The 72089-nt window shown below is 37.9% G+C and overlaps 1 pseudogene; it reads right to left on the reverse strand.

Moving 5' to 3' along the window:
* Nucleotides 1-20583: 20583 nt before the first annotated feature.
* LOC125166463 (L-lactate dehydrogenase A chain-like) lies at nucleotides 20584-47114 on the reverse strand (annotated as a pseudogene).
* Between the last annotated feature and the right edge of the window lie 24975 nt (nucleotides 47115-72089).

The raw sequence follows: 72089 nt of genomic DNA on the forward strand, positions 1-72089 counted from the left end.
ATGGGATAGACCACCAAAAATATCTCTTACATTACCTGTAAATCTGCTCCTACCGCTAACTATCCTAGTTTACATCTTGGTACCACAAATCTCCCTGTTGCTTAATGGACTCAATATCTTAAACTGGTTCTCTTCTGTTGCCTTCATATCTCATTACCAAGCATCATAAATATTAATTCCCATGTCTTGAAAATGTTTCCCAAGTTCCAGTTCCAACTTTTATGTGCTTGGAATATTGTAAAATTCTCCTAACTGGGGGAATGTATTAATTTACCTTCCAGGCCAAAATATTTTTTGAGACTGAAATAATGTGCTATTAATGGTTATATAAGGAAACCAGGTATAAACTATAATCAACCCGGTATATGCTTCTCCTCCTTAACTCATCTTTTTTAAGTCCAGTTTTCACATTCTCCAATTCGAGTTTACATTGTCACTCAATTACTCATCCTGACAGCCCGCCCTGATCATGCCATGTGCCGGTGCAAAAACTTTCAACAGTTTCACTATACATGTGGATTTAAACACAAATTGCTTACCTCAGGATTTGGGGATTTCCCATAGTCTGCCTCCAAATTAAACTTTCCTGGCTTCCCATTCAATATTTCCCAAAATATAAACAAAATCTCAGCTACATATGACCCTTCAACCAAAACAGGCTACCTGTAATTCCTTAAGTGTGCCATACTCTCCTACCTCTCTGTGTTTGCTAATGTGGTTTCTTCTCTTTGTAATGTCTTTCTCTCAATGTTGATATCATACTCATCATTTGAGGTTATGGCAAATGTGTCTTTTAACAAGTCACATGTAATTCTGTATTCTTTTATTCATACAATTCTTATGGTTATGGTTTACATGACCATGTTTCCAGAATAAAGGTCAGAACTTGTGATCTGTTGTGGACTATAACAATGGGATGAATCCCAAACTGGGGCTTTTCTTACAAATGAATTTGATGGAGCACCTGGGTGGCTCTGTCCGTTAAGCATCCGACTTCGGCTCAGGTCATGATCTCACAGTGCCTAAGTTGGAGTCCCGAGTTGGGCTCCATGCTGGAGCCTGCTTAGGATTCTGTGTCTCCCTCTCTCTCTACCCCTCCCTCACTCACACTCTGCCTCTATCTCTCTCAAAAATAAATAAAAATTAAAAAAATAAAAAAGATAAAAAAACAAATGAATTTGCTAGTTTTTCTTCCTAGATGATAGGCTCTGCAGTGGGAAAAATGGGTCTTACTTATCTTACACTGGCATATTGATTTATGCATACCAGTTCTCTATAAATATGTTTGTATAAATTTCCTAATAAACAAATCACTTGGACTACATAGCTATCACACATCTCTTCGATTGGCTTAAAAATCTTTTACAACATGAAAATAATAACAGTTTTAACCTGTTGGAGGGGTGAAAATTGAGTAGACAGAAAACAGGGTATGGCAAACATTTCCTATATACCCTTTTATACTTTTGTGATGTTTGAGTTATTTACATGTATTGCTTATTAAAAACTAATTTAAAAGCATAAGTTTTCATTGGAAAATATGCTTTTATATAATAAAGGATTTACATTTAAGTTTTCTTTCTAAGAGTCTAAATGTCCATCAACTGATGAATGGATAAAGAAGTGGTGGTCTATATATACAATGGAATACTACTTGGCAATGAGAAAGAATGAAATTTGGCCATTTGCAGCAAAGTGGATGGAACTGGAGGGTATTATGCTGAGTGAAATAAGTCAGTCAGAGAAGGACAGATATCATTTGTTTTCACTCATATGTGGATCTTGAGAAACTTAACAGAAGACCATGGGGGAGAGGAAGGGAAAAAAATAGTTTCTAACAGAGAGGAAGGGAGGCAAACCACAAAAGACTCTTAAATACAGAGAACAAACTGAGGGTGGATGGGGGGTGAGAGAGAGGGGAAAAATGGGTGATGGGCATTGAGGAGGGCACTTGTTGGGATGAGTGCTGGGTGTTGTGTATATAAGCGATGAACCACGGGAATCTACCCCCCAAAACAAGAGCATACTTCACACACTGTATGTTAGCCCATTTGACAATAAATTATATATAAAATAAAATAAGTTTTCTTTCTAAACACATATAAGGTATGTGGTCCAGTACTACATCTTCATGGGAATTCTGCACATAGAATTTATCAGAACTGGAAGTATTATTAACAGACACAGTAGAAAAGAAACCAATTACTCTATAAATATAGGTTATAGATTATTTTACTATAGAAGGATATGGTAGAAAATATAAAATCAAAGACTTTGATGATGCAGATTTTCTCGGAAAATCTTTATCTTGCTTCGACTATGAATGCACAACCAAAAGGGAGTGACATAGATGGTCAAAAGGTACCAGCAACTTCCATGTCATTTTATTTCTTTCTACATTATGCTTTTAAGACTTAATAATTCTTGTAGATCTAATTCATTTACTTTAACTACCTTAAAGTTTCCCATTAATGAATAAAGTCACAATCTGTCCACAACCCTACTGGTAGACAGAAAGCTTGTTTCCTTTTCCCCTGTTGCAACAATATTACATTGAATAACTTTGTATATTGTGGCCTTGTGCATGTGTGAATCTACATGCTTGCTCATGATCAAACGGACAGCAAGAAGTAGAGAATGTGTCAGTACCAACTATCTCCTCTTTGCAGATCCTTCAGTGACCTTCAGAAACACATATTTTCACTTACACTGGGTTGTCCTGGGGAGGCAGGGAGGCTCTTCCCCCTACTGTGCCTTGAGAGATTATAGACTTGAATATAATGTCAGATGAATGCTCCATTGCCTTCTATTGACCTTGCAAGAGTCAGGGCTGTTCACACATAGTCTGCCATCTGCCCACATCTGGCTTCACTGCCCAACCTTAACACATTGAGTGTTTTCACACCTTTTTGAAAAAGAAAAAAACTTATGTGAGCAAATCCCAGAGTTTGCTATGCTTCAGCTGGTTAAATGAAGCATAGACTAGCAAGAAGGGACAGATCAAATATATTGGAAATGTGCCACTGTCTTCCTTTGTGACTACAGGAAAGTCACTTTGCCTTGCTGTGTCTCCATTTCCTTATTCATGAAATTAAAAGACTCTTATTCACTTTATTAATTTAATTAATGAAATACCTAATAAATAAAACACCCAGGGGTGCTTGGGTGGCTCAGTCAGTTAAGCTTCCGACTTCAGCTCAGGTCATGATCTTGTGGTTCGTGGGTTCAAGCCCTGCACCAGGGTCTGTGCTAACAGCTCAGAGCCTGGAGCCTGCTTCAGATTCTGTGTCTCCCTCTCTCTCTGCCCCTCTCCTGCTCATGCTGTGTGTGTGTGTGTGTGTGTGTGTGTGTGTGTGTGTCTCAAAAAAAGTTTAAAAAATAAATAAAATACCTAAAAGTGTTAACTAAAACACCTTAGCCTTTTAACCTTTATTTAGAACTGAGAAAATAGTCATGTGCATATGTAGTAACTTTGACCATCAAAGGTCACTTTTGGCAACTGAAAAGTCTGGAGGCAACAGTATGATTTGGTGTGAGAGTAAATCCATTGCTATCACTAACTTGAGCACTCTTGCAAAGACTTGCTATTTTATTCACTTATGCTAAACTTCAAATCTTTCTTAGGACAATATTTTTGTCATATTTGTATATTCTTCATGTTCTTGGTAAAGATTCAAGTCATGATAATTTTACATATCAGATTAGGGATTTTATGGACTAAGATTATATAACCCCCCAAATGCTTATTTTAAATAAGAAAAGTAAATCATTACACATTTCTGGTTCATAAAACCATTGAGATGGGTTCTTTAAACTTCATTAGATTTTTTTTCAGTCACTCTTGATTGTGGCAAACAGAACATTTACAAGCCTCAATTTTGAAAAGATTCTGTATCCATAAAGCATCTAAAAATATGAAGTTGGGGGCGCTTGGGTGGCTCAATTGGTTAAGCGTCCGACAATTTCAACTCAGGTCAGGATCTCACGGTCCTGATATTAAGCCCATGTTGGGCTCGGCGATGACCTGAGCATGGAACCTGCTAAGATTGTCCCCTCACCCTCTGCCCCTCCCCCCACTCGTGTGTGCACTCTCTCTCTAAAAAAAATAAATAATAAATAAAAAGATGAAATTGGGTCATTTAACACTATATTTTTCAAGATCCAAATAAATATGTTCAGACCAACCTCATTTCCCTAGAAGTTGAGTAACTGCCAGCCTCAAGGAAGTAACACCTAAATCGTTTTGGTTATTAGCTTTTTGAACAAATTAGCTTATCACAACAGCTAGCTGAGATTAGGATCCTTCTAGAAGTTGGACTATCGAAAGAGGTTCAGAACCCCCAAAATTATTTGAGTACAGAAGTCCAGACTAGGGTGTTGGAAAAAGAAGTTATTTAACAGGAGGAGGCAGCATCTTGGAGGCTGGGCCTCCCTGTGGAGGACAGATGGAGACTTTAAGGAAGAGAGATGGTCCTGGAGGCAAATCTTGCCTATTTTCAAATTCTACCACTTCTGAGAACAGAAGACTGGGAGCCAGAGCCCCACCGTCCCAGGACTTCTAAGGGAGTCAGAGAGCCTTTTTTGAAAAGCAGCTGATAAAATCTGGGAGAATGGCCCAGTCATACTGGCTATTCTACTTTCAAATCTTGGAAGTCCCTAGAATAAGAAGAATCTAAGTAATGGGATAAGAGATATTAGGGACCATAGAAGTATAAATAATTACCACCTAGGCTTTATTTTTTTTTATTGTAAGTATGTCTATTTAAACCATAACCTTTTCATAAAGTTGGTAAGTAAAGTCACAATTTTATAATTGGTCTTTGTTTGAAGCGACATGAACTGTTAAGCCATAGAGCTTTTTATTTTTTTCTTACCAAGCTTTTATTTGAATTCCAGTTAGTTAACATACAGTGTAATTTTAGTTTCAGGTGTAGAATTTAGTGATTCATTGCTTCCATACAATACCCAGCACCCATCACCTATTTAATCCGTCCCCCCATCCACACCCCTCCAGTAACCCTCAGTTTATTCTCTATAGTTAGTCTGTTTCTTGGTTTTCTTCTGTCCCCCCCCCCCACAGTTTGTTTTGTTTCTTCAATTCCACATATGAGTGAAATCATATGGTATTTGCCTTTCTTTGACGGACTTATTTTGCATAGCATAATACCCTCTAGCTCCATCCATGTCATTGCAAATGGCAACATTTCATTTTTTTTTTTTTTGGCTGAGTAGTATTCCATTGTATATGTGTGTGTATGTGTATGTTTGTGTGAATACATTATATACACCACATCTTCTTTATCCATTCATCAGTTGATAGACATTTAAGATGTCTAAACATTTAGCATGGAGGAACCTCCATACTGTTTTCTAGAGTGGCTGCACCAGTTTGCATTCCTACCAGCACTGTAAGAAGATTCCCTTTTCTCCACATCGTCACCAACACTTGTTTCCTGTGTTGTTAATTTTAGCCATTCTGGCAGGTGTGAGGTGATAACTCATTGTAGTTTTGATTGGTATTTCCCTGATGATAAGTGATATTGAGCATCTTTTCATGTGTCTGTTAAGCCATAGAGCCTAAAAATATATAGATTCTGTGCCCCATCTTGGACTCAGAAATCTGTTTTCTTCACAAGATTTACCAGAGGCTTATAATTTATATTAGCATTTTTAAGAACCATCCTTTGGCTTTGTCTATCATATGTTTATTTCATATTTTATTTATTTATGTTTTCATATTTTTTCCTTCTTTCTACTTTCTTTGGCTTTATTTTCCTCTATTCTAACTTATTGGGATGTATGCTTGGCTCATTAATTTTTAGTCTTTATTTTTTGGAATTATTTATATTTTAAGAATATAAATTTCCTCCAAATTTGACTTACAATATACCTGACACGTTTTAGTTGTTTACTTGTTTCATTTGAAAACAATATCATCCTGTTAAAAATATTTTCTAATGTCCATATTTTTTCTATTAATTTACAAATGTGTTTCTTAAAAATCAAATATATAGGGACATTATTGTCTTTCTAATTTTTATTTCAAATTTATAATTGTGTTGTAATTACAATGTAACTTATAATGTAATTATAAATCACAGTGCAAGAACATCACTGTATGGATTCAGTCTTTTGAACTTTGTTGAAATTTGCTTTCTGATGTTTACGAGCCTGCCTTTTTTTGCTTAACCATGTTACACATTTTAAAAAATAAACCTTGTCTACTAATTCTAACATCTAATGCCTTTAGTTTTGTTTCTCTTGCTTATTATTTGGAAGTTTCACTCATGTTGCTTTGTTTCCTTCTGGGCTTTGTTATTTTTTACTGTGAGATCCACATGTTTTTACTGGAAAATCATTTATGAAAAGTCTTTGATGCCTACAATAAAGTAATTCTTTAGTGAGGCTTTTCTTTTGCTTTTATCATACAACTTTACCAGCCCAGAACCACTTCAAACTAAATTTGGTCTCAAGGTTTTTTGGGCTGTTTAAGTGATATGATTTGGGGCTGCAAAACTGCAGGAAAGCTAGCTTGTAGTTATACATTTCCAGGGACTTCCCCCTTCCTGTTCTGCACTGTTCCGAGGGAATCTCCTTTTGCAGTCTCTTCTGGTGGTAGTGATAGTGAGATGGGGAGTCAGATTTACTTCAAGATCCTGTTACTCTAAGGTCTTTGCCCTTAGGGGCCGTAGCTTTACAAGGACCAGTCTGCTATTAAACATTCCAACTTGGATGGATTTTTAAGATTGGATTTATGTCCCCCACACAGCTGACTTAATCAAAACAGAAGTTCAGTTTTGAGATCCTCTATGGGTTTAAGCAGTTTCCCCTCATTCCCATTCTTAGGTTGTAACCTTACTATCTTTTTAGCTCCTCGATGATTTTAAGGTAACAAAATAAAAAACAGTTTACAACATTTTTTTTTAAGTGTAAGAATTGATCTAAATATCCTAACCAGCCATATTACTCCAAACTGGTCTTCAGCTTGATTTGTTCAAACTGGTCTTTCCACAGAGCAGAAGACATGGCCATCAGCAGGTCTCAATCATGACAAGAGCATAAAAGGGTTTTCCTCTCTTTAGGTCCAGGATTAAACATAACCCTGGGATAGACTCAGATGGACTCACTGCTGCCGGGATATAGGGCACTGAACCAGAGACAGACTCTGTCACCAGAAGAAAAAAAAAGAAGGGATGCTGGTGAGATCAAAACAATTGTGTCCACTGTGCAGACACTATTTTATTTAATTTCTCACCCCCATGAAGAGGTAGGCATTCACTTTCTTTTACCTGAAGAACATAATGGCTAAGTGAAAAGCTAAGAAGCTTTTCTAATTTAGTATAACTAGGAAGAGCCAGAACTAATTCAAACCTGGGTCTCTTTGATTCCATGCTCCATGTTCTTAACCACTACATTCTCCTACCAGTTACTCACCCTTTAACTGGTCATTCACTTACTGTGTCTCTAATGGAGAAGGACTCAGGACATGGCACTTCTGGTGGATGGAATGGAAGATGTGAGCACATGGGCCAGTACAAGTGGGCAGCTCAAGGGTCAGGGGCACCTCCGTGGATCTGCTGATATAGAGTGAGGGGGAGGCCTTTGGACAAAACAAGCCCACTGTGCATACTTTGCATTTTAGTCAAGATGGGCCTGCTCTTCCATCGAGTCTTGGGAAGGTAAGTAAATGTGAGTCAAATAAAGCTAGACGTTTTTACACAGATTTGCATTCACCCTGGCCAATCTCAGTATCCTATCACACACACCCCTCCAAAAAGTTACAAGCTTAAGTTCAAAAAGCACTGAAAAGATTACACACTTTCAGTAAAGTTTCAAGAGGCAGAGCAGCATACAGGTGAGTGTGTAGCACATACAACATAGCAGAGCATCCCCCTTCCTTTAGTGCTATCCCCCTCCCCAAAGGTCCACTTCTCATGGAAGCTGCTCAAACCTTCTCTCAGGCACCGGCTTCAAATTCCAACTTATTTCTTCTTTCTCTGTGAGCCTTCAGTTTCCTCCCCGATCTTGGATGTCCCTTTCCAGTTAGTTTAAGCCCATTCTTACATAGAACCTTATACTCCACTTGTTTTGAAACTTTTCCTTCCCACAGTACAGTATACTGATAAGTCCAATAAAGACCTAGTAAAGAGTCCAACAAAAGATTCAAGAGGTAGGAGAGAAGGGAAATTTACACATACTGTTTACTTTAAGGTTTCTTTCTTGCTTTCTCCCAAGTTTTCAGGGTACATAATTTAGGGCTTTCGGGGTGGAAATGAATCTAAAAATATTAAATGTGAGGTTAGAGTTACGCATGAACAAATCACTATGGAAAATGATCTGCCTTATGAGAAAAGATGTTCTTTTTAGTCATTGAAAGCACTTCTTATTGGGTAGGAATCCAATGTGTAGCTTAGGATGGAATTGTTCTTTGTCCTTCAATGTTGTTGTTTGTTCTCCGTGATAATGTCCCTGTAAAACACTACTGCTAATCTAATATTGCATGGTGTCTTAAGCCCTGGATCCTTTACGACCAGCTGCCATGTAAAGTGATTCAGTATCTATGTACAAGTAATTTCAAGAGAAGCTCTACTGATGATACAATGACTTGCAGACATGCAGAGTTGAAGTCAACTGCCTCTCAGCAATTTTAAATCAAACGCTCTGATAACTGAGCTGGCAGTTTTTCACCTGGGATTTCCATTTTATTCACCAGAAACATCCTTTTGGGAAAGCTTAAATGCTTTTGAAATGAAAGCAAATGAAATTGGTACTTTTGCAAAAGATATCACCAGATTTTGTTTATTTATTTAAAAATAAATTTGTTGGATTAATTTGGAAATTATTTGTCTTGGTCTTTGTGTTTTGTGCTATTTTTATCACCTATGCCTATCCCTTAAAAAGTAGACACTTCTCAATAGCCACAAAATGAGATTTAAAAAAAAAAAGCACAAAATAAGAAACTTGTTAAGATAAAATCAGTTTTCACTCCGTCTTCCAGTATACCAAGCACACACAACAGAGAATCTCTATGGCTACCCTCCTCCTTTCTTTAATACACTCACCATGGCCCACATTATTAGAACACACACACACACACACACACACACACACACACACACCTGTTTCTCCTCTTACTAGCCTCTATAACTCTTGATATACAGAGGGGTAATATCTGCCACATGATAAATGCTTAATTTCATATTTCACTAATTCTAAGAGACATTTACTTCTTAAATTTTAATAAATCATAAAGATGTTTCTTACAATAAGTTCATGTTATATAGGCAGCAGCAATTTTTTTTTCTTAGTGGCATATAAAATAATCATGTATCTTATAATTGATAAGGTCTTATATTCAGTGAAATATGGTGCTGAAATGTACCTATTAAGAGATACACAGAGTTTTGGGGAATCTATTAATGTAATTTGGTTAAAAATACAAAGAGTAAGTGATAAAATAATAGAAATTCAGAACATGGGATGGGAAAGAAATTTTTCTAGAAATTAAAGAAATCAGAGTTACAATTCAAACAGTATATATTTACTGAACACTTACCATTTGCCATGCATTGTTCTTGGTGCTATGGATGAAGCAGTGAACAAAATATCCTTGTGGAGCTTACAACATAGTGGGGGGAACAGACAAAAAATGTTTAAAAAAATGTTTAATGTTGGCTGATAATAAGCGCTGGGGAGAAAAAGCAAAGTGGTCAAGAATAAGATAAGGGAGGGAAGTAGAAAAATATTGCTATTTTACACAAGGTGGTCAGAGTGGTCTTCTCTGGAGGTGACACTTGCAGAAAAGGAAGCAAGGATGTAAGTTATGTGGCTCTTAGAAATACAGCATTCTGCAAAAGGAAAGAGCACAGAAGCAGAACATTCTAGAAAGAAGGACACACGCTAGGGGTGTTTGGGAACAGAAAGGAGGCTAGTGTGCTGTGACCAGTGAGCATGCATGACCGTTCTAAGAGAAGAGGCCAAGGAGGTGGTAGGGCCCAGCCATGTGGGGCCTCGGAGGTCACTGTGAGGATTTGCTCTTTATCCTGAACCATGTGGGAGGCTTGCCAGGGTTTTGAACAAGGAATGATACACCTGGCTTACATGTGGAGTTGTGCACTGCTGTGTGCAGTAGGGGTGAGAGGACTGGAGGAGAGGCACTGGCAAGAACGGGAACATAAAGAACAGCAAGCAATCTACAGATGGGAGGTGATGGTAATCAGGGATGGGGTGGTAGCAATGGAGGAGGTAGCATTCTGGATAACTTCAAAGGTAGAGCTGTCAGGATTAGCTAATAAGTTGGATATGGAGTATAGAAGAAAGAAATCAAGGATGGAGGCAAGATTTTTGACCAAGCAACTGGTAGGATGAAGTTGCCATTTACTAAGATTGGGAGGATTGTGGGAGGAATAGACTGGAGGAGAAAAATCCAAGAGTTCATTTTGTATGTATTAAACTAGGGACGATTATTAATGTCCAAGAGGACATGTTGACAAAGGAGTCTATGCTTGAGGAAAAAGACAGAAGATGGAAATATAAATGGGTAGACATTAACATATGTGTGGAATTTTAGGAGATAGGAAATCTCCTAGGCTCTAGAGGAAGGGGATAGAGAGGGCAGGGGAAGGAACCCTGGGGCAATCTGATATGAATGTTGAAGGAGATGAGGAGGAACCAGCACAGGACACAGAGGAGCATTCAGGGAGATGGGAAGGGAATCAAGAGAAAGTGGCATCCCAGATGCCAAGCAAAGAATCAAGGGAGTAACAACCTTGTTTACATTCCACTGATGAGATAAGTAAGATATGGACTGAGATGTAACCGTTGTTTTTGAAAGCAAGGCCTTTCCAAAAGATACTTTAGTGGAATGTAAGAATAAAACCTGGCTCAAAAGAGTTAAAGTGAGTACAGGTACAGAAAATATGAAAATGAAAAACAGCTATTATAAACTACTCTTTCTAAAGGGATACAGATACAGGATGTTACCTGGAAAGGATATAGGATTGATGAGAAGTTTTGTTTTTGTTTTTTTTAAAGATGGGAGATACAGCATGTTTGTACCCATGAAAGAAGAGTATCCAGCCTTCCTTCTGAGTCCCTTCTCTCCAGTCTCTCTAAATTAATTACTTAATACAACTGGGGAGAAGCATGTAATTGAGATCAAAATCTGACATCTTTTCTAAGTTAAACTCTGAAAGTAATATTTATTTACACTCTTATTACTGACTGCCTTACCTTTCAGAAAGGGTTCTAGAGAATCAGTTTTTAGAAATATCCTGATCAGCTTTGTGTTTTAGTAAGATATACTGTGGGGGATTTTCACGTAGTTTTGATTAGCAATATAAAATAAAAGGGTGCCTCATGCCTGCAAATTCATTCATTTTAATATTAAACCATATTAACAACAGAATAATAAGGTCTCATTCTCGAAAAGAAATAATCCCACCACTATACTCCTCTTTTTCAATATCAGAGCTGACAGATAAGCCAGTCTCATTAGAAACAGATAAGAGTCTCCTGACATCTATTACAGTAGATGGCTGACAGTAACACTAAACACGTTGACTCAATTTATTGTAGAAGAGCTAGACCGAATAAATGAGGATCCCAGCCCAGGGGGGCATGACCCTGGCTGCATATCTGATTTACCAGTACCCATGAGCCACCCCCAGAGATTCTGATTCATTTGGTCTAAGTTGGCACTCACACCTGGGTATGTTTTAAAACATCCCAGGTGATTTTCGTGTGCAGCGATTGTAGAGAATCACTGCCTGGCATTTAAGCTTTCCACCTCACGGTGGAAAAATATCATAGCTGACTTTAATTAAAAGGCTCGGAATTTGATCTACTCTCAAAAACAGAACCTAGGAAACAGCCCCCTCTTCGTGAAGTGACCGCCTACCCTGGATTGTCTCCACCACAGAGAGCACACTCCGGAAATTTGGCTGTGGTGGCAGCTCCATACACTGCCCAGGCAACGTGGGAGTGGAGTGACTTGGCATCTGTGGGCAGGCTTTCTCTTCTACCCTAGTGACTGAGATGACTATTGAAGGTCTCAGAGCAGTCAGTGTCAAATTGGTTTTTCTTTGTTCTCTTTACTACATTTGACAGCAGGGTACGAGGAGAAGGGACAAAGCTTACTTTAGGTGTTTGTTGGAGAAAGAGCGGGAAAGAGGGAGATGGAACTGAGAAGAAAAAACACAAGGGGAACAGAATGAAAAAGATGAAGCAAATTCAGTTTGGGTTTCAATTGTGCACATCATTTAGGTAACAGGTAAGTTTGTGCTTGAATTTTTGGAAAATTGTATCTATTTTGTTTTGTTGATGACAACAGCCAGGTTATTCTGTTTTGTTTTGTTTTGTTTTGTTTTGTTTTGTTTTGTTTTGTTTTGTTTTGTTTTGTTTCTCTCCCCTCTGGAAAGAACAGAATACCACAGTGAAGATCTCGGACTAAAAAGGCAACTTTCCATTCTTTTATTTTGCCTCAGAAACTTGATTTATAGGATCAAAAAACAAAGAAAAAAATCACCCATCAAAACAAAAATAAAGAATTAAGTTTAAAAATATACTCTCAACTTAGGGGCGCTTGGGTGGCTCATGCAGTTAAGTGTCCAACTCTTGGTTTCGTCTCAAATCATGATCTCACGGTTTTATGGGTTCTAGCCCCACATCAGGCTCTGTGCTGATGGTGCAGAGCCTGCTTGGGATTCTCTCTCTCCCTCTCTCCCTGTCCCTCCCCTGCTCATGCTGTCTCTGTGTCTCTCAAAAATAAATTTTAAAAAGTTAAATATATATATATATATATATATATATATATATATATATATATACTCCCAATTTTACCACCATCAACTTATCTACTTTTCTGTTATTCAATTTCTTGTTCAGTCATATAAATTCTCTTATAGATGTCTACCCGTAGAATAGATAGATTTTCTTGTATTCTGAACTTTCATCCAGCCTCTCTTTGTTTCTAGTTGCACTTCAGAGGCTCAGTTGGATCGGTGCAATCAAGCCTCCTTGGCTGCCTCTGCCTCTGGGCACATTACCTTCATCAGTTCCTCCATGCTTCTCAGGATACTTAGTGTCTTAGCCAGTTCCCTTCCTTGCAGATCCCCAGTCCCTGACTCTACTCACAGTCACCCATGCTCATACACTTACGGTGTTTTCTCCCAATACACATCATCTAACCTTTATCTAAGTGCATACCTATTCATGAACAATGTATATTGTTCATTGTGGATGTGCTTTTACATTTGTATTAACAGTATCAAGCTATAAATCACATTGTTGTTATTGTTTTAATCACTCAGTGTTACATTTTGGAGAATTCTGCATGTGAATGTACATAGTTCTTGTTTTATTTCTTCTGACTGCTGAATAGTGTTCTATTGTTTGCTTATAGCCTATTGTAATCTCTTTTGCAATAAAGTCATCATAATTTTCATTTTAATGACTATATTGTAGGCCAACATATTGATACATCAACTTAAACCTACTATCGGGGGCACCTGGGTGACTTGGTCTGACTTGGTCTGACTCTTGATTTTTGGCTCAGGTCATAATCTCATGGTGGAAAGATAGAGCCCCACATCAAGCTCTGAGCTGGAAATAAATAAATAATCTTGCTGCTATTTAGATTTTATTTAATTTTATAATTATAATAATTGCTTATTTTATAATTATAATAGTTATTATTTATAATTATAATAATTGCTTATTTATTTAATTTTATAATTATGTATTATATGTTAGTATTAGTTTGCTAGCACTGCCATAACAAAGTACCACAGACCTTGTTGGCAGAGTTGATTTCTTCTTTTTTTTTTTTAATTTTTTTAATGTTTTTATTTATTTTTGAGATAGAGACAGAGCATGAGCAGGGGAGGGGCAGAGAGAGAGGGAGACACAGAATCTGAAGCAGGTTCTAGGCTCTGAGCTGTCAGCACAGAGCCTGACGCGGGGCTTGAACTCACAGATTGTGATATCATGACCTCAGCTGAAGTCGGTGCTTAATCGACTGAGCCACCCAGGCACCCCTGAGTTGATTTCTTCTAAGGCCCCTCTCCTAGACATGTAGATGGATGTCTTCTCCCTCTGTCTTCACATGGTCTCTCTTCTGTGTGTGTTCATGTTTGTGTCCAAATTTCCATTTCTTATAAGGACAAGAGTCATACTGGATTAGAGCCCAGCCTGAAGACCTCATTTTAACTTAATTACTTGTTTAAAGAATTTGTCTACAATAAGAATTTATCTAAATATGAATTTATCTGAATAAGAATTTATCTACCAACATGGTTACATTCTGAGCTATAGGGAGTTAGGACTTCAACGCATGAATTTGGCAGTGGTGGGCGGGGCGGAGGGGGACATGATTTAGCCCACAACTAAAAAACTGTAATAGATATGACTATATAATGTAACTAATGTAACTACACCTTTTTACTAATTACAGATCTATATATAGATTTCTATATATGTACTATATATACATATATATGTACATAGTGTTTTTCTGATTCTCTAGATAAGTTTTGAAGATGAATACCTAGAATGTGGTGAGTCAAAAGATAGAAACATTTTTATAAATCTTCATGTTTATTGCTTTCCAATTATTGTACTCATGTATACTGCCAATACCTGTAGGTGTGTGCCAGTTTGACCAAGTACTGCAAGCACTGGGAGCAGAATTTAAATAAACATTTCCTTTTTCAACAAGTTTAAAATTAACACTTTTTTCTTCTGAGTTGTCGTAAGACTCTGCAGGAGTAACTTCTGATCCCTGTTAGTAAGTACCAAGTCAAGACTACCCTTTAGACACCAATAGCACAACAGTAGATAACAGTAGCAAAATGAAAGTGTGTTGTCATAGCTGTATATATATGTCATTATAAAGAATTAGATTTTAATAGATTTATAGATAATAGATTTAATAGATAATAATTATATTATTTATACACACACACACATACATGGAGACAGGGAGAGAGATATTGATGAATTGATTGATTGATTTTAAGGAATTGGTTTATGTGATTGTAGGTATTGGCAAGTCCAGAATCTGTGGGCAAGGGCAGTAGGCTAGGGACTCAGGGAAGAATTTGATGTGGCACCTTGAGTCTAAAGGTAGTCTGCTGGCCCTCTCCCTTAGGAAACATCAGTCTTTTTTCTCTTGTTTTCTCAGTTGTTTGGGTGAGGGCTACCCACATTATGGAAGGTAATCTGATTTACTCAGAGTCTACTTATTTAAATGTCAGTATCATATAAAAATATCTTCCACAGCAACTAGTTTGCTAGTGTTTGACCAAATATCTGGGTACAACGGCCTAGGCAAGTGACACATAAAGTTAACCATCACACTGGGTTTTGGGGGATTTTATAACAGCTTTATTGAGATATAATTCAATATAATCACCATTTAAAGCACATAATTCAATGGTGTTCAGAATATTCAAAGAGTTGTGTAATCATCACCACAATGAATCTTAGAAAATTCTTATCACTTTGGAAAGAAATTCCATATCCTTTAGATATTATCCTCCAATTTCCCTAATACCCCCAGGCCTAAGCAACTACTAATATGCTGTATGTCTCTATAATTTACCTATTCTGGAAATTTCATATAAATTGCCTTTTTTGTGGTCTTTGTGAACAGCTTCTTTTACTATGTTTTCAAAGTCCATTAATGTTGTACTATGTATTAGTACTTCATTCTACTTAAGGTCAAATAATATTTCATTGTGCAGAAATACCACATTTTGTTTATCCATTCATCAATTAATGGGACATTTGGGTTGGTGTCACCTTTTGGCTATTACATTATGCTGCTATGCCCATTTGTGTACAAATTTTTGTGTGGACATGTGTTTTAAATTCTCTGGGTTACATACCTAGCAGAATTGCTGGGTCCTATGGTAACTTTTAGAAGATTTGTCTGTGTCTAACTTTTTGAAGAATTGTCAAACTGTTTTCCAAAACTGCCGTACCCATTTTACATTGCATGAGAGTTCCAATTTCTCTTCATTCTTGCCAACACTTATTTTCTAACTTTTAGATTATAGTCATCCTAACAAATGTGAAGTAGCATCTCATTTTTTGGTTTTAATTTACATTTCCATGATGACTAATGATGTTGAGCACCTTTCCCTGTGTGTATTGGCCATTTGTATATCTACAATGGTCATTTGACCATTTTTAAGCTGGTTTATTTGTCCTTTTATTATTGAGTTGAAAGAGTCCTTTATATATTCCAGACACACATCCTTATTAGATATATGTTTTGTAAGTATTTTATTCCATTGTTAAGGCTGTCTTTTCAGTTTTTTGGTAGTGTCAGTTGAAGCACAAGTTTTCAATTTTGATAAAGTCCAGTTTATCTATGTTTCTCTTTTGTCATTTGTGGTTTTGGTATCATAAGTAAGATTTGTGAACAAATCTAAGGTCTCAAAATTTTACCCCATGTTTTCGTTTAAGAGATTTACAGTTTCAGCTCTTACATTTAGGTCTTTGATCCATTTTGAGTTAATTTCTGCATATGGTGTGATATGGGGATTCAACTCCTTTCTTTTTCATGTGGTTATCTACTTGTCCCAAGACCACTGTTCAAAAGATTATTCTTTTCCCATTTCATGTCTTTTCCCCCAAAAGACCAAAACCTTTATGTTAACAAAGTACACTGAAAAGTTTACATTTATGATGCCACTGGCTGACTCACTCAGTAGAGCATGCAACTCTTGATCTCAAGGTCATGAGTTTGAGCCCTATATTGGGCATGGAGCCTACTTAACAAAATGGTTTACATTTATTTCCATATATTTTGTGAGGAAAGTCTCAACTCCTATTCATATATAGGAAATCTAAAGAAAACTTATAATTTTGTTAGGTAAAGATGTTTTTAACTCTGAGTCATATGATGGTATTAGGTGTTTAGAGAAAAAAATAAATATAGGTAACCTGAAAAATGACCTTGGTGAAAGTCATGGATCCATTACTTCAATTTGAAACTCTCTTCCACTGTCATTCACACACTACTTACAAAGATGAGTTAAAAATTCATAGCAACTTAATTCCTCCTTTCCACCCCTTAGTCACAACTTTAGAAATTACCGTGGAAAATTAACCTTTAAAAAAAAGTAAATAAATAAATAAAATAAAATAGTAAATAAACCTCAACAGCACCTCTCCTTTTCTCTTCTCTTTGAAAGTGTCAAGAAATGTCATGCCATTATAGACCAAACTCTACTGCGGGCAGTGGAGGCCAGAGAAGTCACCAAAACAGCAATGCAGAGATTTAAGATATTCTCGAGCAAAGTGATTACTTCTTTCCTTTCAGGTCTTCTTTTATCTTCCAGAAGACCAGTTCCATGCAGGAGGTTGCATTTCAGGTTCCTAACAGAGTTAGTATTGATTCAATAGAATCTAAATTGAACAAGAGATTCTACACGACTCTCCTTTACAAGAAAACAAAACCCCACAAATACCCAACACCCCTTCGCCCAAAATAATAAAATGGGAAGATTTAGCCTACCAATACTTATTATTCATCTGTATCAGTTAACACAGAAACAAATAGACCAATGAAACAATGAATAGACCAGTGAAAATAGAAAACCCAATAAGATGGATACTTGATATATGATGTGCTGGAGCCAGCTTCTACTAGCTCCCAAGAGCACATTTTTAAATTACTAGAAGCTTAAAAGTGACATTCCACAGGGCCTATTACATCGATTCAATACAAAGCTAATAGCTGATTTCTTATCTGAAATCTTTATTTTTATCATTCAATAATTTTTGAGAAGGCAGAAGGCTTACTTCACATTTGCTGTATTTCATATAACACATAATTAATGGATTAAAGAATGAGTGAATATATTAACTGTCTTTACACTTATAGGCCTTAGAAATAATTTTTGCCTTTTTGAAATGTATTTGCTTGGATATGGCTCTCAAGTAGTTTCACCACATAAAGCTTTGCCTTAAAACATCAGCCTGAGGCAAATTTTTTAAAGTATCTGGGTAAAGGTGTGTGAGGTGAGACTGGATAACTATGAAATACAGTAACTTTACTTTCTTCTTACATTCTCTGCTCAATCTGTCATTGCCTATTAAGCATAATGAGTTATGGGGGCACCCTAAATGCCTCAGTCAGTGGTTGGGGGAGAGGGACGGGAGGTGTAATGGCTTACATGTTTCTACCCTATTTGGGGCAAGAGATCTGCTTGTAGCTCAAACCTCAATTACAAAGACTTTTTTTTCCAAGCAAAATTGTGTTTCAAAACTTCTTCCAACCCCTAAGGATAACAAGGAGCATAGAACAAAGAGTGATGGAATACACTCAAGACAAAGATAGGTCGTAAACTGCAGCTTCCTGCAAACAGAGAGAAAAGTCCTTTGGGAACTTACTGATAGCAGGCATTTTTTAAGAGAGAAAAAGAACTCCTTAGCAATACAGTTGAGAGAGTTTGTACTTAAAAAAAGAAATTTGCACAAGTGTATAAATAAAGAGTGAGTTACATCCCTAATATAAACATGTACATCCCAGTATGGCTCTAAAGAGCAGCAGGTGCTGTTATAGCTCGAGGAACCATGGAATCCAAGCTACCCCAGGGTAGAGACTATATCCCCTAGACTCCCCAGTGAGAAGGAAATGGGAAGTTTATGACAAAACCACTGCCATTCATCTGAGTTTCACTGTTAGGTTAATAATTTAGTGAAATATACAGCTTTTTTCATAATATGAATGGGTTCAGCTATTCTCAATTAATTCTTTATAAAGTCTAGAGTAAGCAAAATCCCTTGCCATAGGTCAAGACTCTTAAATGGACTCACATGCATAAACTTTCAGGGGATCTTTGAATCAAGACTAAAGATCTATGCAAAATTGCATGTAAGTATGTGAATTTTCCTTGGTAAAGGGCCCATCATTTTCTTTAGATCCTCAAAGAGACTTGCAACCCTAAAATGGTAAAGAACCTGTATTTTGAATAAAAATCAGAACTGGGCAGGTTATACCTCATTCATCTAATCAAGATTCTGGTGTTCAGAACAAGAAAACTGGGTAAGCAGCCCACATATAAAAATATGCATTTACAGACTATTTTCTGTCTGAGTTTCCTACATGTTATAGTATTTTCATGGAGAAGAAAATACATAACAGAGGCAGCATAAACATTTTCCTCCAAAATAGTTAGCTCAAAAAGTGTCCAACAATTTTAAATCTTTTCTTTGCAAACATTTCCATCCATTTCCTGTTCAAAAGCAAAATCACTTGGTCTGCATGTTGAGGTTCCATCTGTAAATATAGGTCTGAGAAGAAACTAGCCAGAAGAGAAGGAAGTAGGAGGGACAAGGCACATTAAGTGACTTGTGGGTCTACTGCCTTTTTCATTTAGGTTCTGGGCACCAACCCCCATGTTCATTTTCAAAGCTACACAAGCATCATGACCACCACATGCTCAGATGTGATGCTGGAGCCTGTGAGTTTGAACAGTGCAAGAGGCAAAAGAACATCTGAGAGTCCTCGCTGAAAACAAGAGAATCTCACATAAAGCTCTTCAAATCTTAGAACTAACATTTTTCCTATTCCATACTTGGGGGAAATACTAAGATCCAGAAATATTTGCCATAATATATAAGGAAGGAGGATGTGCATGTGTGTATGCAAAAGACAGGTGACAAGGGAGGGGAGCAAGGAGGAGAAAGCTACCAAAAAGCTTCAGTGTGCTAATGGAAATAGAGTCTCTTTTATCAAGTAACAAACAGTCCCTACCCCTGTGAGAATGTAAGGTAATATTATTTGGCCAACGTCATGAATAGAAATCTATTCATTATATATCGTTTATTTAGGACGATCCATTTCAATATATGCCTTTATGGCCTCCAAGTGAGGCATCTGATATATACTGTGCACAAAGTAAGATCCTTTAGAACAGTTATGCACAATATATGCACTATTAAATTTATACATTGGATCTCAGCAAGTGATTGATAGGAGAAAAAAAAGGTTGGACGAGGCATGTTGGGTGAAGAGACCAGGTTTCTTTAACACACAGTAGATACACATCTGGTTTGACTAGCAACTTCAGCCTATGCAACATTGGCAGTGGTGCTGCTGAGGTGATGGAGCTATTTACATTAACTACTTTAGGAAGACACAAGACAGGTATCATCCAACATTAGGATACAGCTGGAGGGATGTGTGAACCATTCCTGTTTGTAACTTTAGGAAATGGATGTTGATCCTAGGCCATTTTAATATTAGTACTTGAGGAGCAGGTCAAATAATAAGGCAATAAACACAACCTCCAACTAAAATCCTGTTGCAGTCTAGACAGTGAAATGGTACAACATTAGCAAACTTTAGAACTGGGGCACCTGGGTGGCTCACTTGGTTAAGCCTCTGACTCTTGATTTCAGCTCAGGTCATGATATCATGGTTCCTGAGTTGCAGTCCCACATTGGGCTCTGTGCTGGCAGAGCCTACTTGGAATTCTCACTCTCCCTCTCTCTCTGCCCCTCTCCCACTCATTTGTTTCCTTGCTCTCTCTCTCAAAATAAATAAACATTAAAAAAATAAATAAAACGTTAGAACTGCAGCTTTTGTTGGATCCCCCACAGCGTATCTGCTCTCTCCTTCAAATGGACATAGAGACCCTCAATCATGGTGGAAATTGAAGGCACCCGCCTAAGATGCTTCGTTATATTTTCTGCCAAATCTGCCACAGTCCAGTGGCCCAGGAGGTGCAGCCTTTCAGCTTGATCACCTCATAGGCAGAGTCAACCACTTGTTTGTGAACCTCTTTCTGCTGTTCCTTATCTGCATCAGTGCCTAAGTCAGGTGCAGATTCTTCAGAGAGACCTGCAACCTTTACTCTACTCCCTATAGGCGCCCCTGAGTCTCCGTGCTCCCCTAGGGCCAACCCATGACAATTAATGGGTGAACTCCCAGCCTTTTCCCCATTAGGTAGCAGAATCAGGCTGAATCCAGATTGCAACCACTTCCTATAACACAGTTTTAGGGGAAGCCACTTATCTTCCAAGCCATAGAGGTCAAGATATCCACTGGATTGGAAATAACAAGCAACCTGCATTTTGGACTGTATTTTATAGTACAAGGAATGACGAATTTACAGATGTTCACATTAGGATGGACCACATTAAGATGGCTTTCTCCCTCTTGCTGATGTGCCCCAGCTGTGATAATAACGAGCTTGGAGTTCTCACTCATGTTACACCCTTTGCCTGTGACAATTTTTGGTGTTCATCCATCTATGGAACTGGTATCGTGGATCCAGTGATGAATAAGATGCAGGGGGTCCCTGCCTTTGGCAGGTAAGTCACATTAAGCTTAGGGAGTGTTGGGGCACCTGAGGTCAAAAGAAAATAATAAACTAAATGTAATGGAAAATTTTATGTGTCAATGTAGCTGGGCCACAGTGCCCAGATATTTGGTCAAACATTATTCTAGATGTTTCTGAGAGTGATTCGGATGAAATTTCCATTTAAATTGGTGGATTTTGAATAAAGTAGACTGTCCACAATAATGGGTGGGCCTCATGCACTCATTTCAAGGCCTGACCTTCAGAACAAAAGACTTACCTCCTCTAAGCAAGAGAAGAACTCTGTGGCATATGGAAATTTTGAACTGCAGCATAGGCTCTTCTCTGGGTCCCAACCTGCCAGCCCACCCTGTAGATTTTGGATTTGCCAACCTCTCATATTACATGAGCCAATTCCTTAGAAGAATCTCATATTAAATATATATATACATGGATGTGCACGCACGCGCACGCACACACACACACACACACACACACACACCCTATTGATTCTGTTTCTCTGAAGAACCCTGACTAGTATAATAAACTAAACCAAAATAAAATAAAGCAGGTATTCAGTTGCACTTCTGATGTTATGAGGAAGACTTTACAGACTTTCAATTAAATCTTCTAGAAGGAGCCAGCTTGTTGGGGTCCAGCAGGGAGACTGCCAAAAAGCAACTTTCTGCTAAAGGTGCTGAAACAGTAACAGTAGATGATCCACCTGCCAAGGAACTGATGAGTTATTTCAGGAGGATGGGGCATTTCTTAGGGGAACTACCCCTCCAGCTCTAGCAGATAGCCTCGAAAACACGGAGTTTATCTACCATGGATTGTTTTATTATTTTTAAAAAGATTATATATTTCATTAGAGAGAGAATAACAGTCTTCCAGATTTGGAAGCCTAGAAATTGTGGAAGCCCAGAAATTCTGAGAAAGAGGGTTCCAGCTAGAAATTCAGCGAACTAGCAGGGTCCAGGTATGCTTGATTAATGAGGCCTACTCTGTGGCAGACACTGTATGTGGAGCTGAGGAAGAGGTATATAAAGGATACAGTGTTTAGTGAGCATAAAACTTTCTTAGAGAAAAAAATGTGCAAATATCCAAATGTTTAAGAGTTTAAATATAAGACAGCAATATATGACAATATACCTACCAATATATGAATCTCAGGTGAGTGATTTAGAAAAGAAGGTCAAAGAAGGTCAGGAACAGCTCTCTTGGGGCTATTGTGCTCTGGAGAAAGTGGAGCTTAGCCATAGCCTTAACCTTTAATGGAACTTGTGGTATCATGGGCTGATGTTTACATCGAGATGGACATACAGGATAGCCTTTCAACACAATATGACTTGACACGTATGTGCACATATAAAAGTATGTTGTTATATTTTATTTTATTTTTTTTAAATTTTTTTTTCAACGTTTTTATTTATTTTTGGGACAGAGAGAGACAGAGCATGAACGGGGGAGGGGCAGAGAGAGAGGGAGACACAGAATCGGAAACAGGCTCCAGGCTCTGAGCCATCAGCCCAGAGCCTGACGCGGGGCTTGAACTCACGGACCGCAAGATCGTGACCTGGCTGAAGTCGGACGCTTAACCAACTGCACCACCCAGGCGCCCCATGTTGTTATATTTTAAAGTAAGTTTATATTCACACTTAATTTTATATAAATATATATGATTTCGTTATGTGGTGGTTGCCAAAATGTGGTAGAAGTAAAACAAAAATCTATGCCAGTAGCAAAAGGCTATCCTAGTTCCTGGTTGAATTAAAACCATATTGTAAATTAAAATAATATTTTGATATAGTATTTGTATTTGTTTCCTACTTTCTCCTGACATCCTTATGATTGAGGATGAATGGATGATTAGGAACATTTTATGTTTTGTAAATTGCCATGGAATATTAACTAAGTTTTGTTTGAAGACATAAATTATTACTTTACCTAGAAATATTCTTAAGTTATTATTGCAGATGGTGGGCAGCTTATAGGGAGTCTAAATATTGCAAAACAGATACCAGAGCTGCAGCCGCAAAGTCCAGACCCTATATCTTGTACCCCCGATGCCAGCTCCCCCACCCAACCACGTGCACTCCCAGTTCTTTTTGGTTCTAAGTCCAATGGGATAATTCTCAAGGATCCGTTAATTCAGAATCTTTTTTTTAAGTTTTTATTTAAATTCAAGTTAATTAACATACAGTATAACATTAGTTTCAGGTGTAGAATTTAGTGAATCATCACCTAAATACAATACCAAGTGCTCTTTTTTAAAAAAAATTTTTAATGTTTATTCATTTTTGAAAGACAGAGAGAGACAGAGTACAGCAGGGGTGGGGCGGAGAGAGAGGGGGAGTACAGAATCAGAAGCAGGCTCCAGGCTCTGAGCTGTCAGCACAGAGCCCGATACGGGGCTCGAACTCACGGACCGCAAGATCATGACCTGAGTCGAAGTCGGATGCTCAACTGACTGAGCCATCCAGGCGCCCCACCAAGTGCTCTGCACAACAAATGCCCTCCTAGTACCCATCACCCATTTAACACATCCCCCACCCACTTCCTCTCCAGCAACCCTCAGCTTGTTCTCTATAGTGAAGAGCCTGTTTTCTGGTTTGCTTCTCTTTTGTTTCCCCTGTGTTCATCTGTTTTGTTTCTTAAATTCCACATGTGAGTGAAATCATATGGTATTTATCTTTTCTGACAGGTGTATCTCACTTAGCATAATACTCTGTAGCTCCATCCACATCATTGCAAATGGCAAGATTTCATTCCTTTTTTTGACTGTATAGTATTCCATCGTATATATACACCATGTCTTCTTCATCCATTCATAAGTTTGATGGACATTTGGTCTCTTTCCATGATTTGGCTATTGTTGAAAGCACTGCTATAAACATTGGGGTGCATGTGCCCCTATGAATCAGCACTCCTGTATCCTTTGGGTAAATTCCTAGCAGTGCTATTGCTGGGTCATAGGGTAGGTCTATTTTTAACTTTTTGAGGAACCTCCACACTGTTTTCCAGAGCATCTGCACCAGTTTGCATTCTCACCAACAGTGTAAGACAGTTCCCTTTTCTCCACTTCCTCTCCATCTGTCGTTTCCTGAGTTGTTACTTTTAGCCACTCTGGCAGGTATAAGGTGATATCTCACTGTGGTTTTGATTTGTATTTCCCTGATGATGAGTGATGTTGAACATCTTTTCATGTGTCTGTTGGCCATCTGGTTGTCTTCTTTGGAAAAGTGTCTATTTGTGTATTCTGTCCATTTTTTTCACTGGTTCTTTATAGATTTTGGGTACTAACCCTTTATCCAAGATGTCATTTGCAAATATCTTCTCCCATTCTGTCAGTTGCCTTTTAGTTTTGTTGACTGTTTCCTTTGCAGTGCAGGAGTTTTTTATCTTGAGGTCCCAATAGTTCGTTTTTGCTTTTATTTCCCTTGCCTTCAGAGACGTGCTGAGTAAGAAGTTGCTGTGGCTGAGGTCAAAGAGGTTGTTGCCTGTTTTCTCCTCTAGGGTTTTGATGGCTTCCTGTCTTATGTTTAGGTCTTTCATCCATTTTGAGTTTATTTCTGTGTATGGTATAAGAAAGTGGTCCAGTTTCATTCTTCTGCATGCTGCTGTCCAGTTCTCTCAGTACCATTTGCTAAAGAGATTGTCTTTTTTCCACTGGATGTTCTTTCTTGCTTTGTTGAAGATTAGTTGGCCATACATTTGTGGGTGCAATTCTGGGTTCTCTGTTCTATTCCATTGGTCTATGTGTCTGTTTTTGTGCCAATACCATACTGCCTTGATGATTACAGCTCTGTAATAGAAGCTAAAGTCTGGGATTTTGGTGCCTGCTGCTTCAGTTTTCTTTTTCAACCCTACTTTGGCTATTTGGGATCTTTTGTGGTTCCATAGAAAATTTAGGATTGTTTTTTCTAGCTTTGAGAAGAATGTTGGTGCAATTTTGATTGGGATTGCATTGAATGTGTAGATTGCTTTGGGAAGTATTGACATTTTAATAATATTTGTTCTTCCAATCCATGAGCATGTAATGTTTTTCCATTTCTTTGTGTCTTCTTCAATTTCTTTCATAAGCTTTCTATACTTTTCAGCATACAGATCTTTAACATCTTTGGTTAGGTTTATTCCTAGGTATTTTATGGTTTTCAGTGCAATTGTAAATGGTGTCGGTTTCTTGGTTTCTTTTTTGGTTGCTTCATTATTGGTGCATAGAAATGCAAAGTATTTCTGTACATTGATTTTGTATCCCGCAACTTTGCTGAATTCATGTATTAGTTCTAGCAGCTTTTTGGTGGAGTCTTTTGGGTTTTCCATGTAGAGTCATCTGCAAAAAGTGAAAGTTTGACTTCTTCTTTGCCAATTTGGATGCCTTTTATTTCTTTGTGCTGTCTAATTGCTGAGGCTGGGACTTCCAATACTGTGTTAAACAACAGTGGTGAGAGTTTGATGATGATATTAGCTGTGGGCTTTTCATACACGGCTTTTATGATGTTAAGGTATGTTTCTTCTATCTCAACTTTCTTGAGGGTTTTTATTAGGAAAGGATGCTGTATTTTGTCAAATGTGCATAAATGTTCTAAAGGATCTTATTTTGTGTGTTATATATGTCAGAAAGTAGTGTACATTGTCACATGATGTAAAAAGGAAGATCTACATATCAACAATGTAACCAACTATGTACATGTCATACCAACTAAAATTCCAAATAAACTTTGAATGGTGAAAAAAAATATTGTGAAACAATGACTCCTAATCTTTAATTATCTTTCTTTAAATTCTGCTGGAAAACCCTTGTTTATAAATAAATCTTCAGTGGGCACCTGGGTGGCTCAGTTGGTTAAGTGTCTGACTCTTGGTTTTGGTTCAGGTTCCTCATGGTTCCTGGGATCGAGTCCTGCATTGAGCTCTAGGCTGACAAGGCTAAGCCTGCTTGGGATTGTCTCTCCCTCTTTGCCCCTCCCCTGCTTGCGTGTGTCCCCTGCCCCAAATAATTAAACATTAAGATAGATAGATAGATAGATAGATAGATAGATAGATAGATCTTCCCATTTTAAATACCACCCCCCACACACACACACAATATTGGAAATGAAGTGAGTGGATAGCAAGAACTCTTGGTTGACGTCAGCTGAGCAATCTTTCACTATGCTACTACAAATGCCATATTGCTTTTCAAAGATCCCTTATGAATTGGGATTTGAGCTGATCCTGGGCATAGTTTCTTTCAGTCATTCTTTGACTTGTGCTCTGTTCCAGGCAGGTAGGCATAGGATGCTGACCCCTGTAGACTGCATTTCAAAGCCCTCTGTACCATCTGGTTTCTGGCTAAGTTTGATCAAGGAGGACACTGGCTGTCAGGGGTAGAAAAGTCAGGGAACTATTTCTCCTCTTCTTTGTGTGCCTCAAGTCATTGAAACACAAACCTCAGCATTATAAATCTTCCCATTTTTCACTTTTGCCTTATGGACAAATGCTCTCTGGAATACTCACTACTAGAAGGGAAGGTGAAACTTTCTTCTTAAAATTAAAATAATGATAATAAATAAACAAGGAAAAATAAAACAAATCAAATAAAAGTAATAAAAACTGAAGTCTGGATAAGAGACCACAGTCTGCAAACAAAATGCCTAGACTTAATGCATTTTGTTAGCAAACTACAAAGAGTCCTTAAGAACTGTGGAAATGGTTGGAGGTAGCAATCAAAATTATTTTTAAGTCTTCTTACCAAATCATTTCTACTGGGAGCTACTCTAAAGCTAGCAGAGTTTAATTTCTATTTTTAAATGTTCTTACAATAATGAAACTACCTTTTCTGTGAGAGACTAAGAGTGTTCAAAGATGTTTAGTTGTTGGTAGTGCCATAAATTCCAAATAATGCATTGGCCATATTCAATAAACAGATTATTTTGTGAAAGAATAGCATGATTCTCCATTATCACAGTTGATGTAACTAGTCATAGACCTCTCTCTCCTATCAGTCACAAACTTCACTCTTTTTCTCCCTGAAGATATGTACAGCTCCTAAGTTTTCTGTTTCTCTTATAGTTAATGTTTACTCAGCAGGGTATTTATCATTGGTACACTTTTTCTATTCTTCTTTGGCTATTTCTGGTTGAATTATTTTAGCTTTTTGGAACTATGAAATTCCTTTAGGAAATAATTATTGATCTCCTGTTAGAGCATGAAGATGACTCTCAAGCACCTTTTCCTAGAACTTTTGTGAAACACTAAAGGAAGCAAGGTTACAAACCCCAGCTGAAATCGAAAACCAAACAAATAGTTGACTATATCCTGACAGGAATCACTGGGGATATCACTCCTTAGACTATGGGAAAATAGTTCAACTACTGTGAGTTCTAATTTTAATTTTTACATTTCCAAAGCACCAATTTTTAGTCACTGAGCATGTGAGTCAGCATTAAAGGGTTTGAGATCAATTCTTAATTAACATATTTTTTCTATGATATCCTACCTATCTGGAAGGATTCATATGCAATGCAAAATGCCTTTGATCCTTCGGACCTATCCTGCCTTAAATAAACTAAGTTGAGGTGTTATCTTTTGTGAAAAGATAACACCACCACCTACCACAACTTTTTTTCCTTTATGTAGAAATGGTATAATTTTCCCATGAGGTATAAGGTCTAAGTTTGATGTTTTACAAAAAAAAGACTTCAAATTTAGAATTCAGGAAAAATTACATGCTTCCTGGGATTTTTGATTATGAGGAATAACGAAGGAAGGACTGACCTTAATTATAGGTCTGAGGAAGAAATTCTGTTTAGTCACAGGTTGTCCTAGGCATTGGAAAAAGCAAAACAAACATTCAGTCTATCAAGTGAACCCAAATAAGTGTTGATATGTATAAATAAGGATCTTGGACTGTAGACCACATAAGGTTTTCTACTAGATCTAAAAAACTGTGATTGTAATAATGTTGTTTCTTTATAGTCTCTGATCTTGTGATGTGGAGCCCTTAATGAATCTATACTTATTCATCCCTTTCTCTACATTTCTGTCATTTCATTTAGAAAAGATAATTATAAATGTTATTTTCTTGAGAAATTTCATTCTCCATCTTTTTTTCTACTTTGTGATAGAAGTCATTGATGCCATAGAAATTCTCTGGGGACATTATGGATATTCCTCAATGTTCTGTGTCCCTCATCAGGGCATATAAATGTTGAATTAAAGAAATGGCTTAGACTTCTGCTTCCAGTTAGGATGTAGAAGGATGCAAAAGACCTTTGCTTTGACAGTAATTATGAGAAAAGAACCAGACAATATAAAAGCCATACTTCTCTATGAGCCCAGTAAAGAACAGTGGCAGCAAAAAAGGCTTGATAAACTACATTCCAGAGAGAAATGAGCTCATCACAAGTGAGTAGCAGATGGCAGCAGCTTCTGTCAAAGATAGGAAGACTTTGTTGGGGTGAGGAGAAATAGCCACCCCTTGGATGACTGGGCTGGTGAGCAAAGGACAATCACATGGTCCTGGGCATTTACACAGTGATTGGACCTCAGGGTCAAAAGTGAATCCAATATACCTGAAACTGTGGTCAACCCCTCCCAGCTCAAGATCAAAAGGCTCCAGTGGTCTTTCATTCACAATGTTTGGAAATCTCTCTCTTCTCTCTCCCCCCACCCTCTCTCTGTTGCTCTCTCTCAAAAATCTGAGGAAGTAGAAAAATGTGATAAGATAAAATTTAGATGACACAGAAATAGACTCAGAGATAACCTAGTTACTGAAATTAGTAGATAGGAACTTTAAAACAACTATTATAAATTTGTCAAAGAATTTATAAGATAATGCATATTGTGGGTAAAGAAATGGAATCTTCTCTCCGTTTTCTATGAAAAATGAAAACACCATAAAATAACCAAATAGAAATTCTAAAACTTAAAAATGCAATATCTGAAGTCAAAATTTATTGGATGGGCTTAACAGCAGGTTGGATGTTGCAGAAAAAAGAATGAATGAATTTCAAGCAGGTCCATAAAAAATACCCAAACTGAAATAAAAATGAAAAAAAAAAGGTTTTTAAATCAGAAGATCTTTAACTGTGACATAATATCACACAAATATAATTGGAGTCCCAGTAGGAGAGAAAGTGGGTCAGGAAAAAAAAATTTAAGTAGTTTTTTGTCATAGCAACAAAGTGCTCATTTCACAGTGGTATCTCTCTCCTGCTTTCTAACTGCTCTCTCCCTTCCACCTCTCCCTGGGATAGAACTGGTAAGGATATTTGGGCAGTGTTGTTGGTTTAAAGCATGGCTAGTCCTGAATTCCAATAATTAAGTCAGAGTAAGCTTACTCTAAGACTCAAGGTGTAGTAACTGCTGAATGCATGGAAGACAATGAGCCAGTAAGTACCAAGTAGTTATAAGTACTGTGTCATTCCATTTGTTTAGTCCTAACATGATAAAACCCAAATTCCGAATCTCGGGGGGAAGTGGAGGTTGGGGAGGAGGGCATGGAAACTATCTTAAACATTAACATCTCATTTAATCAGTTTATAAATAATCCCTCTGTTCTCTCTGAATGACATTTTTTAAAAGTGTTTATTTATTTTTGAGAGACAGTGAGAGTTCAGAGAAGGTGCAGGGAGAGGGAGACAGTCCAAAGCAGACTCTGTGCTGACAGCAGAGAGCCCAATGTGGGGCTTGAACTCACAAAGTATGAGATCGTGCCCTGAAGTCTGAAACTTAACTGACTGAGACACCCAGGCACCCCTCTGCATGGAATTTTTAAAATATAAAACTGAAACCACTGAAGGGAAAGGAGCAGTGACATAGCAAGTAAATCTGGAAATGCTCCTTTTAATAACTTATTCTGCCCAATCTTAACACATAATGAAATGGAAATGACCAGGTGTGGAGAGGCTAAGTAGTCTAAAAAGCCAAAGTTCATCTATGAAGTGCCTTGATGGATGTGGCTGCACTGGATGAGGCTTAAACACTACCTCTAAGTCAGCCAATAGGCCCTGAAAGGGTGTTGAGAAACCCCTGTTCTTACTAGAAGATTCACATAGGGTGGAGGATGTTCTGTCCACACTGGCAGGAGCGGCAGGGGCAGCAGTTACTGGGAAGCTACTGTGACATGTCTGCATCTCCTGCTGGCACCTGTCAAAACTCTGAATAAACAAGGCTACAGGAAAGGAAAAAGATCAAAGATATTTTAATCTTGTATAATTATAAGAAGACTAAATGGGAAAATGCATATTTCATTCCATATTTCACATTTCCCATCTCGTCATCCAGGATTTAACGATCCTGTGGCACAGTAGCCTCACTATCTTGTGTTTTTGAAATTTTCTGATTATAAATTGTATCATTATATAAGGGTTACCTGTTACTTTGGAATACTCTTGCTTAATGGAAGAATGACTGGAGGGAAACTTGTGATACTAATTGATTTGACCGGTGATTTTAGGTGATCTCTGAATGTGACATGTTCTTGGGCAAAGGGGGATAAGAATCAAAAAGAACAGCTGTGGAGTTTGTTGAGGATGGTGATACACCACAGAACCTTAGAGGCCATGCAATTCTCCTGAAGCACCACTCCAGAATGACATGAAAGACCAAAGGTGCAAGTGAGGCTGGAACAAGGGGTTGGAGACTTCTTGGTGGGGGTGGGGGTGGAGGATAGGGGAATGAATGGATTTTTTTTAATGAATGAATGAATTTAACTGAATGCCTACAGAGTTGTGTGGAAAATAGGGATAAAATTAAGAAAGAGAGAAAGAGAGAGAGAGAGAGAGAGAGAGAGAGAGAGAGAGAGGAAGGAAGGAAGGAAGGAAGGAAGGAAGGAAGGAAGGAAAGGGAACCCACTAGTAAAATTCTAGGAGTTACTTGAACAAATTCCATGTAAGGTTACTTTCAGCTTATGTTTGAATAATAGCTGCCTGCTTCTCCTTCTGAAAGGCTTCCGAGACTACATTCTATCCCTTTCCCTTTTGGACTCTTAGATTGCCCTGAAGAAACAGTCTTTGCTTTTTCAAAAGCTATGGTGAACACGTCTCCTTTTACTTTCAAACTGAGATGAGAAAAAATTGAAAAGCCTAGGGTTACTTCCCTTCCCCCACCACATCCCTTTCCCTAGTATAAGCAATTGCCACCTCTAATTCTGCAGTTAGAAGCACACATCCACATCTTATCATGATCTTACTTTCATTGTGAAACCTCACAAGCATTGTTTCCTCACAAGAGAATGCGAGACTGAGAATTTTCTACTATATATCTGACCAAAGAACAGCTCAGAAAGTAAATTGCCTCTTTTCTAGGAATACTGACAATCCTAATGTGTTAAATTAATTCCCAACAGGATCACACTTGACTCAAGATTCTGCTTGACTCTCCATGGGGTTAAAATAAGATTGAATTCATCTTGAAGGAGTCATAGTAAGAAAGTTTTGAAATGATTATTAACCCAGCTGAGACAGCAACTCTATTTTGTTCAAAGCATATAAACATAATGCCCAGTGTTGCCATTACCCCCCAAAAGTGCTAACCCAATGTTAAATTGCAAGCGCTGGTAGAAAAATTGGGGAAGAGTAATAAAAGTCTTTAAGGATTTGCTTCCTCTTTAGGCAAATTAATAATGGCCATGGGAAAATAAAGCGATTTGAGGAGAGGAGCTGGCTGTGTACCAGCTGCTGCTGGAGTCAACTAATTTTAACATTCTATTGGATATCTCACTAGATACACATGCGTGAACAAGAAGGGCTTCAACACTTTACAATTAGACTTTTAAATTATTTTCTAAGATGTAGTTGTGGGTGAAAGTTGATGAATGCATAAAGGAAGTTGAGAAACAAATTTCCAGCTACGTTTCATACAACCAACTTCAACATCCTCTTTGATGTGTCACAGACACTGCATCCAGTGCGCCTCCTCAGTGAAAAGACTGGGCTGTCCTCAGAAAGGAAGAGTAATTGCTGCTGTCAATTGAATCACCTGTCTCTCCCACTAGACTGTGAGCACCTCCCGGGCAGGGACCGGGTGTTTTACTTTTGTATCCACAGGACCTAGCATACAGCCTACCATCTGGTAGGTAAATGCTCAGGACACGTTAGTTGAATGGATAATAAGAAGGAGGCAATAACCATCACACCATGTTTGATGGTGGTGCCTAGTGACTCCTTGGGCCCTGAATCTTTCATTATTAATCTCTTCTTTGGATGAAAATATTAATGGCAGTCTTCTGATAGATAGGAAAGCAGAACAAATGCAGAGACCTCCCCAACTCAACATTATAGAGACGTTAGCTCTTCCCAAGTTAACTGCAAAACTTACAACAATCCCAATAAAATACCAACAAGCATTCTTATGAAGTTAGAGAAGTTGATATTAAAATTCATGTGAAAAAGAAACACACAAAAGTAATCAGGAAAGCACTAAAAAAGGAAACTGTAAGGGGAACTAACTTTACCTAAAGCACACTGTAAAGTTTCTATGATTTCAATATTATGGTACTAGCACATGAATAGACAATTAGACCAAAAAGAGAAAAGAAATGGATCCAAAGATATCTGAAAGTTTAGCATACGATAAAGGTTCACCACGAATTACTGGGGCAAAGATTGACCTTTTATTTTATTATTTTATTTTTTACGTCATTTTATTTTTTTAATTGACTTTTTAATAAATGGTAGCAATGTGGCAAAAGATGAAATTAGATCCATACCTCACTCTGTACATAGGAGTAAACTCCAAATAGATCAGGAATATTAATGTAGTATATGAAACCATAGAAGTATTGGGAAAAAAATGAATGAATTCCTCTTTAACTTCAGTGTAGGAAAAGGCTTTCTAAATATGGTTCAAAATCCAGAAGCAATAAAAGGAACTGCTGATAAATGTGGCTATATGAAAAAAAATTAATTGAATGGCAAACACCATAGAGTTAAAAGGCAACTAACTGGAGAAAATATTTATAATATATACCTCAAATAAAAAGTAAAATCCCCAATATACAAGAACTCTTAAAAACTGTGGGACTAAGGACCAAAACCCAAAGGAAAATGGTAAAAAGATATGAATAAACGATTCACAAAAAAAGATATACAAATGGCCCCTAAACATATATAAAGACACTTAAATTCCCTCAGAACTAAAGAAATGCAAATTCAAGCAACATTGAGTTACCATTTCCCACCTATCAGACTGGGGAAAATCTAAAAGTATTACAACACGTTCTATTGACCAGGCTGTGAGGAAAGAGGCATTCTCTCACATTACCAGGAATGCCACTGGAACAAGTCTTCTGGGTGGGGGATTTGGAATTATGTAACAAATCTATATATGCACTTATCCAGCGGTTACAAGAGAATGTTTGAGTAAACTGTGACATATCCACACAATGAAGTACTATGCAACCATATAAAAAGGAATGTGAACAATCACTATGAACTGATATGAGGTGATTTCCAGGATATATTGCTAATTACAAGAAACAAAGTGCAAAAGGTTATCTACTGTGTGTTATCTTCATTAAGCAACAAGAGAAAATAAGAAAGATGCAAAAAGAAATATAGGAAGAACAAACCACAAAATTTAAGGAGAATTCTCATCCACAGTGGCTAGGTGGGAATGAGGTAGAAAGATTGGCAAAAGTATAACTATTTGTGTATTTCTGAGTTTTAGAACCATGGTAATGTTTCATATAGCCAAAAACAAATAATGAATATCAACCAGGGCGATGGGGGAACCCAAATGTAATCCAAAGAGAGTTAATCTAAATGTATTAACAGTGAATAACATAACTACACTGAAGAAGTTGGTGAAGAAAAGAACTAAACTTAAGTAATTTTGAAAAATAATAGTTTATTATGTAGATAAGGCTGAACAAAAAAGACACAGATATTTGCATTCTCTTTATTAAACTTGGTTTCACAAGGTATGGTCAATTCTGAAACTGTATTTATATATTCTAGAATTAAGCAAATAATAAATATATTTGGAATAATAAAACCCAGATTTCTTACAATATTTACTAAGTGTGAAGCTAGAGCCCTATATATATTGCTTTTAATGTAGTCCATAGTTCTGAATTGTTCATCGTTATGATTGACCTTCTAGCAAATCATTCTAAATTAGTAAAACTACATATGAATGGATGGCGTCTCCCTTCTAAGGAAGTAAAACCTCACAGCTGGCATAATTATTTCCAATATAGGTTTGAAATTCAGCCATACAAGAAGGATATCTGGCATTCTCAGAGAAGTAGATTTTACGATTAAACAGTAATAACAGTTACCATTTATTAAGCATGATTGTGTGCCAGATACTCAGCCATATGCTTTTCACACAGTATTAATTTAACTGTATTTAATGGCATTGTTCTGCTGTTTACAGACCAGAACATGTTTACATATTGGAAAGTGGAGATGAAGTAACTGCCCAATGTAACTTCAAATCTGTCTAATGTCAGAGCTCTCAAATAGAGTCCTCATGTCATATTCTCCAAGTCCACCAAGACAATTCCCTGATTCCTGTGCTATTGCTTTATTTCCCCACACTCTGCTGTCCCCACACTTATGTGTCTGTTATGACCAACACATAACAACAGCAACTATAGATGCTCAGCATCCATCAGGAAAAGGACGGGTCATAGTTATTCATTTTCCTTACCTCGATGGTGCCTTAGGTTACCTCTCTTTGTGATCTTATTTGGCACCTTATATTTTCTAGAACTCAATTCATTTAACGTATTCTTTAAAGGAAAAGACAGAACACAATGGGAAAAAGTATTTTAAGATTCTACCAAAAGATTTCAGAAACTGGAAAAGATTACATCTTTTAGCAGAAGGTTTATTTTTAAAGTTTACCCAGGCTCTGAACTTATAATTGCATTAACTATAATCTAAGAATCCCTTAAATGTTGAATTCTCAGAGGTGAAATTTCTTCTACCACCCAGGGGCCAAGGATGAAGGGAATAAACTTGCTTTCTTTGCTCATTTCAACCTCTTGGGAAATTCCCTTCAACTCTTCACCCTCTCTCTCCTGTCACTTTCTGGGATACATGAGATCTGCCAAAGAAAAGTCAGGTGACTTTTCCTTGATTCACAGGTTATGAGGAGAAATTTAAAGTTGAAAATTGTTTAAGCTCAAGAAAAAGATACATAAATAAGAAGCCAAGTGTTGACAACAGAGAGAAAGTGCTCTGCTTGGAAGAACTCCTGCATACCATGTTCAGTAAAGTCCCCTCTCCTCCCACATTATTCTTTTACGACAAATAAGCACACCCATTCCTAAACTGTGGTGTGCCCTGTACCACACCCACAGCTGTGTATCCAGCCACTCTACTCAACCCCTCCATTCTGTGTTCTCCAGGGGATTATCCGGCCTTTCCACCAAAACAGCAGTGGCTCTAAAAACTGGAGAGGTTTACCAGAAATGGCAACAGGGAAATTTAAGCGCTACCAAAAAGAATTCTTCCATGACCAAGATCCATGGAAAAACATTTAAGATCCAGTAAATGGCTTCCATATTTTACAGACGATTCAGACCTAAAATTCTAAGAAAAATAAGGAAACATGGGATTTTGTTACAAATTCTGTATAACTGCTGATAGATGATGTTCTGCCAAACATACCTATTGATATGAATTAAATCTGGACTTGGGAAAATATTTTTTATTTAAGAGTCTGTCATTGCTGTGGGTTTGTGGGGAGCTATGTAGAAACTTCAGATTGGTCCAATTTACTTTGAATCAGAAACATATTCTGAAATAGGACTTGTCAACTCATTTTTCAAAGGTGTTGATTTCCTCTTTCATTTTAATTTCAAGATTATGCCATCAGAAAATTATCAGTGCTATTCATTTAATGCCCTACCTTAGTATAAAATAGATCTCAGGTAGTTTATGGACTTACATGCAGCACAGTGAGATTTTTTTTCTAAAGATAGAGAAATAAGAGCAAAGTGAAAGGAAAAAAAGAAAAGCCCAGGAGAGTTAGTTCACAGAAAGGCATGCCCCAAGTTCTGCATAGGGATAAGGGAAACCACATTATAAGTTCTGGATTCCCCAGTTGCCCAACCTAGAATGGGGACATAGCTATGGAATTCACATTGCCCATAACAAGGGGTGAGGTGGAAAATACTTAACAAAGGAAACAGGTCAGGCCCTAATCAACCTGATGCTAACCTTAAAAATACAGTATAATTTTATGGTAATGAATGTTAACTAGACTTATAGTGGTAATCATTTCACAATGCATACAAATATCCAATCATTCATTACATTATATGCCTAAAACTAATATGTTATATGTCAATTATACCTCAATTAAAAAAATAAAATAATAAAAAAATGTAGCACAGCATCTCAATACATAGTATTTGGCAATAAGAAATGCCATCCCCTTGACTTTGCCATCTTTAAATTAAAATTATCTGAGTACCTGTTCAGCAAAAGATTCCTGGATAAATCAAACCTGTTGCTTAAAATAAAAATATAGTTTATTTTTTCTTTGTTTCTTATGCTTTAAAATAGAAATTGGGCAGGACTTCTGTTAAAATTTAGATTTTTGACTTCTTTTTGTTGATATTTTTAAGTTAAAAGTAGGAGAAAATTTTCCAAATATGTCTACTGGTATTATTTCCTCTTCTATATCTCACATATACTCAGACTGCCAGAGACTTTATTTTAGGGCAAGATTTTCCTCAAACTGAATCCAGTGAGGACATCTTTGGCCTACAAACACTAGAATGTTACAAACTTGGGGAAGGTGAGTTCTATGAAAAAATACTTGATTAAGTATTAAATGAATGTGTAGTCCTTGATCTCCTGGAAAATGGCTTCAATAACAGCTCCTCAAAGAGAAACCAGCAAAGAAGAAAGGGCTGCACAGAAGTGGAAATTCTTCAGAGTAACATAAGGAGGCAGGTTTATTTCTCACATAATTTTATTCTTGGGAAAGGGCAGGAAGAAAAGCATTGGGAATAAAGTATGGGTCTTACCCTAATCTCCCCTTGACTTCTCAAGGAAATCATTTTTTAAATTTTATTGGTGGGTGGGCAGAAAAGGGGGAGTGGGAAGGGGGTTGGGGAGGGAGGGGGAGAGAGAGAGAGAGAGAGAGAGAGAGAGAGGGAAAGAGAGAGAGAGAGAAGAGAAGAGAAGAGAAAAGAAGAGAAGAGAAGAGAAGAGACTCTTAAGCAGACTCCATGCTCAGCATAGAGCTTGATGCAGGGTTTGATCTCACAACCCTGGGATCATGACCTGAGCCAAAATCAAGAGTCTGATGCTCAATCAACTGAGACACTCAGGCACCCTCATGGAAACCTTTTTTTAAGGGAACTTGATTCCAATTAGGTGGAGAGGTTTGAGAAATTTGCCTTTCCTAAGTGTCTCTGCTCCCAGCCAAAAGAAGAGACTTCCCAGATTTTCTTTTTTAAGATTTTATTTTTTAAATTTTTATTTATTAATTTGAGAGAGAGAGAGAAAGAAGGAGCAAGGGATGGGCAGAGAGAGAGGGGAGAGAGAATCCCAAGCAGGTTCAGCATTGTTAGCACAGAACCCAATGCAGAGCTCAAACTCAGGAACCATGAGATTATGACCTGAGCAGAAACCAAGATTGAATACATAACTGATTGAGCCACCCAGGCAGCCTAATATTTTATTTTTAAGTAATTGCTACATCCCACATTGGGCTCAAACCCATGACCCCAAGATTCAGTTGCATGCTCTCCCAACCCAGTCAGCCAAGTGCCTTTTCCTAGATTTTTCTAAATGAAGAATCTTAGGAGCATGACAATCATCTCTAGATTCAACAGTCTGTGCTTACAGACAGTTCTTCCCTCATATAAAGCATGAGTGACATTAAGGACTTTGACCAACTAATGCAAGCAGACTTAAGTGATCTTTGTTTAGCATGTAATTTTAATCAGATTCTGGGCTTTAATAGGCAATCTTTTTGTTACCGTATGTCCTGGAGGCAACTAACAGACCCTGACAGAAAGGAAGGAACAAAGGAAAAGACGAGGAAGGGTGTGTGACAGTTGAAAGGAAAGAACAGGAGGGAGAACAAAAGAAGAAAAGATGAGAAAGAAAAGAGGTATGCAAATCATACATTTCCTGTGGTGTCAAGATAACTCATGATACTAAGAATATTCCAGAAGAAGGGCACCTGGGTGGCTCAGTTGGTTGAGCATCCAACTTCAGCTCAAGTCATGATCTCACGGTCTGTGAGTTTGAGCCCCATGGCTGGCTCTGTGCTGCAAGCTCAGGGCCCGGAGCCTGCTTCAGATTCTGTGTCTCCCTCTCTCTCTGCCCCTTCCCCTTTTGTGCTCTGTTTCCCTTTCTCTCAAAAATAAATAAACCCTTAAAAAAAGAATATTCCAGAACAAATTTTCCATAAAAATGGGATTGGCCATCAATTTTGGACTTCAAGCTGTACTACAAAGCTGTAATCATCAAGACGATATGGTACTGGCACAAGAACAGACACAGATCAATGGAAAAGAATAGAGAACCCAGAAATGGAGCCACAAGCATAGCCAACGAATCTTTGACAAATCAGGAAAGAATGTCCAATAGAAAAAAGACATTCTCTTCAGCAAATGGTGTGGGAAAACAGTGACATGCAGAAGAAGAATGAAACTGGACCATTTTCTTACACCATACAGAAAAATAAACTCAAATGGATCAAAGACCTAAACATAAGACAATAAGCTATCAAAATCCTGGAGAACACAGGCAACAATCTCTTTGACCTCAGGTGCAGCAACTTCTTACTCAACAAGTCTCTGAAGACAAGGGAGAAAAAAGCAAAATTGAACTATTGGGACCTCATCAAGATAAAAACCTTCTGCACAGCCAAGAAAACAATCAGCAAAACTAAAAGGCAACTGAAAGAATGGGAGAAGATATTTGCAAATGACATATCTGATAAATGGTTAGTATCCAAAATCTATAAAGAACTTATCAAACTCAACACCTGAAAATTAAATAATCTAGTGAAGAAATGGGTGAAAGATATGACAGACACTTTTCCAAAGAAGACATCCAGATGGCTAACAGTCATATGAAAAAATGCTCAAAGTCACCCATCATCATCAGGGAAATACAAATCAAAACCACAATGAGATACCACCTCACACTTGTCAGAATGGCTAAAATTAACAACTCAAGCAACAATAGATGTTGGAAAGGATGTGGAGAAAAAGGAACCTTTTTGCAATGCTGGGGGAATGCAAACTGGTGCAGCCACTCTGGAAACCAGAATGGAGGCTCCTCAAAAAACTAAAAATAAAACTACTCTATGACCCAGTAATTGCACCACCAGGTAGGTATTTATCCAAAGGATATAGGAGTGCTGATTCAAAGGGGCACATGCACTCCATGTTTATAGCAGCACTATCAACAACAGCCAAAGTACGGAAAGAGCCAAATGTCCACTGACTGATGAGTGGATAAAGATGTGGTATAAGAGACTCTTAAAAACTGAGAATAAACTGAGGGTTGATGGGGGGTGGGAGGGAGGGAGGGAGGGTGGGTGATGGGCATTGAGGAGGGCACCTGTTGTGAGGAGCACTGGGTGTTGTATGGAAACCAATTTGACAATAAATTTCATATTAAAAAAAAGATGTGGTATATATATGCAATGGAATATTAGTGATAAAAAAGAATGAAATCTTGCCATTTGTAACAATGTGAATGGAACTAGAGTGTATTATACTAAGTGAAATTAGTCAGAGAAAGACAAATATCACATGATTTCACTCATATGGGGAATTTAAGATACAAAACAGATAAACATAAGGGAAAGGAAACAAAAATAATATAAAAACAGAGAGGGAGACAAACCATAAGAAACTCTTACATACAGAGAACAAACTGAGGGTTGCTTGCGGGGGTGTTAGGTGGGAAGAAGGTCTAAAGGAGTGAAGGCCATTAAAGAGGACACTTGTTGGGATGAGCATTGGATGTTATATGTTAAGTGCCCATGCTTTCCGCAGCCTCCCATGCAACTGAGCTCCATGGCCTAGCGTCCTATCCCTGCCACCTGCAATCGTGTGCCAAGGCCCACTAGATCTCTCTGCTGAGGTTTCCACCAGCACACAAGTGAGAGCCTGGTAGCCTTCCCCTCCAGTGGTTTGCTTGTGGCCACCCATGATTATTACCAGCGCCACTTAAGTTCCCTTCCAGTAACAGCTCTTGCAGAAGTTCAGAGTACCCTGTGGAAGCCATCCTTCACAACCCCTGCCTCCCCAAGGCCAACCTGGCCACTGGTGGGCAAGCTTCTTTTTGGGGAAGTCCATTCTCTCATTCCTGGCTACAGTGTTGGAAACTCCAGAATGCTCAGAATTTCCCCAGGCCTCCAGTGTAATGATCACCTGTGACTTGGCTCTGAAAGCCAAAAGAAAGCAGCCTGGTGGCCAGCCTGGCAAAGCCAACACCAGGCCCCAGTCTTGAGTGGCCACCACCAGAATTCAGGAGGTGCTAGGCTCATCAGAGCACTTCCTCTACCCTCCCCGTCCAGTAGACAAGGCAGGCTGCAGCAAGCAGAAGCAGTTGGGTTCTTTTATATTAAAACAGCAAAATACCAAAAAGGAAGTTGAGAGAATCCCACTCTTTATTATCCAAGCCACATGCAAGCTTTCCTGAAACCCTATAACCATGAACCTTGCATCAAGTAGAAAACAAACCCCAAGTTAAAACAAAAAAAAAGAACATATTTCCTCTGAAAAGAGATTTATTAACTTGGGTCCTTTGACCCTTAAAGTGCTCTTTGTATAGGTTGTGGAGAGTCCATAAATACTTAGATATTGTATGCAAATTTGTTATGTGCATACATAAGTATGTGGTGGTCTATCAGTATCTCAAAGAGTTCTTTTGCTAAAAAGAAGTTAAAACCAATGTACATAAAAAGGAATTTCTTTGAAATGTAGCTTGAATCACTACTTGAAGTTCTTAGTTCTTGGTTCACTTAACTGTGAAAGGATTCATTACCCTATTCCTGAGAAAGGTAATCCATGAATCTCAGATATGGAAAAAAATGGAAATGTTATGTGGCCCATTTCTCTGCTTTCAGAAAGGACTACAGTCTATAGTAAATGAAAAAAACCATCATTTTTCAAACTCTGCAGAGCAGATTTCAGTCCTTTTTTGGTAGCCATTCATTGTTCACATTTCTTATCATGAAGTTCTTCTTTCTGTCAAGCCTAATTCCCTCATGTTGCAAAATAATTTGATCTCTAATGTTTAAGGAGCCAGTATTTTTGGATACTATTATTAAATTCACCTTCAGCTTTCTCTCCCTCAATACTTTGGATCTTTCCACATTTTCATTTTCACATTCATTAATCATCTTTATGGCTTTCCTCTGAATCCTTTCCAATTTTCCATACTTGTCTATAAATTCAGAAATGAGTACACTGAAGAGAGATTCATAAAACCTTCCATTGACTGGGAAATGGTCACTGAATTGGTATGTAATAATAAATTGCCAGAAAATAATAATTATAAGCTTGTCCTGTGTGGGTGAAATTATAAAATCAATGCAAAATGGGCCAGATAAATTTATTGGGAGTGAAAATCTGGAATCAACAGGGTGGTCATCTGACTAACGATTGCGCATCAAAGGAAAGATGGTGTCACTTAAGAGAGATTTTGGTCATCCATGAAAGCTTGACAAAGAAGAATCACAGAGTCAGGTCCTGGCAGTGACCACCCAAGGAGTATCCAGGGAGGAGGGTGTTGGACAGATTATTCTGCTAACCTGGTCATACTTGCCTCTTCCTGTTGATAAGATAGCTGTAGTATGTCTGAGTCCTGCTGTCATTATAGATTTGATCACTTACCACAGAACCCACTGATGTGACCATGTCACTCATGTACAAGAAGGAGACCAGCATGCCAGGTGACCAGAAGAACCCATTCAGCTCTCCCTATATTCCTGGAAGCCCTGATTTCTATATTAAACCTCTTTATCATACTTGCCAAATTCTAATTAAGATACTAGATAATGATGTGTCTACATTTTTCCAGTTTCTTGAAAAATTGTATGCAACAAATTCATTTTGATTAACCTTACTTTATTCTACAATAAAATATAAAAACGTTTACTTGGATGTTTAAATCCTGAAGGGAAGATAAATATGAAGTCTATTGGTTACTATGCCAATGTTTACTTGGATAAAGGAGTTTTTTTTTTCTTTATTGCACTTCAGCATTTTCTTCCTAGCAATGGAAAGTGTAGATAATTAACCAGTATATTATTAGTTTCTAACTGGTATCCAACTCAGAAATCTTCACTGATGGCACACCTTTGGCAAATTCTCCTTAACTCATTAGCTCTGAGAAATGAAAAGGAATATGCTGGTGTCAAACATCATCTACACCCATTTGAAAAAAGTCACTCTGAATGAAATGCTATAAATCATATAGGAAACTTAAAAGGATTCACCAAAGTGTCTTACATGGATAAATCATTAAGAAGTTCATGAGACATGGAAGACAGTCCAAAACATAGGCCAGCAGTATTCTTATTCTCTATCATGGGAGTCAGTTAACAAGCACAGGATGGACACAATTGATAGCATTTCTCTTCCCAGGGTCTCATGGGCTTCATTTGCAAAAATAATTTTGGAGAGGTTTGCTACTCATACACAATAATTCATATACTTTCAACCAGTGACATCCCTGGCATATTTGGTACACAGAGAACATTTTTCCTCTATACAACGAAATTATTTTCAGTAATAACTATGACATGAAACAAGAATAATATCAACAAAAGAAATGTAGACTGAACTTTTTTCTTTATGGACCTTAATAAACACAATCATACTATAAATCAATGAGTGGGGGCGCCTGGGTGGCGCAGTCGGTTAAGCGTCTGACTTCAGCCAGGTCACGATCTCGCGGTCTGTGGGTTCGAGCCCCGCATCGGGCTCTGGGCTGATGGCTCAGAGCCTGGAGCCTGTTTCCGATTCTGTGTCTCCCTCTCTCTCTGCCCCTCCCCCGTTCATGCTCTGTCTCTCTCTGTCCCAAAAATAAATAAACGTTGAAAAAAAAAATTAAAAAAAAAATAAATCAATGAGTGAAGAATGGATGAACATTCAGGTCTAAAAAGGAAGTAAGTAATCAATTATATTCTTGTGTTCTCAATTTACTCAAGATACTTTTTGGGGAAAAAAAGAAATAACATATTTATTTTGGTTTTTAATGAGTGATTAACATTAAAGTTTCTATTTTTGAGCTTTAGCTTCTGCAAATTTAAAAATCTTAAACACAAATGAAAACTCTAAATGGTCACATGAAATGGCAGAATTGAAATAATTCAAGTTCTGTTTCATTATATTTATAACTATTATTTATTGGTGTGTTTTTTTAGTTTATTTATTTATTTTGAGAGAGAGAATGTGCATGCGTACACACATGTGAGTTTGGGAGGAGCAGAGAGAAGGAGAGAGAGAATCCCAAGCAGGCTCTCAGACAATGTAGAGCCTAACATGGGGCTTGAACTCACAACTGTGAGATCATGACCTGAGCTGAAATCAAGAGTCAGATGCTTAACCAGCTGATTCATCCAAGTATTTAAAACCCACAGTTTAAACACAGGAATATGTGAAGATATAAACTATGGCAAATGAGAATTCCATCGATTCTGAATCATTACAAACTTACTCTTGAGTCTCATGTGTCAGGGCATAACCTCACATCTGCCAGTTCTCTAAAGTAATTTACAAGTGGAATACAATGTTCAGTGAGAAATAAGTCTTTCAAAAGGAGGTAATTTAAAGCATATTATATATTTATATATACAAGCAATATATAATATATATAATATTGGAAAAACATAACAGTAACTGTTATACTTGTTTAGATCTTAAGCCAACAAAACTTTTTTCAGGGAGTAGTTTTCCACTGAGTGCTTAGAATTACAGGCTCATAGTGATAATAAACAGCAGAACAATGTTTTTTGTTTTATTTTTGTTTTTACCTTCCCTACACAGTGTTCTACTTTTTGTTTGTATCTGGGGTAGATTGATTCCATTGACCTAACTTTGATATGCTACTTCTTCCAGTTTAATGATGTTGGATTGTAATCTTTTTTTTTTAGAAAGAAAGAGTGTGTGAGTAGGGGTGGGGAGGGGGGTACAAACAGAGGGAGAGAAAGAGACTCTTAAGCAGGCTTCATGCTCAGTGCAGAGCCCTATGCAGGCTCAATCTCATAATTGTGATAGCATGACCTGAGTCAAAATCAAAAGTGGGACACTTAACTGACTGATGCAGCCAGGCACCCCAGGACGGTAATCTTGATAGACCCATGCTCAACAGTAATCTGAAATATTCCCTCCACTTTCAGCCATACATCAAATAATATTATCTACTTTTTTCACAGAAGCCAACTGTACAAACTTTCATTACTCAGGACCTACACATGCCCTTTTGTTGGCAAAGTCCTCAAAATAGAGCCTGAATTCTTGACCAGCTCAAATTGGTTGGCCAGCTAAATAGGACGTCATGTTTAGAGTCATGCCTGTATCCCATTCATCTCCCTCTCAAGGTAGTGTCAGTGTGTGACTCCCCAAGGGTATATTCTTTCTTCTTTCATGATGTTGCTGAACCTAATGTGCAAAGGCTCAAGCCTTTGTTGTATCTGTTCAGTCTCAACATTGTACACATTCCTTCCTAAGGAAATAGATGGGGGTTGAGTTTGTTCTTTATTGTCTCTTTGAGTGTAAAGACCTGCCAGATTTCTCTTATATCTTAATATTATTTCATCTCCTTAATTTGTTTATACACCTTTTATGGATTTATGAGAACTTGTTAAGCATAGTATTTAGTCATAAAATAATTTCCTACTTTTCATTCCTGATGTTCTTGGGCCATATTTTTGCTTTCATGAAAATGTACTCTCCTGAGTGTAGATTGTACTGGCTGAGAAAATGAACTCAAAACCTTTTTTGTCCATTACCTAGATTTCTTTCCAAAAGGAAGTATCATTTAGCAATTTAAAAAAGTTGTCTGGGGATGTCTGGGTGGCTCAGTTAGTTAAGCGTCCAACTTCAGTTCAGGTCATATCTCATGGTTCATATCTCATGGTTCATATCTCATGGTGCTGACAGCTCAGAGCCTGGAGCCTGATTTGGATTCTGCATCTCCTTGTCTCTATGCCCCTCCCCTGCTTACACACACACTCTTTCTCTCAAAAATAAATAAACATTAAAAAAAATTATTTTTAAGTTGTCTGGCTGTGGAAAGTTAAACACATCCAAGGCCATGCAAGCTTCAATTCATCAATTTATATTATATGGTATATGTAATTTTATATTATATGGTATATGTAATTATATGGTATATATGATTTTTTCTTTACTACATGAACATTTGTTGTATAAGCACATTACATTTATTGTAATAAATATATTATTAGAGCTTCAAATGTGACAGAAACTATGCTAGGTGCTGGGGATACAGTGGATAAACACAGCAGGAAATCGATTCTGGCCTCATGGAGCTTACAATCTATGAGTGGCTAGAATTTACATTTTTTACATTACTTGTAGAATTATCCGACTCCTGAAGTGACCTCAGGTAGCACATTTGCAAAACCTTTCATAAAAGACCTCATCATCTACAATATATAAGTACATTCAGTTAGAACACAGAGCAGCCAGAGGCAATATTCCATAATGATTAAGAATTCAGGCTACAGGGGTGCCTGGGTGGCGCAGTCGGTTAAGCGTCCGACTTCAGCCAGGTCACGATCTCGCAGTCCGTGAGTTCGAGCCCCGCGTCAGGCTCTGGGCTGATGGCTCAGAGCCTGGAGCCTGTTTCCGATTCTGTGTCTCCCTCTCTCTCTGCCCCTCCCCTGTTCATGCTCTGTCTCTCTCTGTCACAAAAATAAATAAACGTTGAAAAAAAAAAAAAGAATTCAGGCTACAGAGCCAGGTGGTCCAAGGTCAAATCCTGGCTCCCCACACTGTATGGTAGTGGACACTGACATTCTACTTGACTTTCCTGAGTGTTATGTTTCTCAGGATCAAGGAGGATAAAAATAGTATGCTATGCATCTCACAGAATCACTGTGAAGATTAAGATACGAAAGGCTGAGGGGCGCCTGGATGGCTCAGTCAGTCAAGCATCTGACTTTGGCTCAGGTCATAATCTCATGGTTTGTGGGCTTGAGCCCCTCGTCATCTGCTGCACGGACAGCACAGAGCCTGCTTCAGATCCTCTGTCTCCCTCTCTCTCTGCCCCTTCCCTACTCGTGTTCTCTCTCTGTCTCCCTCTCAAAATAAATAAACATTGAAAAAATAAAAATAAAAAAATAAACTAAAAAAATAAGCTATTAAAAAAGATGTGAAAAGCTGAGAACAGCATCTAGTACATAGTAAATGATAAATAAAAGTTAGCCATCTGTATTATCAAAGTAATAACTTTTATTTTTATTTTCTGCTGTAAATGTTTAAATAAAAGCCCCATTAGAGGACCATTAGAAATAAAATGTAAGTGTTTAAGTAATTTGTTCATAAATGTATCAGTCAGAATCTAAGAAGGAAAACAGAAACCATACAAAGTATTTCAAATAAAGGGAACTGACCACAAAGGAGTTGGCAGAGTTAGAAGAGAGAAAAAGGAATAAGCAGGGATACCCAGGGAGCAGGAAGCTGCTGCTGTGCCCTGGACTGGCACCCACCAGTTCACACTTGCTGCCTTCCTGCCAGAGATGTTGCCACCAGTGCCGATACTGGGGCTGGAACTGCCCATGAGGCATCATTGCTGCCAGAACCAGATACCTACAAAGACGTGCTGCTGGGGAGCCCACAATCATCTTTTTCTCATCCCTAGAAACCACCAGCAACTGCCAGTCCCTGACATGGAGTTGGTGCCAGAGACAGAGATCTCTCTTCCTTCAGCCTTCTGTTTTCCCACCAGAGCCTCCCGCTGGCAGCACCTGACAGAAAGGGGGCCTAGGAAAGGTAGTTTGCAGACTACCATCCCCAGCAGTACAGAGCAGAACAGAGGACAGGAATGGAGCTGAGAGACAACAAGTAGCACAGAAAAACAGCACATGCTTAGACCTGTTATCAAATCAGGATTGAAGGGTCATCAAGATAATTTAATTCAACTTAAATTTTTTTTTTTTAATTTGAGAGAGAGAGAGAGAGAGAGAGAGAGAGAGAGCGAGCATGCACAAGCTGGGGAGGGGCGGAAAGAGGAGGGGGAGAATTCCAAGCAGGCTCCACTGTCAGCACAGAGCTTGACACAGGGATCAAACTCATGCCCGTGAAACCAGGAGCTGAGCTGAAATCAAGTTCTGGACACTTAACCGACTGAGCCACCCAGGTACCCCTATAGTTGGAAGGGGTGCCTTTTAGTTGGAAGATAAAACTGCAGATGTTCTCTTTCCTGCCCACTTTTTTTTTTCTTGATAGTTGATTTTGTTCCAGCTGAGTTTCATGTTTATCCTGGCACAAACTCTACCATAGAGTCTATTAGAAGTTTCTACAGATGATTTTTTAAAAAAGGGTTTAAAAATGAGAGTACTGGGGCACCTGGGAGGCTCCTTCAGCTGAGCATCTGACTTCGGCTCAGGTCATGATCTCACGGTTTGTGAGTTCGAGCCCTGCGTCCAGCTCTGTACTGACAGCTTAGAGCCTGGAGCCTGCTTCGGATTCTGTGTCTCCCTCTCTCTGCCCCTCCCTGCTCATGCTCTGTCTCTGCCTTTCTCTCAAAAATAAATAAACGTTTAAAAAAATTTTTTTTTTAAATGAGAGTATTCTAACGTTTGGAATAGAATTTTTAAATGCCACTCTGATGGGGCGCCTGGGTGGCGCAGTCGGTTAAGCGTCCGACTTCAGCCAGGTCACGATCTCGCGGTCCGTGAGTTCGAGCCCCGCGTCAGGCTCTGGGCTGATGGCTCGGAGCCTGGAGCCTGTTTCCGATTCTGTGTCTCCCTCTCTCTCTGCCCCTCCCCCGTTCATGCGCTGTCTCTCTCTGTCCCAAAAATAAATAAACGTTGAAAAAAAAATTAAATTAAAAAAAAATAAAATGCCACTCTGTCCATTCTGCTAATCAATGCCACTAGTTTTCTGTCTTGGTAATGAGCACTGCAGAAGTGTCCATATTCTCCTAACTATCTGGGTCACTGAATAGGATGTGGAAGCTTTTGAAGAGCTTCCCTGGCAAATAAAACCATGCCAAGAAAATGATAATGGGTCATGATTATTGCCCAAAGGATACAGAGAGCAGCCTTTGGAAAGCATGACCAGTGGGCAAGGCAGCATAGCCTCATTATGTAGTCAGGAGAGAAAAAAGCAAAGTCATAGACTTTTCCTACCTAGTTCTTTTGTGCTCAAAAGGTGCTGAGGACTGATGTGAGGAGAGCATTCATTCACATGTTTAACAGGTACCAGACACACCAAAAGTGTTTCCTGATATTAGGTCTGAAGTAGTTCTACTAGTCAGAACCTATGTTAATGAAAGATACAGAGTGAATCCTTAATTGGGCTGGTTACTTTCATGTGAGAAATACAGTTCCAGAATCAGGTATGGCTGGATTCAGACAAGGATGTGGGTATATGGGTTGGAAAGGATTAGCATGTAAATAGAAATAGGTGACTACTGATGCGGTAGGGACACATAAATTTACTTAAGGGTCTTTATGGTGAGACCCTCATTAAATCTCTTCCACACTCTTGCCAAAGTCCCTCCTCAATATGACTAAGCTTTATTTCCCTAATGAAATTTAAAAAAAAAAAAAAAAACCCACCCTTCTCCTCAACCACTTAAAACTTTAGAGTGGGCCATATCAAATAATACATTTGTGAGGTTTACATACTGACTAGCTAAGAAACAGGTAAAAGCCATGGGGGTAGTTATGTGGGGGATGGTAGGACTGAAAAGGGGTGGAACAGAGAATGGAAAGCATTAATTGCAAAATATACCTAAAGGGAAGCTCACCAAATACATATAGTATTTTAAAGGCAACATGGTGTTCCAGAAAGAACACAGCCTGTGGCATCACTCAGATGAGGACTTAAACATGATTTTTTTTTCATTTCTTGGAACCTTAGAGATAATATATGTAAAATCACCCAGCACAGAACAGATCTTCAATAAAAGGCAGCATTGATTTATTATGTACACATAAAGGAGGTTATCATAGTTGACCCTGTGAATATAAAAAGTTAGGATACATCAGTGGGGCACTAAGTTTCTCCTCCACACGGCACTGGGAACAGTATTTACGTGTATTCATACAGCTGTCCCCCCACCCCCACCCCGCCAAGCTGCCTGTCAGTCAATGAGCAGGCCTGACCTCCAGGGCACAGTCAACAGCACACGATACAATACCAAGAAGTCACAGAAGGAAATTCTGCCCATGTGCTACTGGAATTTTATAATCCCTTATCAAAATGATAACTTGAAAGATGTGAACCAGGGTGTCTATGTTTGAAAGATGTGGACCGGGTTGTCTATGTTTCTAGCAAAACAAAACAGAACTTTGGAGATAGCACCAGATAATGGGAAGAGTGTGAGGATGGGAGTAGAAAACTTTGTCTGACCTCAACTCAGCCACTAGCTCTCTGTGGCATGCTGAGGGTCTCTTTTCCCTCCTCACCACGTGAAAAGTTCCTTAAGCTGAGCATACAGGGAAGGCTACTCAAAGGAGGTGAAATCTGAAGTGAAACTTGAGTGACAAGAAGAACCCAGGTATGGAATGAGCTGGAAAAAGAGCCTGCCAGATAGAAGAAACAATTGTAAATGCTCTGAGGCAGGAGAAAATGCAGAGTGTTCAAGGAATAAAGGGAAGGCAATGGGGATAGGGCATCATGAGCAGCTGGGAGCATGATTTGAACTAAGGTCAAAAAGCCATTAGGAGCTTGATCATGTTGGGCCTTAGGTTTTATCCAAAGATCAGTGGCAAAACCCTGGGGGGCCTGAAGGACATGGAGGACATGATGTGAATAATATTTTAAAGATTGTTCTGGTTACTGTTCAGGGCATAGTGTAGGGAACATGAGTGGAAGCAAGGAGGTTATTTAAAGCCTATTGCAGCAGTTAGGCAAAGGATGATGGTGGCTTAGTCTTGGGTGGCAGCAATGGAGAGCCAGAGAGTGGGATAAATTCTGGTTATATATTGGAATAAGATCCATATAGAAGTGGATGTATGGGAGAGTGGAGAGCTGCTCAAAGATAGCCTTGGATCAGGCAGAAGGTTGTGTTTAACCAGGGTTGGAGTCTCTGCAGGTGAAGATATTAGAGGAGAGCTGGGCAAGAGTGAGGGCTTGTGTAAAACAGTGTATTTTAAAAAGTGGCCTAGAATCTTAGGAGAGAAGTGAGGATACAAGTAGGTGGGTAATGTAGAATAAAAAAGCAATGAAATCAACAGATTGAAGGTCTCTATTATTAGTCATTGATGTGAAGTTTTTAGAGTAATTACCAGCATTCTAACTTTTGGTAAATTATTCAACAATTTTTCAGAGCCTCAATTTCCTCATCTGGAAAATAGGAGTAATAATTCTTATGTTACATAGCCATGGTCGGTATTCAATTAGTTCATGTCTATAAAGCATTCCCTGTAGGGCCTGGTATCTAGTAAGCACTCAGAAAATGAAATAATTTACATTAATAAAGCCCCTTGCAACTCCTTTCAATTTCTCTGGGCTCCAATTCCCTTCATTTGTATTTAGGCAACAGCCATGGAAAACAGAATGTGATTGTCCTTTTGAGTTAATTCTCTCCCACCTAAAGATTGGGTGACAGTAAAGAATTTCAAACACATAAAAGCATCATCACATTTTAGCATTCATAATATCTCGATCCCTAATAAATTCCATTTAGCAAAATTTCAGTAGGTTAAAAGAGAACATGAATAACCATTTAGATATCTTGTACTTTTAAGAAATAAGGCACCCCCTATACTCCTATCCCAAAGGTGCCATTACCAGCAGAGTCCATGTATCTGTGTCCCAGACTTTATGTTGCTCTCCTGTGACTGGCTCTCCAGAGCAAGGCCCTATGTCTGACTTGGAGAACCCTGTTCTCCCAGGACAGGTCTCTGGGAGCAGGTCAGTCATTCTCAGAAGCTGCATTAACCTTTCAGGCACCATTTAGTGGATTAATGTTTTGATGTACTAAATAGTACCCTAGTGGTCCATTCAGATATGACGCAGCCTTTAAAGAGAAATCGGGCTAAAAACTTTGTTGTTTCCTAGAATAAAAAGAGCCTTAATATTTGCATCTGTCTTTACAACAGTTCTCTAAGGGCCTTGTGATTCAGTAGAACGCATTATGATTCTGGTATCAAGGGACAGGAATAAAACCTGCATAATGGTATTAAGAGCAATACAAGTGATGTGATGTACCATGTGGTTTAACAAGACAATAATGATGCTTTTCTGAACTGTCAAGAATCAGCCTTATCTTACAAATATAAATGTGAAAAGATAGACATGTTCAGTGATCTAAACATGCAACTCCTCCAAGTAATCAATGACATTTTTCAATAGCCACCTCTCACTTGAGCACTTTCTGTGTGCTAGACATATTCCAAGCACTTCATATTGCTTTAATTATTTCCTCCTTACAGCAGCCTTATGATTCTACTATCATTCCTGCATTATGGATAAGCAAACAGGTGCACAGAGACATTCAATGACTTGCTCATACAGCTAGCAGGTGGCAAAATCAGGATTCAAATTCAGACAGCCTAGCTTCATAGCCTGGCCTCTTAATCATGCACTCTAATCATGTTTTTCAAGCTTTGGTCGTCATGACTCACAATAGAAAGTTATTACTATACTGTAAACTCACAGAAAGATAATACTTACCCTAACAATGGGGAACACCTTTCAGTATTTTTCTTTTTATCCTTTTCCATTCTGTTTTTAATAAATGCTGATTGAGAGTCCCTGAATTTATTATCTGACTCAGTAATGGGTTGTGGTCCTTGGTTTTCCAAACACTGCACTAATTATGCTGCCTCCTAAATAAAGGAGCCTGGGATTCATAAAGAATCTGCACTGGAATTGAATGGAGGCTGAAATTGGCTTCTCTCTCATTTCTTGATCATCCTCCAACTCTCACCTGTGCCCAGTTAACCAACCAGCCAGAAGGGGAAGATCAGGGAGTAGAGGAAGGATTGGTTTGCAGAAATGTCCTAATTCCTTCTCAATTGTTTCCTTTCTTTTGTTATAGCATTCAAATTATGCCTGGACCATTTTAATAGAGAATAAAAAACATCACCCAAAAATCCAATTCCCCTAAGCCCTAGAATAATGGCATTTTTTACTAATGAAACATGCAAACTACTGTCGAGTCCATTAATAGCCTCAATTTTTAATCTCTCAGATGATGGAACATTAAGGTTTCCATAGCAGCAGATTCTAGCTGTTGGGGGATCCCAGGCTTTCAGTTGTGTGACAATTAGGGTGAAGCATTGCTAAGATTTTCCAGTATTTCTGTGTCTTCATTATGCAGCACTCAGGTTTTTTTTTTTTTAACTGATTATCACGATGTATTAGTTTAAGGAGCTTGACATGTTGGTACCTACCCTGGGAGAAGATAGTAATTTCTTGCAGCCTATCATCAGGAGCTGCCTGACATATCTGGAGTGATGATCTGGGGATGATCATTATCTTTAGTGTTTGCCTTATAAATTAATAAAAGTCTTGGTGAATTCAATTATAGACAGTTTGTGTTCCAGGACTCTAATGATTTTTGATGAGGACAAAAAAAATCCAATGATCTAAGACAAGACCAGGAAGGCCTTCTTCATCTCTAATGTCCATATATCAGAAGCTGAAGTATGTAAAGCCCAGTTGGTTTGATAAAAATTAACAAGTTTTTTGGATTGAGTATAGCTAAAGGAAGGGAGACATTGAGTGGCAAAAACAAATTTGAATATTGACTTATAACCAGTTACTATCTAATGCCATTGATAAGATGCATGGTATAAGATCACAAAGTTCTAACTTTACTAATTTGAAGGGCACAGCTGAAGTTACTTTTTCTAAAGAAAGGTGGGGGTGGGAAAGAAGGAAGGGAGGGAGAGAAGATGGGGTGCAAATAGGATTATCCCTATTTTTCAAATATGAGAAAATATACCAGTAACTCAAATGTTGCTTATATAAACTATAACATTTATACACAATGCCCTATGAAGTAGATTATTAATGGTTAATGCTCTATGTTAATCAAACCTAGAAACAGAAATATCCTCTTGGACATACTTACCATAGCTAGACCACATTTCCCACCCTGCTTTGCAACTAATTAAGATCACATAATTGAGTTCTGGCCAGTGAAATATAGAAAGCAGTGGGGTCTCTCCTGTCTTTTTGCTGGATGTTGATGCCCAAGATGAGCTTGTGGGCCATGTGATGAAGACAGAGATGCATCTGCCAATCTGGTTCTCTAAATGACCATGTAGAAAAGATGCCCCTGGAGACCCATACTGGAATATGATGACAGCAATTAATACACTTTTAATGGGTTAAGTCACTGATATTTTTGGTATTCTTGTTGAGAACCAATGGCAGTGTTAATTATCCTGCCTAATACAGAAATTAATACTTTTGTTGCAGGACGCAACACAAAATATGTGGCTTTAGCAAGGAAACTAAACATGCCAGAAGGATGGCAATCAATGTTATATTGTGGCAAGACATTTTGGAAAAGTGCAATAACATGGAAAACAGACCACGTGCCTATTGAAGTAGCCATTCTAGAGGAAATGGTTACAAAGAATGAATGGATTCGTGTGTGTTGGTGAACTTGGCTGGGTTTGGTATGAAAGTAAAAGAAAAAGATGTACATAGGAGAAAAGTTGCCAGTTTCTAGAAATTTGGCTAGGATTGTAAAAGCCAACTGCTTTTCTATCCCAGCTTAAGACTTGAGGACTTAGGATCAAAACAGCCTTTGAATCAAATAAATCTTTAAAACCCAGTCCCTCAGCAAAATCACATTAAGATTTTTTTTTAAATCACATTAATAATGTGGTCTTCTCTCTAAAGATCAGTAGCCTGAAAATACTCACCATTTAATTGAGAGAGAAAGGATCAGGGAAGGATAGAGGGGAATCCAAAAAATAAAATAAAGAATCATATCTAGCAAAGAATTTGTTGTGAAGTTACTGGCACATGGAATGACTGGAAGAAAATAGATCAAAATCCTACTAAGTTTTTAAGGGACTTTCATTACCAAGGGAACTAGAAGCTTGAACTTAGAAAGTCTTTAACTCTTTATGACTTAAAATAATCCTTGAATCTTCAATCTTCCACATTCAGGGAGCTCTACAGTCTCCAACAAAGACATACAAAATGCCCTTTTCACAAGTGACCAAGAAGAGGAATATAAAGGAAGAATCACCTAGAGAATGGATCCAGGAGCCATGGAGTACCTACTGGAAAGCAGAATCAAATTTAATCATGGCTAATGAGGACCTGAAAAACTTCACAATGCTAGTCCCAAGGGATTACCACATTGCTCAGCACCAGTATTCGCTGTGGCTTCCATTCTTCCCTTTTCAAAATGGGAGTGTGTACTGTGGTTATCCTCCCTCTGCTTCATCAGTGCATGGTGTCTTTAGAGTTCAAAAGTCACCACATCATAAATGCCACAGCTATATACCCATGGCAGCCTAAGGTCTTAGACTTTGAGTGGATGCAGTGCTGGACAAGACTCTAGATTTTGTAGCTTCAGCTGGTGCAACTGTGTTCTATGTATAGAAGGAAATGACAGACAGTTATTTGGTAACCAAATAGTAGTACTAAGGCAAAGCCAATGCTATGTCACACCAACCACATTTCCCTTTCTTCCTAGGCACACAGTCCAGCCTCCTTCACAGTTAATAGTTTATTCAACAATCCTGACCAAAGAAATATTTGTATAATTGATGTATACACTACATTCAGATTTTGTTCATTAAATTTATGGCTCAATCTTCTACTTTCTCATCCCTTGCCTACCTCTGCCATTTCGATGCCAACAACCAGGGAAAACTTGAGAGCTACGTACAGAAGATGACAGATCATTTATCAACCTGGGTTAAAGGGTTGTACAGAGAGGAGCTCCCACTCCTTCGCTCCAACACATACTGGACTGCACAAGAATGATTATAATCCCTGGAAACTGGAAGCAGCCAAGATGTTCTTCAATTAGTAAATGGATAAACTGGTACACCCATACGATGGAATATCACTCAGCAGTAAAAAGGAATGAGCTATCAAACCATGTAGAGATATGGTTGACGATTAAATATACATTGCTAAGTAAAAGAAGCCAGTCTGCAAAGGTCAATCTATATGGTTTCATTTCCATGACATTCTAGAAAAAGCAAAACTATAGAGATGATAAACAGATCACTAGTTTTCAGAGTTCAGGAAGGAGTAGGTTGGGGAAGGGCTGAATAGATGAAGCACAGTGTTATTTTTTATGGCCATGAAACTATTCTGTGTGATACCATAATGGTGGATACATGACACAATGTATTTATGAAAACCCACAGAATTTTACAGTACAAAGAGTGAATCTTATTATATGCAAATTAAAAAGAAATCATTTAAGAGGTCAGAGGATCACAGGATAAAATGCAGACTGTGACAAAAGAATCTGCCTATATTAAAAATGCATGAAACTCACTAAAGGGATTAGAGGTGCTTACTTATGTAATTTTGGAAATAAGGTAAGTCTATAAGACTACAGTCTATAATAAATTATTTATGTATTTAGTCTATAAGATTAAAGATAGAACTGCACCCAAGCACTACTCTACAGTTGATACAGTTGTTTCCCACAGAGATATAGGTTAAAAACTTTAAAATCAGTATATATGGAACTGAATAATTAAGTAAATGGGTAGCAGATGATGAAAGCAGGGTATCTCACTATTGTTGTGGGAGGTTACAAATAAGCAAGGAGACAAGACTAGAATGACCCATAAGGTAATGGACTACAGTGGGAGACATCAAAATTAACTTATGTTTAGCTTACATAGACATAACTGATGACATATAAAAATATTTGTAGATATGTGTATATACATGGGTTAGTATATACACTTATATTTCCTTGCTCTGCCAGCTGATAGTGCCTAGAAGCAACAATACTCCAGTAGCAACAAGCAAAACTGACACCCAGATCTTGGTTTCTAATACCAGTCTCCAATAAAAAGAACCAAGATTACTCGAAGAAATGGCTGATTCTAGGACTGGAGCAGGAAACATGCACAATGAACTACTGCAACATCTAGTAACATGCCAGAAAGTTAAGAAATGCTTAAAAACAAAACAAAATCCACAATGGTGGAATTGCATCAAAAGAAATAGGAGTCAACTGAAAGAGCTCTCAAAGGTCAAAGCTGGAACAATTTAACTGACAAAATAAAGTATTGGATTATATCTCAAAGTATAACAAAATTTCCATAAGCCCATAATGATTTAAAGAAGCGACTGAATTAATAAACAAATGGAAGAGAAGAGACAAATCTCCCATGTAGAAAAATTTCAAATAATCTATGTAGACACTCCACTCACAAAGGATAGCATAGGTCCCTGCTCCTTAAATGTGGCCTGCACACAGTGACTTCCTTACAAAGAGAATAGCATGAAAAAAAGGGAAATCAATAAGTACAGTGGAGAAACCTGAAAAAACTAACTGAGCCAGGTTATCAAGGTCAATATCAACAGTCATATTGATAGTACATATTCTTAATATGATGTCATAAAAATGGGAATTTACCTCTGTGTCTTCCCCAAACTCATAACTTCAGCCTAATCATAAAAGAAAAAAAAATCAGACAAAGCCTAAGTGAGGGGCATTCTAAAGAATACCTGACCAGTTTTCCTCAAAACTATCAAGGTCATCAAAAACAAGGCAAGTCTGAGAAACTGGCACAGCCAGGAGGAGCCTAAAGAGGCTTGACAACTAAAAGTAATGTTGCATCCTGGAAGGAAATCTGGAATGGAAAAAGGACATTCATCAGATAAAAATTAAGGAAATCAGAATAAAATATTGACTTTAATAAATAAGAGCAGTATTAGTTCATTAATTGTTCCAAATGCACCATAACAATTTAAGATGATAATAATAGGAAAAACTATGTTTGGGTATATGGAAATTCTCTGTACTATCTTTGTAACTTTCTGTAAATCAACATTCTAAAATCACAAGTTTATTTAATTTAAAAACCGTTAAAGTATGGTATTAAGATCACTTATTCTTTTGTTAACTCTTTTCAAGCTAAAATTGATGGTATTGGATATGGGGTTTATAAGGTTACTTCTATTCCTAAAATTCTGTGATTTTATGACATAATCTACTAAGAAATTTATCACAAGCAAAAAATCCTAAGAATATTAGCACTAACAAAGGTCTGATTTCTTAACAAACAGCCCAGTAATTTTATTAACTTTCTTGTTCAATTTAATACCTATCTATTAACTAGAAAAAAACTAACTTAACTTACATATTTTTCCTGACAATAATCAATATACAGTGTTTGCCAGATCTTTCCTCCAACAATCATCACAAAAGCAAAAAGTCTCTTCTAATGTAGAGTGTTTACTGAGAATGAACTAGCACAGCATGGGAAAAGAGTGGTTATTTTTAAGCAGGCCCATTATATTCCTCTCGAGAGCAATGGTGTACGTATTCAAGTAAATTCATTAGGAGACTGGGCGGATGATGAAAGAATATGACTGAAAGGTACTGCTGTGGTTTCCCATTAGTAAGCTGGATGACCAGTGGCAGACTAGCCCTGTGGGAACACCAAGTATGAGGAATAGAAGGAAAAAAGAACTTCCTATTTCTTCTCTAAAATGAAAGTTACCATTTCCTAATGCTGTACTATAAGTAATGGATGGAGGACAGGCAGTGTGTGGTAATTATTATGAAGGTTCTCAGATGGGGGCTGTGGAAGGGGATGGCTGATCTGCATTAAGATCACAAAGTGGATGAAAAACTCTTGAGTAGTTGTAGCTGACACAAAATATGTCCCATATTTAGTCAACTGAACAGCACTAGAGTTCAGTCTGTGACTAATTTACAAACAATGGTCTACTGAGTGTGGGGTAAGAAGACTCAGTGAGCTACTGTTGCTAATATGTCTGCTTCAGGCAGAAAAGGGGGGATCTTTATTATTATTATTAAATTGATAGCTTTACTACTCACATCTTTAAAACAAACTTTCAAGAGGAGATTTAAGAAAAGCTGAGATAAAACTGAGTTGAAATCCAAAGAATCTTGTTTGATTTATGCAATCAGTATTTTAAAATTCCAGATGAGCAATACATGTTTATTAAGCACTTGTTTGCTCCCGTGTTATATTCTGCTCTTTGGAGATTATAAGAGGAATGTAAAACAAGATCCCACTACTGTGAGGTAACTTGACCCCAATCTAACAGCAGAACCAGAGCAGGTAATCAGACATGGAAAATTAGAGAACCCAACTGTTTAGAAATATCAGGGCAATAGGAGGTCAGAGATGGGCTTACTGGAACAAAGGCCTATAAAAAATAATTAAAAGTCTGATTCCTAAAATATGTTTTAAAAACACATTTATATTGTTTATGGATGCTTAAAGAGGATTATGCAATAAATGATACCTAAACAAAGGTTTAGGTCCCTGTCAGGTTGTTCAGCATTATACACAGATGGGCATCCAAAAATCTATGTTCCTCAGTCTTCCCATAGAATATCAGCTTCTTCCAGCTACTGTTCTATGCTATCAAAGCCATGGGAAGCCATTCCTGTATCCATTTTGGGGGAGCAAGGGTGGATTCTTTACTCTTCAGAGTAGAGAATTTAAAGGAGAAAAAAGACTTTGTTCTTGCCAATACCTATCACTTCTCAAGGCAAGATCTAATGCATTGTTTTTCTGAAAAATCACTTATAATGAGGAAGTGAAAGAATAAAAGAGGTGTAAGGGATATTATATCATACCTTGTGTACATAGGTTTGTGGTGCTAAGGTATTTGAAAATGGTGTGTTCAGGGGCGCCTGGGTGGCGCAGTCGGTTAAGCGTCCGACTTCAGCCAGGTCACGATCTCGCGGTCCGGGAGTTCGAGCCCCGCGTCAGGCTCTGGGCTGATGGCTCAGAGCCTGGAGCCTGTTTCCGATTCTGTGTCTCCCTCTCTCTCTGCCCCTCCCCTGTTCATGCTCTGTCTCTCTCTGTCACAAAAATAAATAAACGTTGAAAAAAAAAGAAAGTATCTCTCCCTTTAAAAAAAAAAAAAAAAGAAAATGGTGTGTTCATCAAATAGGTTTTTATGTATTATTTCTGAACTATCATATTTATGCTGTCTCTTTAATAAAGAAAAATCTTGGTTTTCTGTAGAAGTTATTTTCACTTTCAATTCTATTAGAATTATCAAAATTTGCTATTATGGGAGACATGATTAATGAGATAGTCTACTATTTAGATACTCTTTTTATAACTCTGTTCTTTTTAATCTGTTTTCTCCCTGTAGTATTTTTATTTCTCTAGTAAATGCTTCATATTTTAGTCTTAAACTAGAAATATTTTAACAAAAGGCATTGTTTTAAGAGGATACAAAATGGTTTTCAAAATATAACTTTTTAAAGATTCTACTTCATGCAAATAAAAAGCCCAAATATAGCTTCAGTGCTGTTATAATGAATAAAATGAGAAACTCCCACAAAGAAATAAAAAAAAATCCTACTCCCAGATGAAGACCTGCTTATTCGTGGCAGCACAGTAAAGAATGTGCTCAGCCCTGCCAAGTCTCAGTAACCAGGTTTTCTCCATAACACTTGTTCTAGATGCTTTCTTCAAAGAAAAGAGATCCTTTTCTAGAAGCAGCCCTCTATTTAGAGACAAATCAGTCTATGGTGTTTGTGTGTGGTGGCAGGGGAGGGAGAGAGGAGGTGCTCTGCACCCTCTCCCTCGAGGACTTGACTCATCCCATTTGAGGGCCATTTATTTTTGTTGAGCCCGTGGTAACAAGGTAAATGACTAAAACAGGCATATTTTGTGTTTTCCAGAATGCTATTATTCCTTTGATTTTATCTTATTGGTTTATTATCAAGATTTTGTATGAAGAATAAAAATAGATGTTTATTTATTTATTTTGAGAGAGAGAGCGTGAACGCATGAATGGAGGAGGAGCAGAGAGAGAGAGAATCCAGAGAAGAGCTCAACGTGGGGCTCGATCTCACAACCGTGAAATCATGACCTAAGCCAAGGCCAAATAGACGCTTAACCAAGTGATCCATCCAGGCACCCCAAGAAGAAAAATAAAAAATAATACAGTATATTATATTAAATATTAGAATAAAATGTTTTCTGTTCAATACATTTCACCTCCATAGGCAGAAATGTAAAATAACAAATATGTGTAATCTAGTGAGACTGGTTAAGGGATAAGGAAGTACCTCTTTATTTTTTTTTATTTTTTTTATTTTTTACCTTTCAAATCTTATTGACCTTTTTTACTTAGAATTATACCCTTTAGGTACATCCATGTTGTTGCAAATGTCCACATCTTGTACTTTTTTTTTCAATATATGAAGTTTATTGTCAAATTGGTTTCCATACAACACCCAGTGCTCATCCCAAAAGGTGCCCTCCTCAATACCCATCACCCACCCTCCCCTCCCTCCCACCCCCCATCAACCCTCAGTTTGTTCTCAGTTTTTAACAGTCTCTTATGCTTTGGCTCTCTTCCACTCTAACCTCTTTTTAGGAAGTACCTCTTTAGACAAATTCCACACATAATGATAGTTCTCAAATAAACTTTTCATTCATTTGAAAAAAATTTATGCCAGGCACTACTTTAGAGAAATAAAGCTGAATAAGGTCTAGTGTTGAACCCTGTTCTCAAGAAATTTACTAGCTGGCAAAAAAGGCAAATATGTAAATAATTAACTGTGATATAATATGATACATAGCATCAGACAGGCAGAAACAAATCACCCAGAATTGCAAAGTTTGACAGGCACATGGAGTGCGTTGTGCCATGGTTGCTGGCAAACTGGTTGCCAGGAGGTGCTGATGACAGATTATTCGAGCTCTGTGTACATGGCAGCTCAATAGACATTGGCCAATGTAATGAATGGATGGACTTTGATGTGTTCATTAGGAATTATTAATTCATAAAACAATGTCTATTGTTCTGACATTCATGGCAAAATAAGAATTATGTTTGTAAATATTCCTTAGCCTCCAAGTTACATTGTTTTAATGTTCTGAGAGTTCTTAATGAGGACAGTTAAATTTAGAAGGAAAGAGTCATCACACTGGGTTAAAAAGCACATGGCATTCCATGGCCTTGATGATTATGACACTCACAGATGTGCTTAATGAGTTTAGAGCAGCACAAGGTAGAAGGTTCCTGATCTGCCAAGAACTAGCAAAAGCAATACAATTTCCTACAAGGAAAGGGATAAAGAACAACCACTGTTTTTCAAATTTGTGCTTTCAGAACAACATCCGATGTGTTTTTTAGAAATGCCTGAAGTGTTTTTAGGTTAATGTTTCTATTATGGACTGGTGTCCCCCCCAAAATACATGCAGTGAAGCTGTGAACCCCAATGACTCAGAATGTGACTGGTCCTTTCAAGAGGTGATTAAGTTCAACTGAGGTCCTCAGAGTGAGCCCTAATCCAACTTGACTGATGTCCTTATAAGAGATTGGGACACACAGAAGGACACCAGGGGCACAGAAACATAGAGGAACCACCCTGTGAAGAGGTAGCAAGAAGGCAGCCATCTGCGAGCCAAGGAGAGACATTTCAAGAGAACCCAACCTTGCCAGTGCTTTCTTCTTGGACTTCAAGCCTCCAGTACTGTGAGAATATACATTTCTGTTGTTTAATCCACCCTGTAGCATCTTGTAGCCCAAGCAAACTAACACAACTCCCCAATTATCCCCTCTTCCCCAACCAACAGAAAATTCTGATTTAACTGAGGCTACACAGGCACAAATCTGAATGTTTTAAATGCACACAGATAAATCCCATGCCAGCACACCTACAATCTTGAAAAAGGCAGCAACCAAGGAGAACTATGTGTTTTGCCAAAGAGATCTCCTTCCTGCTGCATACCTTCACCTATCTCCTGCGTATGATCTCAACGGCCACTCTGCTGCTGCTGTTGTGGTTTGCAGAGGTTTGGGACCAAAGACGTCTGCTCGGACCTGACCCCAGTCATCACACAGATGGAGCAGAGCAAGGGAACAAGAAGCCACCTAGACCCATCTATGAGAATGGGGATCCTAAATACTTCCACACTATGACCCTGGAATTCAAATCTCATGTATGTGCTGCTGTGCCAAAATTATTTCCATTTGGCTATGCCTCTCTCGGGGCTCCTTTTAGTTCTCTAACTTTAGGTTTAGTTAAGTTAATCAAGCACTCCTGGAAAAAAAAATGCTTCCATTATCTGGGAAGCTCCTGCAGAAACAGTTCTTTTATAGATCAGGGTCTTCAAAATCTGACACTAATGATGTAAACTTGTCCCAAGGCACCTGTGTACTTGGTAACAGAGTGAGCCCTGAAGCAAAACTGTGAGGTTAGAGAAATCTGTCTTCAACATTTTAGCCTCTTCTGTTTGCCATTATCTCAGTGAGGCCACTCACTAATCCTTGCTCCAAATGGAGGTGGCTCTTCTGCATTCTACTGACAGTTGATTTGGACAAAGTCCTCCCCAAATTCATTAATACAGTCATTCGCTAAACCAATACTTACTGAGTTTCCTCTCTGTTGCAGCTAGACCCTGAACTAAGCAGTAGAGATATAATAATATTTTTTGTTCTTAAATAGATTGTAGCTCGGTGCAGGGAGAGGGGATAACAACAAATACTGTTACCAAAGAAGATATAATTACACAGAGATAAAAAGGAGCAATGGTGGAAATAAGGGCTATAAGGGTGAAACCCAGAAATGCAACTGAAGGAAACCCCCAGGGGAAGGGGAAAAAGTCCCCTTCCAAGTTCAAGCAAACAGGGATGTGGCTAGCTCAGGAAGCTTCAGCTAATGGGCTGCAGATGAGAGGGCAGCAGACAACTCTTTGGAACATGAATCCTAAGAGGTAGGAGGGAACCAGACTATTCAGGGCCCTTATAATGGAGCTGGAATGGGGGGTGGCTCCCTTTTCATTAAATCATCTGGTTAATGAGAAAAAAGATCAGCACAGGTGGCTCTCTTTCATTAAATCATCTGGTTAATGAGAAAAAGATCAGCACACCGTTTGGACTCCAGTGTGATCATTAATAGCTACAGAAGATTTACTGACCAAGTAAAATTCAAATTCCTATTGTAGGTGGTGATAGAACCTGGACTCTTGACATGACTATTGTTTAGCACAAAAGCAGTATTTGAAATTAGTCCAAGCATGATAGGTTTTTTCTTAAGCAATCCATATGAGACTATTTTTTTTTTATTGCATCAGATGTCAGAGGATGATATCCTTTTATCCACTATCCAAATAGAATATTATTTTTTCAACAAAATTTAGCAACTGGAAAATGTTTATACATTTAGGAATGTAACTTATCTGAAATAGCAATATTGAAGTGGATGTGTTCGATAGAGGGCTTTTCTGAGCTGGCCTTTTGTAGAAGACTTGTCTGTACATGCCTAGCTTATCTCCCCCTAGAAGATGAAAAGAATATCTAATCCTGGAATAGGAACTGTTTCAGGGCTGGCTACACCCGATCCCCACCTCTTTTCTCTTAGAAAGCAAAACTATACATTTCCACACCAACAACAGCCAGTTAGCAGGCACAAATGCTAAATGGGAAATTAGAGTGGGTGAGACAGACTACTAAAATTTTGACTATCCTACTAAATTTAGTCAAGGAAGATCCATCTATGCCAATTTAAAATGGTTTCCAGGAGCTGCCTGATCACACATTCCAGCAAAAGACAGAAGACCAAAATAGAGAAAGGAAATATAGTTATTCCCTGAATCTAAATGTGCTTCTAATTAAGGTGTCTGTCCACACCCTGCTCTCCAGAAGAAATAAATAGCTCTTTTCTGCTGGACAAGGATTACTATGTTTTGTGATGAATTCACTCTGGCTTGCTGACTCTTTCCTTCACTTCACCATACAGACCCAGATGAGCTGGAGCTGCAGAAGGGGAAGGAAATTCAGAATTGCCATTATGTCAGGGAGACATCCCACCAGTATTTTTTTCCCATGAATTTCAGTTCAATATTAAAATGCACCAAGTATACATTTTTTTAAATACATTAAGTCAACTCCTTCTATAGTACTTCTCTCTCTAGCTCCAGTTCTATATTGCAAAGACTGCTTTATCAATATAATTAATAGTTTCTTTTCACAGATAGGTTTTGTTTCATGCTTCAACTTCCACCAGCATAAATGATAATGTTAGAAATAAATGATCACACAGGTGTGACTTTGATCTGCAGATTTTGAAAATGATATTTGCATTATTCTATTTTATAAACAACCACCACATAGAGTGTGTTTTCAGTTGTTTGCACATTGCCATAATTATATAACTTATGGCTTTGGAATCAGGACTCTGAAATAATGTAGTTCTACCCCTGACTTTCTACATAACCTTGACAAAGACATTTACCATGTCTTGGCTCAGTTCCTCTATCTGTAAAACAGGGATAAAAAATATTGACTTTACTAATAGGGCTATGGTTCAGATTAGTTATCCCAGCTTTGCAAAGTGCTTTCAAAAATCACCGGGCTGCAAAAATCACACTCAGGCAAAGGATGTACTTATTCTGCCCATCCTTCTAAATATCATCCTTTCCTACTAAATCATTCACTCTCTTCTCTCACATACTAGATTCTCTCAGGTGAGAAGATAGCCTAATGGCAGATGTCATCAGGCACCTCTTCTGAACTAATCTCATGAAATGTGAGGCAATACATAATCAGTAACTAAAATAAACAAAGGTAAAATTAGATTCTGACACCAATGGCCTCTTTAAGATTACACTGAGTTTTTTAGACTTCTGTTTTTTATATTATGTCAATACTGTCATTATACTCATCATCATCAATGTTTATTGAGTGTTAACCAGGTGCCAGGCACTTTGTTTAGCTTTTTAACATCGACTAACTCATTTAATCTGCAAAGCAATTCAGTGAGTGAATTGTCATTATCCTCATTTTACTGGAAAGGTTACGGGGGGGCTTACAGGGATCAAAGAGCTTGAAGTCACAAGACTTGTAAGAAATAGAACTGGAGCACAAATTCAGTTCTAACTGACCCCAGAGACTCAGCTTTAAATAACTTTGATATATTCCCATCATGCTAATCTTTGTGACTAACTTACTCAGCAACCAAAAGTAGGGTTAAAATTTAATGCAATTGTGGAAATAAAGAAGACATCAAGAAGCTGCAGGTGTAGAAAAATGACCCCAAACTAAAGCAGTTTTTAAATTAAGAGAGTCAAATAAACCTATACTTAGCTGAATGGAGAAAAGTCAACCCTTGGAGAGAATATAGCTAATTCTTCCAATCATATAGTAGCACAAATAGAATATACTTTTACGTTGAATATATCCAACATATTATTTTTCATATGTCTGCTAAATTATTTAAAAATGTAGTTAATGCTTTTAAAATAAAAAAAATCTGTCAAGGGTGTTTAAAAAGACATTGCATTAAGTTGAGCATTAAAATAAATGAATTTTAAATTTCCTTCTATCTCAAAAGTTCAATGATTCTCTGAATGATTGGTGAAAATATAAATGAATTGAACAGCACTGTTCCGTGCAATCTCTTGTATGAGATCATTTTCACATTTCTCATGGAAGCTTTTTAAACTTCTCCATTCCCCATTAGTCTCCTATAATTACTCAGAATTCTTTCCTCTCCCTAGGTAACTTTCATTCATTCTTAGATGAACAGACAATTTGCCATCCACACCAGGACATTTTTGATACTGAAAGGGGACCATAAAATTTGTAATTATACATTGTTATGGGAAACATTTATTTATTAAAAATAAGTTGTTTTCTTCTAATTTCATTGGTGTATTTATAATTCAAATGATTCTTCTGTCAATCATAGTAGTTTTCATCAAGTGAGTTCTCTAACTTTATGATCCTTTTTACAGTTCCTGCTGGTTTAGATGCTACAAAATTTAATCTTCCTCAATTTTACTCCATTCTGGCAAAGAATATAAATTCCTTGTTAAGAGACAATTCTCCATGGGTCTCCCACATTATTGACTGCCTTCAGAATGACAAGGAATTGTCTTTTGTTCTAGACTACCTTTTTTAAGGATATTTATATGGAGAATAACCTTGAAAGATAAAGATAATGTCTCCCTCCAGAGAAGATGTCAATATTAGAAGATAAAGAAAGCATCTCTCTCTGGAGCAAAGTTCAGGCATATTTAACTCCCCCGCCCCATTATAAAATATTCAGGCCCTCTAACATCAAGATTTCTCTCCTACAACACAACTCATTGTATGTGCAGGGGTCACCTGGGGCTCTTGCATCAGATATGGGAATTAATGCATAAATGTGAACAATCTGGCTATTACTATTGTTGTAATTACTAAACTGCCCTTCACCTCTGACCCAGAAGGCTCATGTCTTCTACCACCATCCATGAAAACTGGTAGGCCAACATATGAGATTGAAAATAAGGTCAAACTTCAGACTTTTCATAGTTCTTGCTAGCTGGTGTGATGAGAATAGCATGCTGATAGAGGTAGGAATTTGTAGAAGAAAATGAGGGAGACTATTTTGAGCCAATTAAAGGAATTTGAGGAGAGTCCATAAATTATTTGGCCAGCTGGGCAATGAATGGTTCTCCAATTCATCACCTGTTAATGAGGAAGAATTGAGGAGGTGCTTATAGACTAGGTCCTGGGATAACAGTTCAAAGATATCCACCCAGAGGTGAAGATGGCAGTAGAGTAGGAGGACCCTCGCCTCACCTTTTCCCATGAATACAAGTCGATAACTATCAAATTATCCTAAATACCCCAGAAATCAACCTGGGAGAGAAAATTCCACAACGAAAGATGAAGAAGAGGCCACATTGAAGAAAACACAGTTTGAGAGAGAAACAAATGGTGGCCACTGTGGTGGGGAGGGAGCTGTGGTCATGGAGAAGGGTGAGAGACACACTAACACACAGGGGAGCACATGGGAAAATGAATCCCCATAACAATTGGCTTGGACAGTGAGAGGGGCTGAATTTCATGAGTTCTTGCAACCAGTGGGGCTAAAATCCTAGAGTTCTAAAGGTTAGTGGGCTTGGCTCAGGGAGAGCCTGGAGCACTGGGGCTGCTCGTGGAGAAAAGGCAGGGCAAACAGCCTGTGGATATACAGTAGGAAAATGGCAATCTCAAGAGCACTTAGGGCACACAGTCAAGAGGTTATTTGTTTATCTTGGAGAGTGTCCTAAAGAGGCAGAATTCACAGAGAGACCCTTCCTGGAACAAAGGAACTGGTAGGTGCCATAAGTCCCTCAGCATAAGCACAGGGTCACGTGTTAGACCCAGTGCAGCATGGACACTTGCTACTTAACTTGCCTACATCAAGCTCCACCCTCACACACCAGTGGAACCACCCTTCCCAGTCATATTTGCCTCAGTTCCAGCAGCAGTAGACCCCTTCTCCCAGAAGACAGGCACAAACTCCTTCCTGCATGGTGTCTCCAACCCAGGAGTTTTGTGGAGCCTCAGTTCTGGCAGGGGTGGTCACAAGTCTCATTTCACAAGCAGACTAAAGCATACATAGTTAAAACATGCAACATTCAGGCCTGGTACCAAATACTGCCCACAAGAGGCAAAGAGAGCCTCTGCAGATGACTGGCCTGGCAGATAAAGAAGCCAGGACATAACAGCAAAGCACACACAGCACACATTGGAGACACTCTCTGAAGAGCTAGGCACTGGGGAATAGGGGATACTACATGACAGGGCACTACAGGAACTCTTCTTTATAAGGCCATTACCTTCAAGAACAGGAGACATAGGTGACTTTCCTAACACACAGAAAAAGGCACAGAAACTTAGACAAAATGAGAAGACAGAGAAATTTGTACCACGGTCTTCGAAAAGAAAGACCATGGCCAGAGATCTAAGTGAAACAGATATAAGTAACAATTCTGATGTAGTATTTAAAGTAATGATCATAAGGATACTCACTGGACTTGGAAAAAGAATAGAAGACATCAGTGAGACCCTTCACACAGAGATACAAAACTAATCAGAGATGAAGAGTGCAATAAACAAGATTAGAAACATGTTTGATGCAAGGAACAGCAGGCTGGAAGAAACAGAGGGATGAATTAATGACCTAGAAGACAGAGTAATGGAAAGTAATCCTGCTGAAAAAAAGAGAGAAAAAAGAATCATGCAAAATGGGAATAGACTTAGGGAACTTGATGACCATCAAATGTAATAACATTTGTATTATAGGAGTCCCAGAAGAAGAAGAGAGAGAAAAGGTGGCAGAAAATTTATTTGAAGAAATAATAGCTGAAAACTTCCAAAATCTGGTGAAGGAAACAGATATCCAGATCCAGAAGGCACAGAGAACCCATGACAAAATCAATAAAAGTATATCCATACCAAGGCATGTTGTAATTAAATTGGCAAAATATAGCAATAAAGAAAAAAAATTTAAATGTAGCAAGACAAAAGAAGGCAGTAACATACAAGGGAAACCCCACAGGGCTATGAGGGGAATTTTAAGTAGAACTTTCCAAGCCAGAAGGGAGTAGAATTATATATTCAAAGTGCTAAATGGAAAAAATCTACAGATAAGGATACTCTATCCAGCAAGGCTATCATTCAGAATAGGAGAAATAGTTTCCCAGACCAAAACACACACACACACACACACACACACACACACCCCTAAAAGAGTTCATGACCACTAAACTAGCCCTGCAATAAATATCAAAGGGGATCTTCGAGTGGAAAGGAAAGGCTAAAAGTGACAGTATAAAAGTAGGAAACACAAAAGCAGTAAAAATGAATATTTTCATAAAATATCAGTCAAGGAACTCACAGAATATAAGGATATAAGATATGGCAACATGCACCTAAAACATGGGGAGGAGAGAAGTAAAGGATGGGCTCTAACTTAAACAGCCATCACCTTAATATAGACTGCTATATGGGGGGCACCTGGGGGGCTCAGTCGGTTGAGCGTCCGACTTCGGCTCAGGTCATGATCTCACAGCTCATGAGTTTGAGCCCCGAGTCGGGCTCTGTACTGGTAGCTCAGAGTCTGGAGCCAGCTTCTGCTTCTGTGTCTCCCTCTCTCTCTGCCCCTAACCACTTGCATTCTGTCTCTGCCTGTCTCAAAAATAAATAAACATAAAAAAAAATTAAATATAGACTGCTATATGAAGATGTTATATACAAACTTACTGGTAACCACAAATCAAAAAATATTAATCAATATGCAAAGAGAAAGAAATCTAAAGTTATCACTAAAGAAAAGCAGCAAACCATGAAAGAGAAAAAGGATCAGAGAAAATATTCAGGAACAACCACAAAAGAGGTAATAAAATGGCAATAAATTCATATCTATCAATTAGTTACTTTGAATGTAAATGGACTAAACATTCCAATAAAAAGATGTAGGGTGGAAGAATGGGTATAAAAAACAAGACCCATCTATATGCTCCTCACAAGACACTCATTTTAGACCTAAAGGCATCTGCAGATTGAAAGTGAGAGGATAGAGAAACATTTATCACACAAATGGATGTCAAAAGAAAGCTAGAGTATCAATACTTATATCAGAGAAAACAGACTTTAAAAGAAAGACTGTAACAAGAGACAAAGAAGGACCCTACATATAACAAAAGGGACAAACCAACAAGAAGATATATCAATTGTAAATATTTATGTACCTCACATGAAAGCACCCAAATCATAAAACAGTTGATAATAAACATAAAGGAACTAATCAATAATAATACAATAATAGTAGGGGACTTTAATGCCCCACTTACATCAATAGACAGATCACCCAAACAAAAAATCAACAAGGAAACAGTGGCTTTGAATGACATACTGGTATCAGATTGATTTATCCATTTGTCCATTGAGAACATTCCATCCTAAAACAGCAGAATCCACATTCTACTCAAGTGCACATGAAATATTCTCCAGAATACATCACATATTAGGCCACAAAAACATGCCTCAATAAATTCAAAAAGATTAAAGTCATACCATGCATCTTTTCTGATCATGATGCTATGAAACTAGAAGTCAACCACAAGAAAAAAATCTGGAAAGACCACAAATATATGGAGGTTACACAACACACTACTAAACAATTAATAGGTCAACCAGGAATAAAAGAACAAATAAAAAAGTACATGGAAACAATGAAAATGAAAACATGGTTCAAAACCTCTGAAATGTAGTAAAAGCACTTCTAAGAAGGAAGTTTACAGCAATACAGGTCTACCTCAAGAACAAGAAAAATCTTAAACAAGGGCTCCTGGCTGGTTCAGTCAGTAGAGCATGCAACTCTTGATCTCAGGGTCATGAGTTCAAGCTCCATGTTGGCATGGAACCTACTTAATTTAAATATATAAAAATAAATAAAAAGAAAAGGTAAATTCCCAAATAAGCAACCAAACCTTACCTCTAAAGGAGCTAGAAGAAGAATAACAAGCAAAACCCAAAACCATCAGAAGAAAGGAAATGATAAAGAAATAAGTCATAAAGATACTAAAAAAAATTAGAACAGACCAATGAAAACAGAAGCTGTTTTTTTAAATCAATAAAATTGATAAACTTCTTTATTAATAAAAAAGAAAAAGGACCTAAATGAATAAAATCACAAATGAGAAGGGTGCCTAGGTGTCTGCACTTTTAGCACAGAGCCCACTTGGGATTCTCTCTCTCCCTCTCTCTCTGGCCCTGCCCCACTCTCTCTTTCTCTCAAAATAAATAAACAAACATTTAAAAAAATCACCAATTAGAGAGGAGAAATAACAACCAACACCACCAAAATACAAACAATTATAAGAGAATATTATGAAAACCTATATGCCAACAAATTGAACAATATAAAAGAAATGGATAAATTTCTAGAAATATAAAAACTACCAAAACGGAAACAGGAAGATATAGAATTTTGAACAGACACAGTACCAGCAAAGGAATTGAATCAGTAATCAAAAATTCCCAAGAAACAAAAGTCCAGCACCACATGGCTTCATAGGAAAATTCTACCAAACATTTAAAGAAGAGTTAATACCTATTCTCAAACTATTCCAGAAAACAGAAAAGGAAGGAAGACTTCCAAATTTACCCTATGATATCAAAATTACCCTGTTATCAAAACCAGATGAAGACCCCACAAAGAAAAGAGAACTATAGGCTAATATCTCTGATTAACATCGATGAAAAAAATCCTCAACAAAATGCTAGCAGACCAAATTCAACAATATATTTTAAAAAAATCATTCACCATGATCAAGTGGGATTTATTCCTGAGTTGCAAGGGTGTTCAACATTTGCAAATCAATCAACATGATACATCACATCAATAAGGAATGAATAAGAATAATATGATTTTAATAGATGCAGAAAAAGCATCTGACAAAGTACAACATCCATTCATGATAAAAACCCTCAACAAAGCAGATTCACAGGGAATATACCTCAACCTAACAAAGGCCATATATGACAATCCCCATCTAATACCCTCAATGGGAAAAAAACTGAGAGCTTTTCCCCTAACATCAGAATAATGCAAGGATGTCCACTCTCACCACTTTTATTCAACATAGTATTAGAAGTCCTAGCCACAGCAATCAGACAACAAAAAGAAAAGGCATCGAAATCAGTAA

Source organism: Prionailurus viverrinus, chromosome B2, assembly GCF_022837055.1.
Source record: "Prionailurus viverrinus isolate Anna chromosome B2, UM_Priviv_1.0, whole genome shotgun sequence".
Lineage (NCBI taxonomy): Eukaryota > Metazoa > Chordata > Mammalia > Carnivora > Felidae > Prionailurus > Prionailurus viverrinus.